Source organism: Elgaria multicarinata, chromosome 21, assembly GCF_023053635.1.
Source record: "Elgaria multicarinata webbii isolate HBS135686 ecotype San Diego chromosome 21, rElgMul1.1.pri, whole genome shotgun sequence".
Lineage (NCBI taxonomy): Eukaryota > Metazoa > Chordata > Lepidosauria > Squamata > Anguidae > Elgaria > Elgaria multicarinata.
The window spans coordinates 6,402,656-6,474,034 of record NC_086191.1 but is presented as its reverse complement, the minus strand read 5'-3'; the positions used below and the strand labels follow the sequence as shown (position 1 = coordinate 6,474,034).

At 48.6% G+C, this 71,379-nt stretch overlaps 2 protein-coding genes across 2 annotated transcripts; both read left to right on the top strand.

Annotated features, from left to right (window-relative positions):
- The first annotated feature begins 30,823 nt into the window (after positions 1-30,823).
- S100A11 (S100 calcium binding protein A11) lies at positions 30,824-38,237 on the top strand. Its single transcript, XM_063145761.1, has 3 exons — positions 30,824-30,910; positions 35,619-35,777; positions 37,913-38,237. The coding sequence occupies exons 1-3, from the start codon at positions 30,908-30,910 to the stop codon at positions 38,078-38,080; spliced, it is 330 nt and encodes a 109-aa protein (XP_063001831.1). The 5' UTR covers positions 30,824-30,907; the 3' UTR covers positions 38,081-38,237.
- A 13,526-nt stretch (positions 38,238-51,763) lies between these two features.
- S100A10 (S100 calcium binding protein A10) lies at positions 51,764-70,266 on the top strand. Its single transcript, XM_063146045.1, has 3 exons — positions 51,764-51,858; positions 67,607-67,771; positions 70,015-70,266. Exons 2-3 carry the CDS (start codon positions 67,640-67,642, stop codon positions 70,177-70,179), a joined length of 297 nt encoding a protein of 98 aa, XP_063002115.1. The 5' UTR covers positions 51,764-51,858; positions 67,607-67,639; the 3' UTR covers positions 70,180-70,266.
- The last annotated feature ends 1,113 nt before the right edge of the window (positions 70,267-71,379 follow it).

The following is a 71,379-nucleotide window of genomic DNA, read 5'->3' as shown; positions in this document are numbered from 1 at the left end:
AACTGTGTATTTGGTTCCTTTGTCCTAGGTGTAGATTTGCCCGTCTCTGTCCATGATGACTTCAGTTTTCTCAAACTTCGTTCCTCTCCTGTGATTTAAATCTTTTCTGATCTCTCCGGTTCGGCTGAGGATACCTTGTGCCCCAATCTTGTTTACCAAGTTTGGCTACTTTTGATATGCATTTTCTCCCATCAAGGGGAGGCGACACCACGTCAAATCCGTGTCAAATCGGGTCACATAACAAATTAAAATAGGCGGGACCGTATTTTTCCCTTACTGTTGTTGCAGAACCAACGGGGGCGATTTCTGGACTCTTTTTACTCTGGAAATCTATTTTATTTATTTATTTATTATGGCCCCATTCAGAAGACACCTTAAACCATGGCTTTAACCACGGCGGTTAAGCCAGAAAGCTGGGCCGTGTTCAGAAGGCACCTTAAACCATGGCTTAAACCACATTGAATAAGGCTTTTTGCTTTATTCACTGTGGTTAAACCCATGGTTTAAGGTGCCTTCTGAATGGGGCCAGTGAAAGGCAGTGCAAAACTCTGTATGTGTGTGTGTGTGTGTGTGTTTGAGAGAGAGAGAGAGAGAGAGAGAGAGAGATCACTCCCTGCCATTGTATTAATGGTCTTGAAGTTTCTTACCGTAGTTTCTCTTCTCTGTGCAATGAGGATTCTGATGGGAACAGAAAAAATAAGTAAATAATAACAACAAAAAGAACAATAATTATAAATATTTCTTAACCGCCTCTCCCTCTGGATTGATGTGGGGAACAACGTTAAATACTACATAATACATAAAACTGGTTAAAAGAGCATATAAAAGCAATGCAATATTAAAATAACAATCACAACCTCTTAAAATCCACCTGGGTAGGCCTGCCGGAAGAGACTAGTCTTTACGGCTGTCTTAAACTCAGAGACATCATTAAGTCGACGAATCTCCTCCGCCAGGCCCTTCCACAGTCTGGGGGCAGCAGAAGAGAAGGTCCACTCCAATGGAGTGGTTTTGTGTTCTGTGTTTTGCGTTCTGCCCCCCACACACACACGCAATCCTCTGGTTTGCAGGCATAACCTCAACGTTTACTGGCCTCAGTTTTCCTTTTCTGTACAATGGGCTGCTGCTCTGGGTCCCTTTGACCCCCTTGGCTCTGACTACTGTTCATTGCCCTGTCCTGCAACCCAACAGCGCCAGTGGACACCACCCACCACTGCGTCCAATGCTGGCCATCCAAGACAACCATCTGTCGGGGATGCTTTAGGGTGGATTCCTGCATTCAGCAGGGGGTTGGACTCAATGGCCTTGTGGGCCCCTTCCGACTCTCCTATCCTATGATTCTATGATTCTAAGAAGCTCAAATAGCTATCTGTCAACGGAGCCCAGAAGAATCCAGGATGTGTAAGCGGGGAGCGTTATTACTAATTATGCCTCCTTTTAAAATAATGATAACAATTAAAACAAATATATCCCTTGCCTTGAAGAGAAATAATACAGAAGGCAAATTATAGTACTGCTCACACCCTCGGACTAATAATACCTCTTCTGGGGCCATAATTTCACGTTACATTCGGGTTTGCATGAACAAGAGACTTCGGAGAGTTATGGTCACGGCACGTATTTCTCATTTCATGATGCTAAGGTTAGAATTCTCCCCCGGCTGAGGGTATAGGGGGAATGTGGGGCGACCAGTGATGGCTTGAGAATCTGGAACAATATTAAACGATTTGTCACACACTGAAATGTTGTTTGGAAAGATGCCCAAATATGTTCACCATCGTGGTCAGGGAGGGGTGCTGTTGTTAGCTGTTGTCCACGATCGGTAAAAATGGAACCTTTCTATCCAAGGGCAGTATACCTCTGAATGCCACATGGTGGAGACAAGACATGCCATGGGGAAGCATCTACCCACAGAAAGCTGTAGCAACTACCCTTGGAAAGCTGTAGCGTCTGCCCATGGAAAGCTGTAGCATCTGCCCATGAAAGCTGTAGCATCTGCCCTTGGAAAGCTGTAGCATCTACCCTTGGGAAGCTGTAGCATCTACCCACAGAAAGCTGTAGCAACTACCCTTGGAAAGCTGTAGCATCTGCCCTTGGAAAGCTGTAGCATCTACCCTTGGGAAGCTGTAGCATCTACCCACAGAAAGCTGTAGCAACTACCCTTGGAAAGCTGTAGTGTCTGCCCTTGGAAAGCTGTAGTGTCTGCCCTTGGAAAGCTGTAGCAACTACCCTTGGAAAACTGTAGCATCTGCCCTTGGAAAACTGTAGCATCTGCCCTTGGAAAGCTGTAGCATCTACCCTTGGGAAGCTGTAGCGTCTGCCATGGGGAAGCAGTAGTGTCTGCCACTGGTCTTTCCTTTTGCTCCAGCTTCCAATTGAGAAGCTGTGAAACACCAAAAGCGCCTTTACCCAGCTTATCCCGAGCTGACACAGCCAAAATCTCTCCCTCGCCACCCGCTCCTGGGCTTGGACCAATGCCACCACCCGCATCACGCTTGCATCAAACCCTTCTTGAAATCACAGCTCTTTAGCCCGATGACTTTTTCTAGGCGTGACGCAAGTTGAGGCCGAAGAGAGAGGAGGGAGGCGGCATTCGTCTTTGCGACAAAATCATCATCACAAAACGCAACTTGCTTTGCCCACATGAAACAAAACTAAACTGAATTAGACCCAGTTTGTCTTCTGCTGGGCGTATTCAGTGACCTCTTTCTTACCCCACTCTGGCTGGACGGACAATAAGGCCTTGCACAAAAGTGGATCCTTTGGGCCTGTCGGCACCGTCTTATTTTTGAGAAGAGGACAGTTCCGATTTAACAGCCAGAACGCTTAAGAGATCATTACCCATGAGACAAGGATGTCATTAGCTCAAGTGGGGAGAAGAGACGGAGGCAGGTGTGTGCACAGCGCACGGTTATTCACATCCCTTCTCGCAGACGAAAAGCAACAAGGAGTTGCCTTTGCAAAATTGTATAAACAGGGCCAGCAGAAACTAACTGGTGAATAACAATGAACAGGAGGGTTTGTTAGGGGAAGGCACAAATTGAGCACCCTGTGCTATATGGTGATTAAAGGGCTCAGATTTGGCGTTTCCCCATCAGTGGTGTAGAGCAAGTGTAAGAGGACCCTGGCCGGATCAAGTCAGAGTCTGATCTAGAGTAGTGTTCTGTCCACACCCAGGGCCGGGCCAGATACAAAATGTAGGCCTCATTTCAAACTGCTCATTAAGTATTTTTTTAACCAGTTCTAAATACATATGAACTAGAACGATTTATAAAAAAGGTCATGGCAAGCACTTTTGTTCAAGGTGTATATAAGACATCACTTCTTCACATTCAGAAATGCTTTACGTGCTTTTCTTTGGGCAAATTCATCATCAACAATAGAAATATCAAGCAACTTTGCCCAGGGGGACTCGGAGTAAGCCCCCTCAAAATCATAGGCCCATGCCAACTGACCCCACTGCGCCCACCCACCCAGCCCTGTCTGCGCCATGGCTGACCAGATGCCCCGGGGAAGCCCACCACTCGGACAAGGGTGAAATCGCAGGACAAAGGTACAACAACAGATTTGCGAAATAGCAACAGATTTGTGAACTAGCTGGAGATTTGTGCAATAGCTGGACATGGGTGCAATAGCAAGACATTTGCGCAATAGCCGAATACGTGTGCAATAACAGGACATATGTACAGTAGCAACATGTGGGCTCAGTAACAGGATGATTAAACAATAGCAGGACATTATAAAATAGCGCTCCACCACCTAGTATTCCTCAGCTACTGGTGTTGAGAAGCAGGCTGCATTTGATCCTGGAGGGAGCATATAGACCTCGTAACTAGTTGCCAGAGCCAGCACAAGATATTCCGCTGCTTGAGGCCAAGGACAAGATTCAACATATAGACGCCAACCTCCAGGGCTGGCGCTGCCATCGAGGACAGTCAGGCGGCTGCCTAGAGCGCCAAGGTAAGGGGGCGCCCAACGCCACACCCAGAAGTCACCCTCCCACTCCCAGAGCCGCTCTGGCCAAGCGAGGGCAACTTCCTTGGCTTTGGTGCTCACCCAGCCAAAGACAAGCCGGGACACTGGGGTGGGGGTGGGATGGACGGATGGCTCCACATTCTGACTTCCAGCGCACGCTGGAAGTCAGAACGTGGAGCCGTCCACCCGCCTCCAGCGTCCCGCCCAGCCAAAGCCAAGCCGGGACACTGGGATGGGGCGGGGCGAATGGACAGCTCCACGTTCTGGCATCTGGGCACGCCGGACGTCAGAACATGGAGCCATCCATCTGCCTGCACCCCACCCCACCCCAGCGTCCCACCCAGCCGAAGCCAAGCCAGGACGCACATTCTGAAGTTGGGTGAGGGAAAGGTAATGTGGCCTCCATCCCCGCCTGTCTCCGCCTACTGGGGTGGGGGTGGGGGGGTACGCTGGGGGTGGGGAGGTGAAGGCAGCTCACCTTGCCTAGGGCGCAAAATAGCCTGGCACCGGCCCTGCCAACCTCAACGGTTCTGACGAGGCTCAATGAAAACTCACTTAGAGGACTCCGAGGGAACTGCGTTCTCCAGAACCTCATGACTGCTCTCCAACTCCCAGCATCTGCTGCTCGAGGTGGCCATCTCACTCTGTCCTCAAAGTGTGCAATAGCAGGACATTTGCGCGATAGCAGGCTATGGACGCAATAGTCCATTTGTGCACTAGCAGAATATGGACACAATACACTGTAGCAGAACATTTGTGCAATAGCAACACGTGAGGACCATAGCAGGACATTTGTACAATAGCGGGACATTGGTTGAGAGTTTCAAAGTCCAGGCAGATACATGTAGGAAGAGGCAACCCTTCAGTTACTGAGCACCCAAACCATGGGTTAATTATTAAATTTTATATGCCACCCAATCATCAGGTGTCCTTGGAAATGATTACCATCTTTTTCTTTGTTGTATACAGCATAAGAACACAGGAGGAGCCCTGCTGGATCAGCCCAAGGGTCCATCTCGTCCGGCATTCTGGTCACACAGTGGCCAACCAACTGTCGACAAGGACCCCACAAGCAGAACTCGAATGCAATAGCACCCTGCCACCCATGTTCCCCAGCCACTGGTGTACATAGACATACTGCCTCTGATCCTCGAGATAGCACATAGCCATCAGAACAAGTAGCCATGGATAGACTTCTCCTCCAGGTGTTGGTCCAATCTCCTTTTCAAGCCATCCAAATCGGTGGCCATCTCTACATCGTGTGGAAGTGAATCCTGTCGTTCATGAAGAGCGGTTACTAATCATACTCCCTTCGTTGGAAATAAAAGCTTCCCTTTAAGGTAAACGATCCCGTGCTCAAATTACAACCCACCCATGGGCTAATGATACCTCTTCCTTGGGAGGTAATTTCATGTTTGATGAGGGTGAGCATGAATAAGAGACTTAAGGGAATGTACAGTTTGTGATAGCTTTCCAAGGTGCTATAAAAACCTCTCGCAATTAGTGTCCGCACCGGCCCAGTCAGGTTTTTCTGCAGGTACAATTGCTGATAAAAAGGCCAACGTTGGTAGATCCACCCATTTTCATGCTGTTGATCACCTTGACATTGGGAAGGGCCAGAAGTTAATCATAGAATCATAGAGTTGGAAGGGGTCTACAAGGCCATTGAGTCCAACCCCCTGCTCAATGCAGGAATCCACCCTAAAGCATCCCTGACAGATGGTTGTCCTTCTGGTGTCTCCAATGTAGCACCCATGGGCCCAATGTGCCTAGAGACACCAGGCTCTTTGCCCCACCTTTTTTTCATTTTATCTCCTAACACAGTTGTGTAATTTTTTAAAAAAATTAACTAGGAGGGTGGCATGTTGCAAAGCAAATGGCTGCCCTGAAGCGCCATCTTTATTTGGGTTCAAAAGAATATTTTTTTGTTTTTTGGAACAAGGATTCCATTTCTGCCTGGACTTCCGTTCTTGGGCAAGTTATTTTTCTTTTCATCTCAACAGCCTGCCTTCTGGGAAATGAGTGTTTTGAGACCAGCCCAAAAGGAGCCATTTTATGAATAGGAACCCTCCGTGGCGGCCATTTTGTGAGCGTGCCCGCAAGGCTCTTTCAAAATGCCCAATGGCCCAAAACATTTGGAGAGCCGTAGTGATCGATATAATGATCATCTCACTCTTGACTACTGCGACACACTCTGTGTGGGGCTGCCCTTCAGTGTGGTCCAGAAGCTGCAGCTTGTGCAGAATGCAGCAACAAGATTATTGTACGATGCGTCTAGCCACTGCCATCTAACACCATTGTTGAAAGAACTGCAGTAGCTGCTAATTTACTAATGGGCAAAGCTGATGGCTTTAGTATTATTAACCTAGAAGATACTGGGACCAGGATACCTGGGAGAACGCCTTCTCCAATTGCTGTCCATCCATCCAACCCCCACCACCACCACACTTATAGTCTTCTCTTCTGTACCCAATTCTGTACCCATACCCAATTCTTTCAGCCTGGCCTCATAGGAAGTGTTTTCACTACATCTTCTGCAATCCATAGTTGTAGGAATCCATAGTATAAGTATGAGCTGTATGAAGACGTCCTTCCTTTTATCTATCCTGGATCTCCCACCCATCAGCTTCATGGGATATGACCCCTTTGGGTTCTAGTGTTTTGAGAGAGGGAGAACCATAGAATAGCAGAGTTGGAAGAGACCTCTAAGGCCATGGAGTTCAACCCCCTGCTCAGTGCAGGAATCCACCCTAAAGCATCCCTGACAGATGGTTGTCCAGCTGCCTCTTGAAGGCCTCAAGTGTGGGAGAGCCCACCACCTCCCTAGGTAACTCATTCCACTGTCATACTGCTCTAACAGTCAGGAAGTTTTTCCTGATGTCCAGCTGGAATCTGGCTTCCTTTAACTTGAGCCTGTTATTCTCCACACCAGGCATCATTTTGCACACCACTATCATGTCTCCCCATAGCCTCCTTTTCTCCAAACTAAACAATCCCAGCTGTTGTAACCTTCCCTCATACTGCAGCCCCTTGATCGTTTTAGCTGCCCTTCTCTCTTCGAAGTTCAATTTTTCCCCCATGTTTTTCATGAATGTATGTATCTCATTTCCTTTAGATGCCCAAACCAAATTTGTTGTTATTGCTTTTGTTCTACAAGACATCATCATTTTTTTAGACGTAATCCCTGTCCTTTAATAAGCATCTTAATCATGAATACATATCTCTAGATTCCTTTAGAATGTTATTGTTGTTCTACAACACAACACCGTATTAATTTGTTTAGCCCTGATCACTGTCCCTCAATAAGCGTCTTAACAATGAGGATCCGTGATAGCCAAGACTTAAGAGAGATTGCCGGATTTTGCCTACAGTAAAAACTTTAGGCAAACTGTCGGTCGGGCGAAACATCTCTGGGAAAAGGGGATAGCAGGGAGGGAGGGAGAGAGAGAATTTATTTATCTATCTATCTATCTATCTATCTATCTATCTATCTATCTATCTATCACATTCTTATATTGCCTAATAGCTGAAATTCTCTGGGCAGTTTACAAAAAAAATATATGTTTCCCAATTGAATTTCTTAACCTGCAATGGAGTCCCACCCTAAGAAAAATATTTCGAGGCTTACAAACTGCTGGGAAGAAAAAGATCCAAAGGATTTAATGAGAAGCAATAAATCTTGATAAATATATATACCCGTATTTCTTCGATTGTAAGACGCCATCGATTGTAAGACGCACACTAATTTCAGTACCACCAACAGAAAAAAAAAAACCTAAGACACACCCTCGATTCTAAGACGCACCCCATTTTTAGAGATGTTTATATGGGGGGAAAAGTGCATCTTAGAATCGAAGTATATATATATATATATATATATATTGTTGTTATATCCCTCCTTCTTTTTTTCCTCCTGCAAGGAAGCCACAGCAGCAGACATGGACTTCCTCCTCTCCATTTTATTGTCACAACAACCCTGCGACATAGGCTGGCCTGAGAGCCCAAACTTAGGGTGACTATATCGAAAGGAGGACAGGGCTCCTGTATCTTTAACAGTTGTAATGAAACGGGAATTTCAGCAGGTATCATTTGTATATATGAACCTGGTGAAATTCCCTCTTCATCACAACCATTAAAGCTGCCCTCTTTTAAATCTGGTCACTCTAGTATAGCTCCTGCAGCTTTACCTGTTGTGATGAAGAGGGAATTTCTCCAGGTTCTCCATATATACAAAAGACACCTGCTGAAATTCCCTTTTCTATGCAACTGTTAAAGATACAGGAGCCCTGTCCTCCTTTTCATAGGGTCACCCTACCATTGGCTCAGGGAGGGGTTTTTTTTGGGGGGGGGGGGGAAGCAGTATGGCCCCACACCAGAAAAGGCCTGTGTGCGTATCCCTGCTCAACAGTGAGGTAGGACTCAGGGAGAACTTATCTGGAGAACAGGTAGGACTTTGTTGTGTCTTCTCATCCCTGAACCACTGATGCTGTTTTTGGGCTTTCTTGATTTTTTTTTTTTTCCTGCACAAAAATAATGACAGGTTCTGGGTGGGGGGAAAGAGGTGAACTGAACTGGAAATAAAAGAAGCTATACAACCCGTTTGAAGGAGACAAAGATGTAACAGACAGGGCAGAGCTGGGCAGGGCGCTGGGTGAATCAGGCCCTCATCCCAGGAGGGAGTCACCTTCCAGTGGCGACACCAAGAAGTGTATAAAAAGCGACCAGCTGTGTGATGTTCTCCAACCTGTTCCTCGGAAGGGCTGCACGCTGTCGATTTGGACTGACCTGGGTGAGTTGAAATCTCACCGGTGGGTAGAAGTCAGTGGGGTGGGTGAGATGTTAAGGAAGAGTTCTGCCGGGAAAGGGTCAGGAGAGGGTCGGAAAGGGAGCAAAAGAGAAGCGTCCTGGAGCAATTCACTTGCAAACAAAGGCTAAAGGCAGGGTGACCCAATGGAAAGGAGGACCGGGCTCCTGTATCTTTAACAGTTGTATTGAAAAGGTAATTTCAGCAGGTGTCATTTGTATATATATGGAGAACCTGGTGAAATTCCCTCTTCATCACAACTGTTAAAGCTGCCCTCTTTTGTATCCAGTCACTCTAGTATAGCTCCTGCAGCTTTAACTGTTGTGATGAAGAGGGAATTGCACCAGGTGCTGCATGCATACCAATGACACCTGCTGAAATTCCCTTTTCTATGCAACTGTTAAAGATACAGGAGCCCTGTCTTCCTTTTCATAGGGTCGCCCTACTAAAGGGTTTGGGGGAAATCCAATGTAAATCCTACTTAAAGAATGCTCATTGAAATGAACGGACTTGAGTTAAGTCCCGTTCATTTCAACTATGGTAAATCCTACTTAGAGGATTCTCATTGAAAGGAATGGGACTTGAATCATAGAATCATAGGATAGTAGAGTTAAGTGCCATTCATTTCAAATATGGTATATGTTGGATTTTACCCTAAATTTAGAAGGCAAAGGGGGGGAAAGACTAACAGTGTGTGTTTACTTGGAAGTAAGTCTCACTGAACTCAATGGGACTTACTCCCAGGTAAGTGTGTATAGGATTACAGCCTACAGGTTGAATCCAGATTGCTAATTTAAGTCCCGTAGTTTTCAATAGGTTTACTCTAAGTAGGACTGGATCCATCCCACTCAATGGTGGAACGTGATGGAGCAGCACCCTCCAGACGTGCTGAACTACTAATTCCCATCCTCCTCATCCAGCATGGCTGTTGTGGATGATGGCATTTGTAGTCCAACAAGCATCTTAAAATTCAATTGGGGAGGCCTGCCGGAAGAGATCAGTCTTGATAGCTTTCTTAAAATCCGGAAGACTGTTAAGTTGACGAATCTCTCCCGGCAGGTCATTCCATAACCTGGGAGCAGCAGAAGAGAAGGTCCTCTGGGTAATAGTTGTCAGCCTTGTTTTTGTTGGCTGGAGTAAATTCTTCCCAGAGGACCTGAGTGTGCGGGGCGGATTGTACGGGAGAAGGCGATCCCGCAGGTAGCCTGGACCCAAACCAAGATGGAAATGCCAGTGGCACTCAAGTATTTTGGCTGCAAATATTCAGCCAACGGGCAGTGTAGAAATGTAAATAGATGATGATGATGATGATGATGATGATGATGATGATGATGATGATGATATCATTTTATAGATGCAGTAGGTCTCAGGTCTCCAACATGTCACCTCTTTTGATGCCAACCAGGCTCCTTGACCCTTCTAATTTTTATTTCATATCTTAAGATATATTTAAACTTAAAATAATAATAATAATAACTAGGAAGTTGACATGCCGCAGGACAAAGTGTGGCCCTGTTGCGCCATCTTTATTTGGGTTCCAAACGTTTTTTGTTTTAGAGCTCAGCTCCCGCCTCCCCTTCGACCTCCGTTCTCGGGGAGGTGACTTTTCCTTCATTCTCGCCCTTTTGCCTCCTGGGAAATGAGTCTATTGTGACAAGCCCAATGGGAGCCATTTGATGAACGGGCAAGCCCTGCCATCCCGGCAGCCATTTTGTGAAAGTGCCCACAACGCTCTCTCAAAATGTCAAATGTGCACAGCAACCCAAAAAAGTTTGGGGATATTTGCAGCAGGTCTCCAATCCTTCAGAGACATTATTTCGTGCGGTGCGCGAACGACCGCTCAAAACTCTCCTCCTTGCTTGTGAACAAAGAAATTGGGTCAGGGATATCTCTCCTCATTTCTCCAGTGAGAGGAGACGCGTTCCAACAGTGTCTTGGAAATGGGGCTCACCGTTAAGCAGTGGCAGAAGCCAAGCTTCTTTCGTTTTTGTTCGTTTGACATTGCCAGCGTCAGCAGCAGCAACTGCATTGGAGGCCTGTCCGCCATTTTGCATCCCCCACAATGCCCTGGGCCTGGCGCTGACATTCCAGGGCATTGGCGGTGGGCAGGAGGTATGGGAAATAATATTTGGAGGAAATTGCCTTCTGTTTCTAGGGGAGTGAGGAAAAGAGAGAGGGGAATGACTTCTGAGAAATTTTGGTTCAGCGCTTATTTTAGTTCAATTTGTTTGTTTCGCATGATAGAGCAGGTATGCAGAACCTCTTTCAGCCCGAGGGCCGCATTCATTTCAGGGATGCTCTCGGGGGCCGCATTCCAGTAGTGGGCGGAGTTGAAGGCAGAGAAGGTGTGGCCCAACACCACTAAGAATGCCTTAGAAGAATCATATCGACCTTTTAGAATAGCAAAAGCTAAAACACCACCAAGTCATTGATAGTCATGGGAAAGGAGGCGGAGCCATAGGAAGTGGGCGTGGCCATGTGGTGAACCCCAGAAGGCCAGAGTCCGTCCCTCCCACAAAACGTTTGGATTTGGCCACCGGCCCTATGTTTCTGCATTTCTCTGACAGGGACGTAGCTGCCTCTTCTGGGAAACATGCCATTCTTGAATTTACCGATATCCCAAAACATTGTCTGGGTGAAACAATAGGAAAATCCCTAACTTCCTATGATGAGGGAACTGCCAAGGGCTTGGATTTGGCCGGAGTCAAATAATAAAATACTCAGCAAAGGGCGGCTTAAGGCAAACTTGTTGATGGTGCAGAAAAATGGTCCAATATTATTGTAGATTGGAATTTACACTGCAGGAACATAATACTGAGCGCTAGTTTATTTCTGCATGACGGTGGCTGACACATTTTGTTCTAATATGGCATCCTTTAAATAATTTGACATCTTTTAAATAATGTAAACAGAGGGAAGGGGGCTGGGTCATGATCCGTACTTCTAAATGCAGAACCTCCATGATCAGAGGTAGTCTATCTCTGCATGCCGTGATGTTGGAGTCACATTCTGAAGGCCTTTTTTCTGTCGATTCCCGACGGCATCTGCCTGGTGGTCGTCCCACCATTTTTCTCTACATGAATAGTCAACCACGCTCACTGAAAGGTAGCTGTCTGGAGTATATCTCCAGATGTTTTGGTCCGACTCCCTGCATTCCTGACCACTTCTGGGAGTTGAAGTCCAAACATCTGGAGATCTGCTTTCTGCCCACCCCTGTCTTAAAACAATATAATTGTGTTTTTTCCCCTTCTGATGTTCTTGTAAGTTTTCTTTTAGACTGATCTGAACTCAAACCTATTTTTTATGGAAGGAGCTGGGAGGTACTCTAAAACTTCTTTAATTCAACCCTTATGTATTTGTGGCACGCCGGAGATCAAAGACTTCTCACGTTATTTTGCTGTCTTGCTTCTTACATTGTTAACAAAAGTCTAAATTTCTGGCTTGTCTTACCTGCACGGTAACCCTGTCCTGGAGAAGTGTTTTGTTATCTTTTGTCTGATTTAGATTTCACAGTAACTTAGAAGGTCTCTCTTTTTGCTTTGGCAGCATCAGAAATTGAGAGCCATTGTGGTGTAGTGGTTAGAGTGTTGGACTGGGATTCCGGAGATCCGGGTTCTAGTCATAGAATCATAGAATCATAGAATCATAGAATAGCAGAGTTGGAACCAAAAATACCAGAATCTTTTAGCTTAAGGGTGCTTGTTTAGACAGGAAAAAAAATCCTACAACCCCTCAGGATGACCCAGCCAACTAGAGAATGCTGGGAGTTGTAGGACTTTTTTCTATCTAAAAGTCCTTTGGATTTAGGGTGACCCTATGAAAAGGAGGACAGGGCTCCTGTATCTTTAACAGTTGCATAGAAAAAGGAATTCCAGCAGGTGTCATTTGTATATATGGGGAACCTGGTGAAATTTCCTCTTCATCACAACAGTTAAAGTTGCAGGTACCCTGCCCTCTTTTAAATCTCATCACTCTAGTATAGCTCCTGCAGCTTTAACTGTTGTGATGAAGAGGGAATTTCACCAGGTTCCCCATATATACAAATAGCACCTTCTGAAATTCCCTTTTCTATGCAGCTGTTAAAGATACAGAAGCCCTGTCCTTCTTTTCATATGGTCACCCTATTTGGATTGTGCCCTAAAGCTCTTACTGTCGGGAACTATGCCTTAGGACAGGCATTTCAACTTTTTTTAGAATGAAGAAAAAACCCTGCAAAATCTGGGAAACTATCAAATGATTTGTGGTTGAGGGGGAATGGGCGGGGACAAGGGAAGGAGGCGGGGCCATCTGGGGTTTTCATGGCACGGCCATCAACAACGCTGATCCTGCACTAACTGCGAACCTTCCTCTAACAAGTTCCAGCAGAAAAAGTCTCCGAGATGCCTCACCTTCTGGACAGCATCTGCACCATCATCGGCGTCTTTTACAAACACGCCAAGCGGCACGGGGACTGCTCCACCCTGAACCGGAGGGAGATGAAAAGGCTAATCCAGAAGGAATTTGCCATCGTCATAGAGGTGAGGAGGAGTCGCTAAGGCCGGGGTTGTGTCATTTGCTCAGGTCAGAAGGGGCAAGGCTATCCATGGCTACTAGCCCTGATGGTTATGTGCAACCTCCAGTATCTGAGGCAGTAAGCCTGTGTGCACCAGTTGCTGGGGAACATGGGTAGGAGGGTGCTGTTGCACCATGTCCTGCCTTGTTGATCCCTGGCCGACGGCTGGTTGGCCACTGTGTGAAAAGAGTGCTGGACTAGATGGACCCTCGGTCCGATCCAGCAAAGCACTTCTTATGTTCTAAAGACAATTGAAGTGGCAAGCTAACACTCCAACAACACAACTCTGAAACATAAACTCTTTCGTCAGCTCAAAACCTACACCAATGTTTTGCTCTAGTTCTATGCTGATGTCTGCCTTTGAGCAGGATTACCATTCTCAAAGAAAGTGCTCTTCCTTTGACGGATTCAAAAAAGGTCCAAGCATAATGTAGCTTCTTTATGAATTCCAAACCCATAACAGCTCTGGGATGCCAAACAGGATAAAACTGGCACAAAACCTTGACCTAGGTTTTGAGGAGAAAGGACCATGTTGGTCTGAAGGGTCCAGACACTTGTCTCTTACATTGGGTGACCAACTGTCAGGATTTCCCCGGATTTGTCCTGGTTTTTGTTCTTTCCATGGTGTCAGGGGGGATTTTCTATAATTTTCAATAATGTCCTGGAATGACACACCTTCTTCTTTAAGGCTGCCATTAGCATGGCAGGAGCGAATGACATGTTTTCTTGAGGCACATCATTCCCCCACCCCAAGCTCCAATTGAGGTCTTAAAGGGGAAAGTGGGTCATTCGTGGACATTATAGAAAAGGCCCCAATTGGAGTGGATGGTGGTGGTGCAGAATGAAATCCTTTCCCCTCCTCCACTCCAATCGGGTTCTTTAAGGTGGCGGAGGAATAACGTACTTTCTGTAGGACTCAGAAAGCTGCTTCCCCTCACACACACTAGGTGTCCTCTTTTTTGGTTTCTCAAATATGGTCACCCTACTCTTACCCATCATGAGTGGTCGTACAAACCATGGCTTGTGGCACAGAACAATCAGATATCATCTATTGCTGTTATTTTTTACTTGGTGTTGGTAAATTGGATTGCAGGCCATTGCAGTGGGAAAAAATGGTATATCCCTTTAAAATAGAGACCTGTGTGAATCTCTGGGGTCACAATAATGCCTACACATTTTAAGGCTTTATGTGTGTATGTTCTGTGTTTTAGAGTTTTACATTTTTTTATACTTGTTTTTATCTCAATTTTAGAATTTCTGTAAACCGCCCAGAGAGTCCTGGCTATGGGAGCGGTATATAAGTGTAATAAATAAATAAATAAATAAAACACAACAATGCTCTGAATTGTCAGTGGCTCCTTTTCATTTCAGAATGCTCTTGGGATCCAGGCAACGCTGGGTATATCAGCTAGGGTTCTATATATTGGTTCTTAACTAGGCTCCCTGATTGGATATCTCAGTAGACTCAATCAGGGAGCATAGCAAAACCCGGAGTTTGTGGCATAAAAGAGCACAGAACTAGGGATGTACAAGAATTTCATTTCAGTTTGCAGATCATCAGAATGTGTCCCGTTCACAGCCTCGTACACGCATGGGAGTGGGTTTTTCGAAAAATGCTTGCACATTCCCAAGCTTACAATCACATTCAGAAAATGCAATTTTTTTTTCCTTCGGGGGGGTGGGGGGGAAGCATATTATAATGCAAATCCCCCCAAACAAATAGGTATTGTCACACTCTAGTCAACAGGTGAAAACTCTGCACTTTTCAGAATATGTGCACAGAAATGCTGACTTCCTCCATTTGAAACGTGCACTTCCCAGTTCAAATGGAAAGAAAGCCAGGTTGCAAATGAAAAACGGCAGCAAGGAGAACCAGGTTTAGAAACTGAGTTTGGCGAAATTCAGCAAGCTCAAACATTCCCACTTCTCCCGTCTCTAGAAACAACTAGCACAACATTTTGATATGAGGGGTTGAGCGGATACCGAATTTCAGTGTTCGTAGTTAACAGAGCTATATAAAAGATGTGGAGGGAAGATGTGAATAAGCCAAAGGAACCAAAAAGCTATGGGAAACTGCACAGCATCCTTGAATTTATTTTAGAGGTTCTCCAGAATTCAGGAGCACTGTAAGATAGAGCAGGGTGGGCGAGAGGAACAATAAAGGAAAGGATTGCTTGGAATATTTATTTATTATTTATTATTTATTTATTACATTTCTATACCGCTGAATAGCCGGAGCTCTCTGGGCGGTTCACAAAAATTAAAAACATTCAAAGTGTAAAACAACAGTATAAAACCATACTATAAAATACAATATAAAAGCTCAACCAGATCAAAACAGCAGCAATGCAAAATTACAAATTTTAAACCCCCAAGTTAAAATTTATTTATAGATTGTTAAAATGCTGGGAGAATAAAAAGGTCTTCACCTGGCGTCTAAAAGCATATAATGTAGGTGCCAAGCGAACCTCCTTAGGGAGCTCATTCCACAGCCGGGGTGCCACAGCAGAGAAGGCCCTGCTCCTGGTAGCCACCTGCCTCACTTCCTTTGGCGGGGGCTCACGGAGAAGGACCCCTGAGGATGACCTTAGGGTCCGAGCAGGTACATACGAGAGGAGGCGTTCCTTCAGATAGCCTGGCCCCAAGCCTTTTAGGGCTTTAAATGTTAATTCCAGCACTTTGAATTGGGCCCAGACCTGGACTGGAATATGCTCATCCTTAGAGAAAACCAGAAAATTGCATTTGGAATAGCAACAATGGCAGGACCCACCTGTCATCTGTGACACTGGTGGCGCTATTTGCATGGATAGAAATCCCAAGAGGGGGGATGCAATGCGTCTCTGAGAGCTCACAAGGAGACGTATTGCCACCCCCCAACACACTGCAAAACCCTGACCCAATACGCATAGTGCCCGTCCAAATATTTGGCAGTTTTGAATAACACCAATAAGGGCAATAACAAAGATTAGAATGAAAGTATGGTTCGGATCGCTGTGTCTTATGTGATATTGGTGGGAAGTATCAGCTTGCAGCTCTTGAAGGCATCTGACCCAATTTCTCCATGACTTCCCCATCTTTCAGAACCCTCGTGACCCAGAGACGGTTGAGCTGATGTTCCAGCTGCTGGACGTCAATGGGGATGGCAGGGTTAACTTCAATGAGTACCTGATGCTCATCTTCAAAGTGGCCAAGGCCTGCTACAATCACCTGCAGCCCAGAGAATGCCTTCATCAGGAGGAGGAGGCCAGAAGAACTCAAAGACAAGGAGAGCTATCGGGAGATGCAAGGGACCATCGTCAGCTACGTAAAGATGAAAGAGAAGGAAACTACATCCATGAGAGACGAGATTCTGACCAGACACAGCTTCGACCAATTGAAGGTACCACACGAAGAGGGGAGGAGACGAGAGATTACCTTCCACGTGAGCTTGGAGCCCAACTGGATGAGAGGCACCGCCAAACACATGATCCTCAGTTGAGAGATGATCGTGGGAGAGACCGTCCATCCCATGAGCCTCAGAAATGGGAAGATGAGTTTGAGAGCCGTCCACATGAGCTTGAGCCACAAAGGGATGGAGCTGGCCAACGTCAACTAAGACGAAGGGAGCCAGACATGGAAGATGATCGTCAGCACCGCTCACGAGATCTTGGGCCGAGAGACGATGATGAAAGACGCCATCTCGCACGTGGGTCTCAGCCACGGGAAGGTGAAGAAAGAGACCAATATTCCCGAGAGCCCCCACAAAGACGGGAAGATGGGAGGCAAAGTCGGGCGCGAGAAACTAAGCACCAAGTGAATGAGGAGAACCTGACCAGAAGACATCAGTATGAACCCCAAGTGGAAGAAGGAAGTCGTTGCCATCCACCTGCACCAGAAGAAACCAGGTATGATGATGGAAGATCTCGTCCATCTCGTGGACCTCAGGAATTGGGAGAGAGAAGGAGGAGGGATTACCCAGATGAGCAGGAAAGGCAAGATAAGGTGATGTCCCCTGAACATGAACGATACCAGGATCAAACATATGAGGAGAAGGAGCATCTCCCATTGCCCAGAGAAGGTGAGAGAAGATCTCAGTTACGTGATCCAGAACGTGAGCAGAGAAGATCACAAACGCATGAGTCAGAACGCAGAGAGAGGTTCCGGCCTAGTACTCCTGATCGCAGAGAGGATGTTTGGACAAGACAGCAGCAAGGTGGATCTCAATCTAGAGAGGTTGAGCAGTTCCGTGAACCTGAAGTAGCGGAAGCTGAAAGGAGGCGATCCCAGCCTCGTGATCAAGGTGAGTGGACCATACCTCGTACACTGGAGCCAGCAGAAAGAGCAGAGATGGAGGACCAGCGACGGTCACGTAATCCTGAACACAGAGAGCAAGAGAGGGGTCGTCTTCGTCCATATGAACCTGAGCCCATAGAGAGTGAGAGGAGATGGCCCCAATCCTGTGAATTTGAGCCCAGGGAAGGCAAGAGCAGAAGGCCCCAGCAACATGACGAGGATGATAGGAGGAGGCAGCAATACCGTCAGGACCACAGGGAGGAAGAGGTTGAGAGGAGGAGACCGGAGTCTATGGAGGTTGATCCCAGTGACTCTGACTACAGCAGGCCTCAAAGACGTGAACGAGAGGATAGTCAGGGGAGGCAGCAATATTATGAAGCTGAATCTTGGGAAAGGGAGAGTTACAGGAGAAGGCACCAGCTATGTGATTCTCAATCCAGCGAAGGTGAGAGGAGAAGGCCTCAACAGAATGACTCAAGGGAAAGGACTCCACTGAGGGAGACCCTCACCAGACCCTCAGAGCAAGATTGGTTCTATTCATCTGAAGATGTTCCAAGAGATCGTGATCAGAGCCGGACACAAAGATATAGTTCCGAATCCACTGAGCGAAGGGACTGTGAGTGGAGACGAAGCCAATCATATGACACTGAGACCCTGGATGGTGGCCGGAGTCGTACTCAGGCACGTGGCGTGGACCAAAGAGATTGTGAATATGAGAGACGAAGCCTATCGCATGACACTGATCAAAGGACCACTGAGCAGAAGCGAACCTGGACATGTGACGTGGAGCCAAATGATCGTGAACAGCAGAGTAGACGTTCATCACGTGACAGTGTTCCTAGAAATGTTGACCAAAGGAGAACTCAGATACGAGATGTTGAACAAAGAGGTGGTGAACAGGAGAGGAGAGCTTTATCAGATGACCATGAACAAAGGGGCAGTGAGCGAAGACAAATCCAGACACGTGGTGTAGACCCAAGAGAACGTGAGCAGCAAAGGAGAACCTACTCACGTGACACTGCTGCCAGAGATGTTGACCAGAGACGAAACAAGATATATGACCCAAGGGAGAGTGAGGAGCAGAGGCGAAGGGAAGGTGACCAGAGGCGAACTCAAAGACGTGACATGGACCCAAAAGATGATGCTCAGCAGAGAAGAACCCATTCACATGATTTTGATGCTACAGATGTTCCCCAGAGGAGAACGCAGACACAAGATGGTGGACGAAGAGATGGTGAACACCAGAGAAGAACCCCATCATATGATACTGATGCTAGAGATGGTGACCCGAGACGAAGCCAGACACGTGCTATAGATGTTGGCCGGAGGAGAATCCAGACACGAGACGTTGTACAAAGAGATGGTGAACAGCAGAGAAGAACCCCATCACGTGACAGTGATGCCAGAGAAGTTGACCACAGGCAAACCCAAACACATGAGGATGCTGATGCTTCCAATGTTGATCAAACATGTGCGATTGACCCAAGAGATGGGGAACAGCGGAGGCGAACCCAGAGACGTGACACTGAAGAAAGAGTCACTGAACGAAGACAAACCCATCCCCATGAGGTTGACCCAAGAGACACTGAGCAGCAGAGGAGAGCTCCATCACGTGGCACTGATGCTAGAGAGGTTGACCAGAGGCGAACCCAGACATATGACCCAAGGGAGAGTGTGGAGCAGAGGCAAAGGGAAGGTGACCAGAGGCAAACCCAGACACATGACATGGATCCAAAAGATGAAGATCAGCAGAGAAGAACTCCATCTTATGACACTGATCCAAGGGACGTTGACCAGAGGAGAACCCAGCCACGTGAAGTGGACCCAAGAAATGGCGAACAACAGAGAAGAACCCAGCCATGTGACACTGATACTGAAATTAGAGATGACCAGAGGAGAACCCAAAGACCTGAGATGGACCCCAGAGATCATGAACAGGAAAGGAGAACCCTGTCACATGATACTGATGCTAGAGAGGTTGACCAAGGGCAAACGCAGAGACGTGATCTAAGAGAGAGTGAGGAGCATAGAAGAACCCGATCATGTCACACTGTTGCTAGAGATGTTGACCAGCGGACAGCCCAGATACAAGAAGGTGAACAGCAGAGGAGAACCCCATCATGTGGCAGTGATGCCAGAGAAGTTGACCAGAGGCGAACCCAAACACATGAGACAGACCAAAGAGATGGTGAACAGCAGAGGAGAACTCCATTGCAACGCACTGATGCAAGAGATGGTTCCCGGAGGAGTAACCAAACATTTGACACTAACCCAAAAGACACTGAGCGAAGACAAAAGCAGACACGTGAGGAGGTTGACCCAAGAGATGATGGACAACAGAGGAGGAATCCATCACGTGCCACTGAACCAAGAGACCCTGACAGAAGACAGGGCCAGACACGTGAGGTTGACCCAAGAGTTGGTGATCAGCAGAGGAGAACTCTGTCACATGACACAGATGGAAGAGATGATGGCCAGAGGCAAACTCAGTTGAGAGATGAGGACCCAAAAGATGGTGAACAGCAGAGGAGAAGTGATTCTCGTGCTAGAGATGTTGACCGGAGGCAAAAACAGTCCCGGGATGTTGACTCAAAAGACCATGAACAACAGAGGCGAACCCCATCCCGTGACCCAGAGCAAAGGCAAACCCAGACCCGTGAGGTTGACCCAAGAGTGAGTGAGGAGCAAAGGCGGACCCAAACCCGGGGCACTGATGTTAGGGGAGTTGATCAGAGCCGAGCCCAGTTGTGCAGGGTTGACCCAAAGGGTGATGAAGAGAAGAGGTCATCCCAATCACGTGAAGAAAGAGATGTCGAGCAACCGTCACGAACCCAGTCTGATGTAACAGGTGGTGAGCAGGGCCAAACCCGTGGGACACCCTGTGGATCTGTAGCTAGGGGTAACAATCGGACAGGACAAGGTGAACCAGGCTCTCGAGCCACTCAAGTGGCTGTCCAGTCCCTTGAACCCATATCACAAGAAGGGGAGGGGAGCAGAGCCCGTCCACGTGAAGCTGCAGCCATTACCAATGAAACCAGGAGGCGTCAGATACGTGTACCTTCAGACGCCGCTGAGAGTGCTCCTAGAGGACAAGGACTCCCTGAGTCCCAGACCGTGGAAGGCTGGCGAGGCAGGCCACAGGTGTGTGAACCCAACCCAGAACCCAGAGCAGAGAATGAGCTTGGAGTTCCTCAACCCCTTGAGAGAGGAGGAACTAGAGAACCGTCTGGCACAGCGGAACGATGGCAGTCAGCGGTCCAGGGAGCATCCCGTGAAGAAGATGGTGGCAAGCCCACACCAACAGAGCCTCAGCCAGTAGAAGGCGATGGAAGGGACCCACAGGCCCGAGATCCCCAGCCACCATTGGAGGGGGAGAACCAGCCTGGTGTGGAAAGGCCACAAGGCAGACCTGATTCACAAGAGCCCGGTATCTCCCATGAGAAACCAGGCTTTCCGGGTGACAGCAAAATGCCCGTGATTTGCAACCCACTGTACGAATACCTGCTGGCCCAGAAGAAGCAAGAGCAGCTATAGGCGGGAGAGATGCAGGCACAGCCTCCATCCTGTCTCTCCGACTGTGCAGATTGTCTATGATCCAGTTATGTTTGCTTCTAATCAGTCCCTTCCGATCAGCTCTAAATCAGCCCTTCTGCTCCAAGGTGATGCACATGGGGAGAGGCGACGTAAGCAAAGCCCCATCTACTGTCAGTGCATCCATGGACACCTAGATGACAGACGTGCCTTTAGATTGCCCCTGTTCCTGTTGGGTTTTCTTCTAAACAGCCCTCCTGGTCAACTGTAAATCAGTCCTTTTGCTCCAGCAGGAGTGGAGGTGAGATAAAGGGGACATGGCCAAGATTCTCTACAGTCAGTGCATCCATGGACACCTAGACGACAGACATGCCTTTAGATTGCCCCTGTTCCTGTTGGGCTTTCTTCTAATCAGTCCTCCTGGTCAACTGTAAATCAGTCCTTTTGCTCCAGCGGGAGTGGAGGTGAGATAAAGGGGACATGGCCGAGATTCTCTACAGTCAGTGAATCTATGGACACCAAGGCCAGGGCTGGGCAGAAGGCAGATCTTTTTGCAGTAGATCAGCAGGGGTTTCTGAGACCTGTTTAATAATAGCAGCAACAAAGTGACCCCCTCACCACCACCCCAGGTAATACCACTGAAATGAAGAAAGCTTTTGATAACCTGGAGTGGATTTGGGTGTGGAAGGGCTGTAAACTCCCTTCAATTCCCTGGGCTCAGAATTCTTTAATTCTAAGTGTCTATGTCACATGCACCAGGCTCCAGTTGGTGAATCTTTGGTTTTAGTAAACATGCAGACTTCGGCTGAAGTCTGCTCATCCCTTACCTAGATGAGAGGCATTCCTATAGATTGCCTGTGACCCTCTTTGGTCTTCTTCTAATCAGTTCCTTTAATCAGCTCTAAATCAGCCCTTTGTCAAAAAAAAAAATCATGTCTTCTTTACACTGAGAGTTCCGAGCTGAAACATGTACTAGTTCATTGGCTTTGGGTAGGAATTAATGCTCACAGTTCAGCCTTTAGTGCAATCTCATGTTTACTCAGAAGTTAGCCACACAACATTCAAAGTAAGCATTGATAGGGTCACACCCTAAGAAAATCAACAGGAGCTAGGTGCTTCCATAAATAGATGAACAGAGAAAGAGAGAACCAAATTAATGGCCAAGTTAGGGCATAGGTGGCCGTTAATTGTTGGACTACAGTTCCCATCTTCCTTTACCATTGACTGTGCTAGTGAGGAATGATGGGAGTTGCAGTCCAACAACATCTAGAGGGCTGCACTTTCTCACCTCTGGCCTACCCTATTTCTTACTAGGACTACTCGGATGATATATATTTTTGGTCCTCAAAAAAAGGAGGTTTTTGAAGGGGCAAATGTTTCACATTCACACACGTACACACACCATATTTAACTTTTCCATGGGCTGTTTGACCGCTGGTCACAGTAGTGCCTTCCCCTAATCTGATGCTTCAATGCCACTTAAAACAAAACCCAAAACCATGGTATTCTTCCAGAGGTAATCCCAGCCAATCAAAGATTGTCTAGCACATGCATGCATCATCTAAAAAACAACAACACCCCAAACCAAGACATTATGCTTTTCTTTGCTTAAAAACTGCCCTTTCTATCCTTTGGAAGCGTAATCCAATAATTAACCCAGTAAATCAACTAAAAATTGTGTGATCAGTTAATCAACTAAAAATTGTGTGATCCATTAATCAACTAAAATTGTGTGATCAGTTAATCAACTAAAATTGTGTGATCAATTAATCAACTAAAAATTGAGTGATCAGTTAATCAACTAAAAATCATACAGTCAATCAGCTAACATTTCTTGAATCAGGTGACACATACACACCCTTTGGCAGGGCCAGATCCAGCTTTTGGGGGGCCTTTGGGCAATACCTCTGCAATGCTCCTCCCTCAGTGAGTCTACCTTCTCCCCATCATTGTCACCAGCTGCTCTGGCTCCTCCTACTCTTTCTCATCATGGCTACCACTTGCTTGCTTTCCAGGCAAAGAGCCAGGGAGCAAGGAGGCCGGGGCATCTCCTGCTCCTCCTTCTCACCACTTCTGTTGTTGGGCCAGAGTGAGAGGCAGGTGAACAAGCAGGTTGCAAAGGTGAAGAGGAAGAGCAACTCCAGGGGGTTGTGGTTAGCGGGACCTTCTTGGCGTGGGCCCTCGGTAAATGGCCAACTCTGCCTATCCTTGACAGCAGCCCTGCCCTTTGGTTGCATTGCATCTCCGTCCACAGCTGGTTGGGAAACTCTACCTTTCGCTCTCTTAGGGGCAAAGCGGGGTTGACTGGCAAGGAAACATGGAAGGAAGTGAGACCCGTTTCCCTTGCTTGCAGCTAAAGATCCTTTGAAGCCTCCTGAAGCGGCGTGAGGCAGATGGATCGAAACTCAGCCATGCTAATTTATGTCTTCCTGTTTCTGTGCTCTGTATTACTTAATGATCCTCAATAAATTGCTCTAGATTGAATGAATTGACCTCTCTGTTTCATTCTTCTTCATCTTTCTCTACTTCGCTTTTTCACAAATGTACCAGCAGAGAGGAAAATGCTAGTCCTTAAAGTAGCATCCACCCTATCCTGATCGCCCTCCCCTCACCAAAACAAAGAAAGAAAACTTCATGTACCTATTGCATTACTATTTAGCTAGTAAGCTATTTGCTATTAGCTATTTATAGCTAGTAAGCTATTTTGCTATTTGCATTAGCTATTTGTTACACAAAAACCCAGATTTCTACTTCCTTTGCAGGCTACATTCTGGCTGCTAATTAGATGCACACATGTTCACACAGGTAGAATACAGCTCTCAGCGTCCCCCCTGGCTGAAAAGTATGTGTCTCTAGCTAGCAGGCACCAGCCATCAAAGAACATTAAAGCAATATCTCCTAACTTCCACCAAGGAAAAGACCCTCGGGGTGGCAAACCCCAGAGGGAAGACCATGTGAGGGTTTTACCATGAATGCAAACAAACAAAAGGAGTCTTATGGAAAATGTGTAGGTTTGCCATCTTTTTATTTTCAAGCATTCTGGCACCCTGGGATGCATGCCTCTGAGCATGTACAAAGTGCCTGCCATTCTGAACAGACACATCTTTTTAAAAACATCTTTGCAAGGACAGAGCACCTTTGAACATCCATTCGGGAACAGCATCAACTATATTCCGAAGAAGACAACCTTTTTCTTGCTATAGAATATTCTGCTGCATTACTAACCAGCCAGAAGGATCAAATTCTCTTCCAACCAGTAACTTGTTGGCTGGATAAAGATGCTTAAGGAATCTTATCACTTCACATATTGATCTTCTTGGTCTGAGCAATAAATAAGAATGGACAAATTTGTCTATGTTGGTTTCATTCAGGTTCCCATTTTTCCAATCTTAAGTTTGATCCACCCTGAACGTTGAATTATTAATTCTTAAAAGTCCATATAAAAATTAGTTTTCAACATTATTTTTCCCCAATATATGCTTTTTTAAAAAAATGAGAGAGCATCATTGCAAATTTCATAGAATTGCAAATTTCGAAAGAGAAATTCGCTTTGGTTTGCGTCGCGATTCGGATGCGAATCGAACGAATTCCTTCCCATTCCTAGCTTTAAAACCCACAATGGCGTAACAATGTGTCCGTGAACCACTAGGTGGAGGCAAAGAGTCAACAAACTGGCAATAGGGTACGGTTCACTGCCTGGAGGAAATGATTCATTGTGTGAGTCATGGGGTGTTTGTACAGGGTCTATTGTGATTTTATTTTTCTTTCTTTCAAGTCGGGACTTGCTCCCCATAGAACGGAGAGCCAAAATACACAAGAGTGAGGCCGCTGTCTTTCCAGACGCTTCTGGGTGAAACTTGGCCGCTCTTGGTGTTACTATGGATTTGGTGTCTCCCCACCCCATCTGATCTTTTTTTATCCAAAGCACACAGGTTGTGGGACTTTGCTGCAGGATGTGACTCCCTCCTTAGGGCACTCCCTGTTTTCCCTACAATATCTTGGTAACTGTCCAGGCATCCCAGGTGCAGGGTATGATTATAATTTTCCCCCAGTACGTGAGGAGAAGCGCCATCTGCGAATCGATGGGACTTTGCAAATCTCATACGTTTTCTTTTAGCAAGCCACGTTCCTTCTGTCTCCCCAAATGAAAAGGAAACAACGCCACTAGACCTCATTGAGTAAAATTTGAAATGCAAGAAGGAGGTTCCCTAGGGAGGTTGTGGGCTCTCCCACACTAGAGGCCTTCAAGAGGCAGCTGGGCAACCATCTGTCCGGGATGCTTTAGGGTGGATTCCTGCATTGAGCAGGGGGTTGGACTCGATGGCCTTGTAGGCCCCTTCCAAATCTGCTATTCTATGATTCTATGAAATGAACGTCTGCGCAAGATTCCTGAGCCTGCTCAGATTTCTCTACAAGGAAAAGCTAAAATGTCTGCAGCTTTGAGGTGTAGTGGGAAGTGGAAGAAGAAGTGGGCGTTGAAAGAGGCCTGTAAAATTATGGATGCTTTGGATCAAGTGAGCAGGGAGAGAGAAAATTCTCCGGTTCTCCTAACACTAGAAACCCAGGGCCACCCAAACCGACAGGCAACAGATTCAGATGAGTTAAATTAAAGAACCTCTTTTCACAAGACTGGATTTGCTGTAATCTATCATTACAGGCCCTGAGTAAGGAGGAACTTGTGAGAAGAGAAAAGAGATTTGTTGATGTCTGTCTCCAAGGGATGCAACAACGTTAGCATCTGTCGCTTGGAAACAACCACAAGTATGTTGATGTAGTGATGGCTGGGATCCAATTGTTTTTCCTCCGTGGCCAGCGCCTCTTCAAAATACCAGCACCCAAACGTGGTCATCCCACGAAGCTGACTGGTGGGAGATTCAGGAGAGATAAAAAGGAAGGACGTCGGCTCAGAGTGAAACTATGGGATTCGCTATCACAGGATGTGGTGATGGCCACCCATTTGGATGGCTTGAGAAGGGGGTTGGATAAACACCTGGAGGAGAAGGCTATCCATGGCTACTAGTCCTCATGGCCATATGCTACCTCCAGTACCAGAAGAAGTAGGGCTATGTGCACCCGTTGCTGGGGAACATGGGTGGGAGTGTGCTGTTGTACTCACATCCTGCTTGTGGGTTTGCCATTGAAAGCAGTTTGGCCACTGTGTGAAGAGAACGCTGGACTAGATAGACCCTTGGTCTGATCCACCAGGGTTCTTCTGATGTCCTGATGTTCTTACTAAGGATAGCTGGTGGGACAGGAGAAAGCATCTCATTGTTCGGTTATCCTGGCATGGAGAGCATGTAATGCCCCCTTTCGAAATTCATCTGGCTTTCCCACAATCCAATAAAAAAGCTGGAGCTGAATGGCGATCTCAAAAAATTCCATCTTCTTTGTAGACAAAGAAAGGGGATGGTGAGGGGTATCATTTTACTGAATTTCTGCAGGAAGAAGATATCCCCCAACTGTTTCTCAGGGGTGGGGTGCATGCTGAGCTATAGCACCGGGATGGAGACCTTTTTCAGCCTGAAGGCTGGATTTCTTTTATACTGTATCTGGTCAAGAGGGCAGGGCTCCTACATAAGAACATCAGAAGAGCCCTGCTGGATCAGACCAAGGATCCATCTAGTCCAGCACTCTGTTCACACAGTGGCCAAGCGGCCATTGGCCAGGGATGAACAAGCAGGACATGGTGCAACAGCACCCTCCCGCCCATGTTCCCCAGCAACTGGTGCACACAGGCTTATTGCCTCAAATACTGGAGATAGCACACCACCATCAGGGCTAGTAGCCATGGATAGTCTTCGCCCCCAGGACTTTATCCAACCCCCTTTTCAAGCCATCCAGATTGGTGGCCATCACTTCATCTTGTGGTAGTGAGTTCCATAATTTAACTCTGCGCTGTGTGAAGAAGTCCTTCCTTTTATTTGTCCTGGATCTCCCACCAAGCATTAACTGTTGTGATGAAGAGGGGATTTCACCAGGTGCTGCATGCATACAAAGGACACCTGGCTGAAATCCCCCTTTCTATACAACTATTAAAGGTACAGGAACCTACTTTTTATAGGGTCACCCTATTAGTGGGTTTTAGGCGAACATCAGGAGATGGATGGCACGTGGGTAGGCAACTATCCTAAATCCTCCCGGCTCTCTGGAGTTTGGTAACCCCCCTGGAAATCACACTGAAGGGTTGTTACCCAACTGCAAAAAGTCATCAGACACTGTCTTGCTGATGTAACGTTTGTACTCCTTCACAACACAGTCTTGCAACGGCGAAACGATTGCGGAAGAGTTGGGGAACACGACGATGGCGACATCCAAAGTCTGCATGACCTCGCTTAAAGAGGAACTTCGAACCAGATATTTGGGTGCAAACAACGCAGATGGACTAACCGTGCTGGATTTCTGGTCCCTGACCGGGTTTTGACTCTCAAAGACGTTTAGATGTGATCTTTTAAGATGGTCAATGTGAGTTGCTAGAAGTTGTCATTTTTCAGAATTCAGCTCCCTCACCAGGGTCTCTAGAAGCTGGTTCTTTGAGTGGGGGACACGGATCATGCCCGCTTGCCTCTCTGTTGCGTATGAGCAGCAAGGCGTGCGCCTGAGCACTGTGTGATGCACAGCCTGCCCACTTCACACGCTGCAGAGGGCAGGGCTCGTTTCGAACGGACACGTCGCCTCCTTCTAATGGCAAACTCAGGCGGCGAGTGCCAATGGAATTGGAGCCGAAACGAAGCCGGGGAGAAAAAAAAATGGACCCAAACACACCGCAACAGATCCCAATTAGAACTGCGAGTGCTCAATAGCCTCAGAACATTGGGTGTTGGTTGCAAATGAAAAATCTGAGAACCTAGGAGGACCCTGCTTGGATGGAACGGCTTCCTGGAATCCTTAAACAGCAGCATTCCTCTTCCAAGGGAGGAAACGCTGCAACTTTTTGTTGCAGGACACCGATTTCTGACAAACAAAAATCTTTGGCAACGTGAAATATCGTAGGGAGATGGAGCAATGACCCTTGGTGTGATCATAGCTGGTGTCCCAGTTGCTCAAGATGAGGGTCTGCGAAATATGGAAGGGAGAGAGAACATATTGAGTGTGTTTTCTGTCACCTGGCATTTGAAGGCGGACAGTAGTTTTTCACTTAATGGTCTTTGACGGCCGGTGGTTACTCCATGCAGCCAGGATGCAGGACACCCCCCTTTCTAGCTGCGGGAGACATGAGAGAGAATGTCTGAGGTTCTTTTTAGGAAGAAAGGTGGCTTGGCGGTTAGCATCTTGCACAGGGGTGCACAGCCTGTTCCGTGCGGGCCGTACGCGGCCCTCGGCTACTCCCAGCGTGGCCCACGGAGCTGTGAAGACTCCGCCCAGAATACTGCAAGCTAGGGAATGCCTAGAAAAGGTTCTAGCACAGGAGAGGGCAGCATCTAGGGGTCAATGGGCACCCCAGGACCCAGCGGGAGCTGTACTCCTGCCAACTTAACACTTCCCCCACCAATGTGATGCCAAAATTTGACAGCAAAGCGCTGGTTTTCATTTAAAGGTGTAGGGTTTTTTCATCCTGACGGGTGGTAGGGCAGGTGTGATACAAAGCTGTTGGAACATCGGATTGGGACCCAGGAGATCCGGGTTCTAGTCCCCGCTCAAGAACCTCTCTTGGGGGACATTGGGCCAGCTGTTGAGTCTGAGCCAAGGCCACCTCACAGGGTTGTTGCCAGAGGAGAGGAGGAATCATAGAATCATAGAATCATAGAATAGCAGAGTTGGAAGGGGCCTGCAAGGCCATCGAGTCCAACCCCCTGCTCAATGCAGGAATCCACCCTAAAGCATCCCTGACAGATGCTTGTCCAGCTGCCTCTTGAAGGCCTCTAGTGTGGGAGAGCCCACAACCTCCCTAGGTAACTGATTCCATTGTCGCACTGCTCTAACAGTCAGGAAGTTTTTCCTGATGTCCAGCTGGAATCTGGCTTCCTTTAACTTGAGCCCGTTAGACTGGCTCAAATTAAAGGAAGACCGGAGTAAGTCCCCCTGGGTTCGTGGCAAGGGGAGAAAAGGCAGGATATAAATGTAACAATGAATCAAAAATCAATTAAATGAAATGGGGGTACAAAGAGTCCCCGCGGGGGGCACCCCTGTTCTAGCGCTGGTGAATGAGCCGTTTTATATATTTACAGCAGGCCGCTAAAGTTCTTCAACGCTCCGTCCTGGCAGGGAATCAGAACCCTGAAAGATGCTCCCGGAACGTCTACATCAGTCTGGGGAAAAGGAGAGTGGGAGGAACCATGACACCAGGCAGAGGGAAGGGAGGCCGCCACGTCGGAAAACGTGAGCCGTATATTCCGTGCGGAGGGCGTGGCGAGGAGCGAACGTGGGCCGAAAGAGGTGCCCCCGGAGACTAACAGCCCGGCACGAAGGGACACGCAGCAGCGACTGTGTCGTTCCGGGACAGAAAAGTCTCAAACGTCTCCACCTGATGGACGTCCGCCTGCAATTCCATTTTAAAAGCTCCTGCCAATGAAAAGGAAATGGCAACCATATCAGAGACCCTTATATTCACACACACACACACACACACACACCCCTCAGGGTTAAACACATTCCTGTACACTCCAGCTTTCTCAGTTTTCTGCTCCGTGGAAAAAGTACTTGGGAGCCAAGAGGGACGTGCTGCAACAAAATGCTGCAGCACAGAGTGCTCCTGTTCGTGATTTTAGCCAGCCAGCCATGCCCTCTTCCAAGGTACTCCATTACGTTCCCTCTCCCCCACCGCCCAGCCCAACAGACAGTCACCATTCCATGCCTACAGGGCCTGCTCATTTTTTCCCCTCTAAAGATTATTTTTGTACTTCTTCAAATCTTAGGGTTGTCCATAAATGCCATGACCTGGAGCCGGCCTAGCGAGGTGGCGAGGAATCCGGGGCCCCAAAAAACTCACCTCTCTTTTTGACATAGTGACTGACCTATGGTTCCGTAGTGTCGTACTCGAACTGCGAGGCCTGGGTTCAAATCCCCACCTGGCCATGAAGCTCACGGCCTTCCCGAACCCAGCACCCTCCAGCTATGCTGAATGACGACTCCCATTGTCCCTCAACCAGCCTGACTGGGAGTGATGGGATTTGTAGTCCATCACCTCCGGAGCCCACCAGCTTGGGAGAGGTTGCGTGAGAGGGAGCGGAAATTCAGTGGACTGGCACTCCCTATTTCTGTGCCAAGGGAACGCTTCACCTGAGAGATTTCTGCCTGCCACGTGCAAATCTCTGCAGGCCCCAGGAGGACAGGAGTTTGCAGCCCAACACATCCTGAAAGCGCACCGCGTAGCAAAAGGGACCTAAGCAGCAGAAATGCTGCAAATGGTCCTTTTCGCCTGCCAGATTTTTGCCTGTTCATTGAGGATGTTTGCAGCTTTCGGACACCGGAACTGGGCCAGGGGAGGAAGGGAGAAGAGCAGAGAGAAATCAGAGAGATATCAGGACATGGAAGAAAAGCAATCCTCCCTCTGGCACATTCCTGAATGTATAAATAAGGTGGGGTTTGTGAGTTCTCCAAAAAGGCATGTCTAGGTTTGCTGATACAAAGCGATTGCTCAACTAGGCGAGAGAGGCTTTCTCTGTGCAGGGGAAGGAGGGCGTTGGCTGAGCTGGGGAGGGGAGGGGAGGGGTGGGGAGAGGAGAGGAGGGGAGGGGCGAGAACCTCCCTCAACCAGCCGACCCATCGCTCAGAGCGAGCCAAACAAGACACCCACCAACCAGCCAATTTTCAACTCCACGTCGCTCTCCGCAGCTATGGTAAGTTTGAACGCCTGTTGCTTGGCTCGCCACAGGGCACCAGGAACGATGCGCCCGTAATACGCAGGGCAAGAAAACTGTGGGTTTTTTTCCTTCCCCTCCTATACCCATTTCCTCCCCCCATTCCTCCCCCCCCCCCCAAGTATTCCTCCAAGCAAGCAAACAGACCCAACTGCATCTGTTTCCATGGGGTGGAAATGCGGACGGAGAACTGGGAAGGGTTTTGGCAGGAAACCGGGAGACGCCGTGCCAAGGCTGAACTCACTTTCTCCGCCGGGACAGGGGAACGGGCTGGGTAGGAGGCTCAGAAAGTGGAACAGGACCTCCGAAGGAGATGGCCCCATTTTTCCCCCCATGGGCTTGATCCTGAGTTTTGTTCCTGATTCGGACCCGCTGCACGTACACCAACCTTTCGCTGCGAAGCGCATATTAGCATGTGGCATTTCCCAATTTCATGCCTTCCTCCCCTCCCCTGGTGGTTTGCAAATCCCATTGTCCCTGTTGCGCTGGCTGGGGATGGTGGGAATTGTAGTCTGAGAAACCTGAATGAGTGCCAGGTTAGGGGAAAGGCCAGAAGGGTGGATAGATAACGGCCATCCACAGGCCGCCTTGCGCAGCTGCTGTGCGCCTCTCCGCTGCTCCGCAGCACACGGGGAAGTCCACCTCCCTTTCCTGCTGAAATGCGGCACGCACACTCCCCATGTGAGACGTGAGCCTGTCCTGTCCCGGCAGGCTGCAATTGACATGCGGCCCGGAGAAATGCATTCTTGTCTTTATCGCTAGAGTGGTAGTCAAAGAAAACTCCTGGAATTATTCCTGGGCTCGTTCCATCTCGGTTACTCACTTCGGTTTCAAGGGAGGCCCAAGGAAGGGTGTGGCAGCACGAGCCATTTTGACACACCTGTAGCACATACCGTAATGTGCTTGCGCACCTCCATGCGCTGAAGAGTGCAAGGGGTGGTGGAGAACTGTCACAGTCCCATAAATCCTGGGGAAATGTCAGCGTGCAAATGGATTGCAAGCCTAGCCAATGTTCAACAGGTGAACGCTTCTTTGCTCTGGGGGAGCCAGTCAGGAGGAAGATGGTACCTGTTGAACTTCTGCCTGCCACACCACCGTTAAAGGGATCGGATCTCTCCTTGGCAAGGAGAGATAACATCTGACGGTTTAGTAGAGCTGCATGACAGACAAAACTTAAAGAGATACTGCCTGTCCTGTCTCTGCACTGCCTTCCCATAAAAAGCTCCACCAGTGGAATTTCTGCCTAGATGGCTATCCTGCAACGTGCTGACATCTTCAGTTCATTTAGTTTATTTTAGGGGTGACACTCCTGGCTCAGGTTGCCAACCTTTGGAACAGCCTTTGCTCCTGTGCCTTTAGGGCTGGTTTAGGCAGAGAAGGGCAGGTCCGTGAACGGCTTCCCTCGCCCCCCAATTTCCTACGCATCGAACTAATATCAAAAGTGCAAGGAAAGAGACAAGATCTTCTTTTTGTGGTCAGCTAGCCAGCTATTTTTAGCTGGTGCGGAAGTAACTCCCCACGGCAAAGCGATGAATGCACGCAGGTGCAGGCAAGCAAAATAAATGTGGCATTGTCTAACATGGGTCCGTTGATCCATGTCCCGGGTTCCTCTGGGCCCCATGCCTAGGAGTATGGCCGATTTTGCTATGGGGCAGAACCAATTCACGCCACGTCCAATCACCCCACCCTTCCGTTCTGATCCATCAGGGTATTGAGTTACGGAAGTTCAGAGAGGGAGCGGGACGCTGATATCAGTCTGCAGCTAAAAAAGGCTGAATTATTCCCATCGTGTGCATTTCCCCAAGGGAAGAAGAATATAATTGAGGCTAAGGGTGGTGCTAGTCCCTTGGGGCGGGGACTTCCTCTCTGCTTCCCTCCTCCAGTGCCTCTCATCCATGGGGTTGCTGACTTCTTTTCCAGGCAGGCAAACTATGTCCCCACCCTCAATCCCTACCGGGTTTTCTTTAAAACAGGCAAAAAAATCCGTCCACTGCTCGCCAGGGCCATGTTCCACATTCCGAATTTCTGCTCTCACTGTGCCAAGCTGGGGTGGGTGGGAGGAGAATAATTTGGTTTTCTAAGACAGCCTTCTCCAACTTGCTCCCTCCAAACAGTTTGGGCTGCAACTCCCATCAGGTCTGGGGATGATGGGAGTTGTAGTGCAAGCCCGGCAGGCCGGGCGAGGCCAATAGGCAAAGATTCGCTTCGCTCGCGAATGAATCGAAGCGAATCTATACACGACGACGGCTTAGAGCAAAATATATGCTCTTCTTTGTAGCTTGGCTCACTCCAGGCTGTTCAGAAGTGACCGGAGTTGGACCGCAAACATGTACTGGGGGCCATCCAACTCCTCCTCCTCCTTCTCCTCCTCCATCCGACTCTTCCGGGAATGGGGTTCTGTTGACCCTGGGCATTCACCAAGTTTCAGCTTCCTAGCTGAGGTGGAAAGACCCATTGAGACGTGCTCTGAGTCTGGCATGAAAGGTTTCACCCCGCCCTCTCTCTCTCACCTCTCTTTTTCTTCTTGAGGCCTCAGAAAGGCCTCAGGCCACGTGTGAGCCAAACATCCACTTTCTCACCAGCGCGGACAGACCCTGGGATAAATGAGTCAGCCCGGAATGCTGTTCCGGGAGCTGCTCTCTCCCCCTTCCAGATTTTGTTGTTGTTGTTGGAAAGGAGAATGGAGGGTTCCCTTCTTCTCCTTCCACCCCTCCCCTGTTCATCCATTTGGGCCCAAAGAGAGGAGAAAGGGGGGCATTTATTTGCCACACAAACTAGCCTCTCTCTTTCCCTTAGGTGAAGGAGACACACCCAAAGCTCTCCTCCACCCCCCCACCCACCCCCGCCATGAGTTCATCTCTTTGCTGAGAGCAAAGACGCCGTTTCACACAGCGCCTCTTGGCAGGCTGGAGCCACACCGGGCACCGGTCCCAAAAATGATTCATTGCCCAGAACTGTCTGCCGCCCGGAGGCGTCTCCCCCTTTCGCTGCAAAGACACGTTCGGCCACTAGAGGGCGCGATAGGGATGACGAGTCTTTCGATGTCTCTCTCAAAAACAGGGGTGGGGAACAGGCAGCCCTGGAGAGATTACTGGACTCCAACTCCCATCGGCCCCAGCTCAGAGAGGATGGGAGCTGTAGTCTTCATTCTTTTTCACACGGCTTGACGGGTTTAATTTCCGGAAAGATTTTTTCCTGATGTACAGAGAGCCCTGCGATGGGCTATGAAACTCAGCAAATAGGTCTAACCTACTTCGCAGGGGTGTTGTCAGGCCCGGTGCTGCCATAGAGGCAACTCAGGCGGCCGCCTAGAGCGCCAAGCAAACGAGGGCGCCGAACAGCGTACCCGGAAGCTGCTCTCCTAGAGCGGCTTCCGGGTGTGCTGTTCCAAAGCCGCCGCCCCAGCCTCCGCCCAACCCCAGCGTCCTGGCTCCTTCGAAGCCAGGATGCTGGGGTTGGAGGCGAAGGCTTCAGTATGGCGCGCCAGGAAGCCACTTCCAGGCGCGCCGCTTCAAAGCCTCTGCCCTGCCCCCCAACCCCAGCGTCCTGGCTTCAAAGCCGGGAGTGGGCGGTGAGTGGGCGAGCAAGGGGGGAGCCGTAGCGGTGAGCGAGCGAGCGGGGGCGGCGGGCGAGCGATGGGGAGAGCCGGAGCGTGTGAGCAAGGGGGGAGCCGGAGCAGCGAGCAGGCAGGGGTGGCAGGCGAGCGGGCAGGTGGGCGGGCGAGCGGGCGAGCGGGCAGGGGGGAGCAGTGAGTGAGCGAGTGAACGGGTGGGCAGGCAAGTGAGGGGGCGGTGAGTGAGCGAGCGGGGGGCGGCTTCAGAACGCGCCTGCCTAGGGCGCAATATAGTCTGGCACCGGCCCTGGGTGTTGTAAATGTAGGGGAGAGCCTTGTGGGATACAGACCAAGGAGTGTACAGTTCAAGGGTTGGATCTGAACTAAGAGAAGACCCATTGAAACCAATGGGACGTCAGTTATTTGTGGCCCATTGAAATCAATGGAACTTCAGTGAGGGCTTAAGTCCCGTTGCTTCCAATGGGCCACGAGTAACTGAAGTCCCATTGATTTTTAATGTGCCATCACTATCTTGAGTGCCATTGATTTCAGTGGGTTGACTGTAAGTATGACTAAGTCTCGGTCCAAAGACTAAGGGACAAGCTGGGAATGTGTAGGCCTTTTTTCTGTCTAAGCGTGCATAGGATTGCACCCTTGGCGTCGTTTCTTAGCTGCTCTGATGGTCCCTTTGGGAACAGAGAGTAAGGAATTAAAACGAATTGCAGTCGTTAACATCGGTGAGAGCTTTAACGGTGGGGCAGAACAGAAATGTAATAAATAAATAAATAAATAAATGCCTTTTTTTAAATTTATATAACCCACACTCTTGTTGTGATGGCCATCAATTTGGATGGCTTGAAAAGGGGGTTGGATCAATTCCTGGAGGAGAAGGCTACCCATGGCTACCAGCCCTGATGGTTGTGTGCTATCTCCAGTATCCGAGGCAGTAAGCTTGTGTGCACCAGTTGCTGGGGAACATGGGTGGGAGGGTGCTGTTGGACCATGCCCTGCCTCGTTGGTCCCTGGCCAACGGCTGGTTGGCCGCTGTGTGAATAGAGCGCCGGACTAGATGGACCCTTGGTCTGATCCAGCATCAGGGCACTTAAGTTCTTATGTTCTTATGTCCTTTCCCAGTCGTCAAAGTACCCCGTTGGCCCCACGGAAACAGAGCGGTGCATCGAGTCGCTGCTGGCTGTTTTCCAGCGCTACGCCGGGAAGGATGGAAAGCGCACTACCCTCTCCAAACCGGAGTTCCGCACCTTCATGAACACAGAGTTGGCGTCTTTCTCAAAGGTAAGAGGCACACCGTCAAAACATCAGGGAGGGCGGCGGGAACTCACCTAGACTCCACCTTCGAAACCTTCAGAGCTGCGGGAAGCAGCTTCCCCCCCTTCTGGCGAAAGGCAGAACTGTACATTGAGGTATCCACCTAGGCCAGTGGTCTTCAACTGGTCCAGGCCCATCTCGAACTCCCGACCTGCAATGTGAGACTCGCTTCCACCATTTTCTCCATGCCCAACATAGCGGCAACAGCCTTACGGCGACCCGTCTGGGCTGAACTCGTGAGCCACGTATGAGTCGCAAGCCACGGGTTGAAGACCACTGACCTAGTCCTTCAGGTGGGGAACATGTGTGTTGTTGGATGCCAGCTCCCATTATCCTTGGCCATTGGCCATGGTGGCCTTCACTGATGGAAGTTGGAGTCCGACAACATCTGGAGAGCCACATATTCCACGGGGCTGCAGGACCTCAGGTCTGAGGGATAAATCCACACACCCTTGGGATTGGGATCCCAATCTGGCCGCCTGGGGAATCCCAGAAGGCCCCGCCCCCTTCCCTACTCCCACCCTTCCCCCAAACAACCAAAATTTTCTGCATTTCCCTCTGTTCTGAAATGCCTCTCCTTAGGCTTTGTTGCCAGGAGCAAGAGATTCAAGTTAAAATAGTTTGGGAACGTCTTGTGTTTTTGGCCTCACTCCCTTTTCCCAATGGCCTCATCTTCCACTGAAACATGAGCATCTCAAGAGCTTTTCTGAAACAGAATTCGACCCTCAGGTGAAAAGAAGTTCAAGACCCTTGATCGAGACGGTCAAATACTCTAAGGGGCCTAGACTGGTACTACCTACTCATGTTGGCCATTTGACCCTCATGGACAGGAAGCACTATACAAGTCTTCCTGTTCAGGCTGAAGCCTTGCTTGACCAACAAGGTCTTCCCACTTTTGGGACATTTTTCAGCTTCACTCCTTACTTCAGGTTCACTCCTTACCTCTCTCACAAAACTTCAACCCCATGGGGTCATCCCATGAAGCTGACTGGTGGGGGATTCAGGACAGAGAAAAGGGAGGACCTACACACAGCGCACTGGTTAAATTATGGAATTTGCTATGGAGTGATGGCCAGCAATTTGGATGGGAGTTCGATAAATTCATGGAGGCGAAGGCTATCCATGGCTACTAGCCCTGATGGTTATGTGCTACCTCCAGTATCTGCGGTAGTAAGCCTGTGTGCACCAGTTGCTGGGGAACATGGGTGGGAGGGTGCTGTTTCACCATGTCTTGCTTTGTTAGTCCCTGGTCGACAGCTGGTTGGCCTCTGTGTGAACCGAGTGCTGGACTAGATGGACAATGTTCTTATGTTCTTAGAAGCCTCGTGTGGTGCAGAGTGGTAAAGCAGCAGTTTCTGTAGCTGAAACTCTCCCCACGGCCTGAGTTCGATCCCAGCAGAAGCTGGTTTCAGGCAGCCGGCTCGGGTCGACTCAGCCTTCCATGTTTTTGCCTGCTTCATAAAGCCCATCAAGGAGGGAGCCAGTCTAGCTTCCCCGGGAAGAGAGTTCCAGAGCACCGGAGCAGCCACCGAGAAGGCCCTCTCCCATGTTCCCATCAAGCGCACCAGTGAAGATGGTGGGACTAAAAGAAGGGCTTCTCCGGAAGATCTCAAAAGCACGGGCAGGCTCATAAGGGAGAATACGGTCTTTCAGATAACCTGGACCCAAGCCGTATTTATTTATTTATTACATTTCTATCCCGCCTTCTTTCCCTCCAAGGAACCCAAGGCGGTGCACATAATCCTCCTCCTCTCCATTTTATCCTCACAACAACCACCCTGTGAGGTAGGTTGGGCTGAGAGTGTGTGACTGGCCCAAAGTCACCCAGTGGTTTTCCACGGCTGAGTGTGGACTAGAACCCGGATCTCCCGACTCCCAGTCCAACACTTTAGCCGCTATACCACGCCGGCTCTCAATGCACCACACCGGCTCTATGATATCTGTGTATGTGTGTACTCCTGGGGAAATCCATTTTCCCCTTGCTATTGTGGGAATTGCAGGGAACAGAGAACCCTGAGGGGGTGGCAGATGACATCATAGTCCCTGCCCCTGTGAGCCCTGGTTCCGCTACACCGCTGCTAACCCTCCTCAATGCCTTTCAGAGCCAGAAGGACCCAGGCGTCGTCGACCGCATGATGAAGAAACTCGACATGAATTCTGACGGAGAACTGGACTTCGGCGAATTCTTGAACCTCATTGGAGGGCTGGCGCAAGCCTGCCACACCCAAGTCGTGAGCTCCCCCGTCAGTGTCTGCCCCCCAAGACCGTGACAGCGCCCCGAGGGGCTTCGCGATCCAAGACCAACACCTTCCCAAACATTCCAAAACCTAACGCTCAACTTAGGGGCAGAAACCGGCACACAAGGGCAGGTGGCCATCTTGTGGTTGCTTCTTCTCAATAAAAATCCATATGCTGATCCAAAAAGAAGGTCTTCTTTCTGTGTGAACGTCTCTCTCTGGGGCTATTTTGGTTACATAGGGTGACCATATTTGGGAAACCAAAAAAGAGGACCCCTAGTGTGTGTGTGGGGGGGAAGCAACTTTCTGAGTCCTGCAGAAAGTACGTTATTCCCCCGCCACCTTAAAGAACCCGATTGGAGTGGAGGAGGGGAAAGGATTTCATTCTGCACCACCACCATCCACTTCAATGGGGGCCTTTTCTATAATGTCCACGAATGACCCACTTTCCCCTTTAAGACCTCAATTGGAGCTCGGGGTGGGGGAATGATGTGCCTCAAGAAAGCATGTCCCTCCCTCCTGCCATGCTAATGGCAGCCTTAAAGGGGAAGGTGTGTCATTCCAGGACATTATTGAAAATTATAGAAAATCCCCCCTGACACCATGGAAAGAACAAAAACCAGGACAAATCCGGGGAAATCCTGACAGTTGGTCACCCTAGGTTACACCAAGTCTCTCGCAACCTGGTACTAGGAATGTGGAGAAGGGGGATTTGTTCACTTCGTCTTTCAATGCAAACTTCATAAATCTCTAGGCGAACTAAAAGTCGCTTCTCTTTTGAGATTTGCAGTTCCCTGAACTCAACCATGGAGTTATTATTACTATTGTTTGTTTACTTATTTATTTATTTATTTATTGCATATTTATACCGCCCAATAGCTGAAGCTCCCTAGGCGGTTCACAAAAATTAAAACCATTCGAAGTATAAAACAAACAGTATTAAAAACATGATATAAAATAGGATATTTATTTATTTATTTATTTATTTATGACATTCTTATACCGCCCAATAGCTGAAGCTCTCTGGGCGGTTCCCAAAAAATATAATATAAAAGCGCAACCAGCAGAAATACAAAGTTAAAATACAAAGTTAAAACAGACAAGTGAAAATGTAATTTATAGACAGTTAAAATGCTGAGAGAATAAAAAGGTCTTCTTTACCTGGCGTCTGAAAGAATATAGTGTAAGTGCCAGGCGAACGTCTTTAAGGAGCTCATTCCACAGCCAGGGTGCCACAACAGAGAAGGCCCTGCTCCTGGTGGCCAATTATTATTATTATTATTATTATTATTATTATTATTATTATTATTATTATTATTACATATTTATACTGCCCAAGAGCCAAGGTTCTCTGGGCAGTTTACAAATAAAACCATACCATACAAAAATCAAGATTAAACTTTAAAACTTTAAAAATGTCACATGAAACCAGGAAGAGCTTTATTTATTTTATTTATTACATTTTTATACCGCCCAATAGTCGAAGCTCTCCTCTTTCAGGAGGCGGTCGAAGGATATTACATTTTACGCCTCCCGAACTGCACAAGGGAGGGTTTTCCAGAGGGTGGGTGCCGCTACAGAGAAGGCTCTGCTGCTGAGGTTCTTCATGACGACATTCTCCATCCAAAAAAAATGCATACATCCATGCCTAGGTGAGGGCAAATACCATTTACGAATGCATTTTCTGACGGAAATTGCTTGCAAAAAAGAAGAAGAATGAGCATACGTGACAAAGATGCATGCATTAGGAGAAATGGACGGAAGGATGCTGGGAATCGCCCCGCAATTTCAAAAGAGAGCTCGAAATTTGGGACAGGCCGAATTTAGGACTGGCGAAGTCTTCAAGCTGAACCGGAGGTAAGATCGGGAAAAATGAGGAACCAAGAGAAACTGAAATGGGCCAATTTGTGTACCTCTACCTGCTGCACTCCAGATGTGGGGGACTCCATCTCCTATCAACCCCAGGCATGATGTGGAAGCCAACACATCTGGACAAAGGCTGATTTGGATGGCTTTAAAAGGGGGTTGGATAAATTCCTGGACCCGAAGGCTATCCATGGCTGCTAGCCCTGATGGTTGTGTGCTACCTCCAGTATCAGAGACAGTAAGCCTGTGTGAACCAGTTGCTGGGGAACATGGGTGAGAGGGTGCTTTTGCACTCCTGTCCTAATGAGCTTTCCATTGGGACAGCTGGTTGGCGACTGTGAGAACAGAATGCTGGATGAGATGGACCCTTGATATGATCCACTGATGTTGGATCCACTGCAGCTCTTCTGATGTTCAAGGAAAAAAAACTACTACTTACACAATGTGTAATGAATTGATTGGACACACTGGAGGAAGAGGAAGAGCAGAGGAGGAGGCTACTAGTCACAAAGGCTTTATGGAACCTCAACGTTCAGGGTCCATCTTCTTTGGAATACCAGTTGCTGGAAGCCACCGCTGGAGGGCTGTTGCCCCATGCCTTGCTTGGAGGCTACCTAGGGAGATCTGGTTGGCCATTGTAGGATGCAAGGTGCCAAACTGAATGTGCCTCAAGAGACCTAGAAGGAATCTCTTGAAGTTCTTACAATAATGTCCAAGGTCAACCAACCAGAGCCAGGTGCTGGTCAGCATGGGCCGGATTCAAAATAGTGGCTCAGGAGTGTCTCCTACACCTCATCAGCCATACCCTGCGAGAGGGCTTGCGCATGCAATGACCCCAATCCACGAGGGTCACGACAGAGCAGAGATTCTAACCCAGAGGTGGGAGACCCACAGGCCGTGGGCTACGTGTAAACACGCTCCTGGTTGTTTTCGAAGGCCCTGCCTCTTCCCTTGCTGCCAAAATGGCAGCAGTGGCTGAAACAGCGGTGATTCTCCATTGAGAGAAGGCACGCGCCTAGTTCACATGGCGTGGTGTTTCCCAATTTCATGCCTCCCCCCCCCCCGGTGGTTTGCGAATCCCATTGTCCCTGTTGTGCTGGCTGGGGATGGTGGGAATTGTAGTCCGAGAAACCTGAATGAGTGCCAGGTAAGGGAAAAGGCCGGAAGGGTGTTTAGCCTGGAGAAGAGAAGATTGAGGGGAGACATGACAGCACTCTTCAAATACTTAAAAGGTTGTCACACAGAGGAGGGCCAGGTTCTCTTCTCAATCCTCCCAGAGTGCAGGACACAGAATAATGGGCTCAAGTTACAGGAAGCCAGATTCCGGCTGGACATCAGGAAAAACTTCCTGACTGTTAGAGCAGTACGACAATGGAACCAGTGACCTAGGGAGGTGGTGGGCTCTCCCACACTAGAGGCCTTCAAGAGGCAGCTGGACAACCATCTGTCAGGGATGCTTTAAGGATGCTTCTGACTACTGCTCCCATCATCCCCAACTTCTGGACATGTTGATCAGGGCTGATGGGGTTTGTAGTCTACAATGTTTGGACTACAGGTTGGAGAAGGTTATTCTTAATGCCCCGGCTTGACCTACACGCCTTTGGGAGCGGAATGGCTCTTCTGTAGGTCAGCCACTAGGGGGCGATGCTGCATTGCCTACAACTCCACCATCTGGAGATCGGAACCAAAGTTTGGAATAAAAGTTGAGGTTTGAACTCAGCACAGCTGCAAATTCCAAAATACAATTTTGACTCCAAGGTCATCTGATCGAGACCCCACACCTGGGACTCTCCCAGCCCACAGCCCCTGGCCAGAGAATTCTGGAGGTTCTAGTCTGGTGTGGTGGGAGTGAAACTTGCATTCACTAATAAGGCTGTTTTTTGCCTCCTCAGCCACTTTGATAAAACTACAGTGCCCAGGATTCATTGGGGGAAAGCCATGCCAGCTGATTTATTCTACAGCACCAGCAGAGCGGGCCTCCCAGCATTTTAAGCATTTAAGGTGAATCCAAGTTCTGAGTTTGTACTGATTTGACCTGTGACAGAATGAGAAGAGGGTGGCTGTTTGTCAAAAAAAAAAAAAAGTATTTCCCATGTCAGCAAGGCTACAGGGAGCCCAGTTGTTCTCCAATGAGTGAGCCCTGCAGGGTGGGTGTAGGAGCCCAGTGGGTATGCCCACAGTTACCTCAAGCCGGAGGCAGAGTACTGGTGAGAACATGCATGTAGGGTTGGAGAGGCAGAAATATTGTATGACGGGGCAACAGAGGAGTTGGATGGGTCATGAAGCATTGTGGACTGGGCATAGGAGCTCGAAGGGCATACGCCGTCAAAGTTTCCTCAAGCCGGAGGCAAAGTACCATAAGGAGATTAGATGGGTAGGATATTATTTGGTGGGACACCGTTGATGCTGGTAGGGTCATCATTATTATTATTATTATTATTATTATTATTATTATTATTATTATTATTTAAAACATGCTCAATTGTCAGGAAATTCCTGAATCTGTAAAAGACAGCCTGACTTGGCACTGCCCGTCATGTCCGTCTAGAAAAAAACACCATGAGCTAGAAAGAGATGATAACAATAATTAATAATAATAATAATAATAATAATAATAATAATAATAATAGAACCAGTAGCATGCATTCCAAAAGCGTTGACAATGCTAACATAGGCTCCCGTTCAGGTCTGCCTCAGCCTGTCTTGCTCTCCCCGTGACCCCTCTGGGATCACGCAGCCAAGGGGAGGGGGGCGCCACACCTCTCATGTGACCAGGAGTCACGAATCACAGCCTGGCTGCCGTGCATTTTCAGGGCACCTCGAAGAATGGGTCCCTTTCTTCCCAGCTGCTTGCTCTAGCTCCTCTCCAAGACAACTCCCCTTCCCAAGACAGAACCCCGGCAAGACCTGCCGTAATGCTGCCGTGAGACTTAAGCACACAAGCCGTGAGTGCCGAAGTGGGAAAAGGCAGCCCATGAAAAACAGCCCTCTGAGGGGGTCCCCAAATAGCCACCCCTCCTTCCCCACCCCCCTTTCTCCTGGCAGGAGATTATTTAGCAATTTCCCAGCTTTTGCATTAGGTTTTTCTTCTCCCATAAACAGTTGAAACACCTCTCCTAAGGCTGAGTTCCTGGCAGGAAGAGCGTTAAGCTAAAATACGTGGGCAATTTAGCCCCGCCCCTTTTCCCACAGTTCCGCCCACTACTGGGACGTGGCCCCCGAGAGCGGTGTTTGGCCCTCAGGTGGAAAGAGGTTCTGCACCTCCGTGCTAAAGAAAGCTTCTTAATTCTTCGCCTGCCCCCCAAAAGGGCTCCCTGAGTTCAGTATTGCCATTACTGTATCCTGTGTTGGTTTAGTGCGCAAGAATCATAGAATAGTAGAGTTGGAAGGAGCCCATAAGGCCATCAAGTCCAACCCCCTGTTTAGAGACCTCCTTCAGAGTTCTGACCAGTTCTGATTAAAACCTGGAGCAGATTTATCGCCCCACTGACATCGGAGCCACCAGCCTCCACTGGCTGGAAGGGGTTTGGAGAGCATCTAGTCCAACCTCCTGCTCAAAAACATCACTGTGGGAGTAGCCATTGCGACCCCTTTAGGGAATCGGCTCCGTTGTCAAACTCCCCATAGCATCCAGAACTTCCTTCTACTTATCCGTTCATTTATTAATTGCATTTCTACCCCACACTTCAGTTGGAAAAGGCTCCTAGCGTGGCTTACAGTATTGAATCAGTCCCTGCCCTTCCAGGTTTCCAATCTAAAAGACACGGCACAAAAGGAAAAGGAATTGGGAGGGAAGAGGAAAGAATCCAAATTCAAGCACTGTTTCTTAGTTTCGGAGTCCCGACGTTCAACCCAAATCGACCGTCCTATAACTCGAGCCTGTTCGATTTACTCCAAAGCCGTTCCTCGCTGGGCAGGCCAACAGCAGGCCTTTTCGGAGGGTGGCAAACTAGACCCATCCCTGCATCCTGTACCACGTTCCTTCATTGCCTGATAGTTGTGGAACAGCTTTCAAGATGGCGTCGGTTCGTCGTCGATCCCGCTACGGAGGCGCTCCGGCAAAATCCGAAGAGAGCAAGAGTGGCACGTGAACAAGCATCTCTCTTTGTTTGGAAGGGGGAGAGAAAAAATGGCCGGAGGAATCTCATTTTTACCTGGACGGCTTCCAGGTCAACAGGAAGCAGGGAACAATGGCAGGGAGCGATAATAAGGCTTTACGGCAGCCGTTCAGCGGATGCTCAGAAAACTCAGATAGGGAAAGCCCCACGGTGGAAAAGGGGAGGAGGCGACAGGCCCTGCGGGATGATTTTGGAACTCGGGACAGTGAGTTTTGCTGAAAGATCCAGAGCTGGGTTTCCACCACAGAAAAGGAGACGTAAGCCAGGGATGAGTCCAGAGGGCCTCAGGCAAAGGGTTTTTCGTCAGCAGCATGGCACTCTAGGGAGATGAAAACCTCACAGCCCCCTGTTTGGCCTGAGTGTCTGTTGGGGAAAGAGGTCTGTGCTCTTGAGCATGTACAAAGGGCAATTGTTTGCCACGGTGTGGTCATATACCAGCCTTCCTCCCAGGGGTTGCTCTCCAGCTGTTTCAGACTGAAAGCACTGGGCATGTTTAGCCTTGAGAAGGGAAGACTGAGGGGAGACACGATAGCACTCTTCGAGGACTTGAAAGGTTGCCACACAGAGGAGGGCCAGGATCTCTTCTCGATCTTCCCAGAGTGCAGGACACGGAATAACGGGCTCAAGTTACAGGAAGCCAGATTCCTGCTGGACAGCGGGAAAGACTTCCTGGCTGTTAGAGCAGTATGGCAAAACATCAGGAAAAACGTCCTGACAGTTAGAGCAGTACAACAATGGAACCAATGACCGAGGGAGGTGGCGGGCTCTCCCACACTAAGGCCTTCAAGAGGCAGCTGGACAACCATCATGGATGCTTGAAGGTAGATCTCTGCACTGAGCAGGGGGTTGGACTTGGTGGCCTTAGAGGCCCCTTCCAACTCTACTATCATTCTATGACAACAATTGTCAGCATTCCAATTCCCTTGGCTATTGTGACTGGGGCTGATGGAAGTTGAAGTCACAAATATCCACAGGGCACCTGATTGGGGAAGGCTGTTAAATTATTATTATTATTATTATTATTATTATTATTATTATTATTATTATTATTATTTGCATTTGTAGACCACCCCATAGCCAAAGCTCTCTGGGCGGTTCCCATAAGATAAAAACACTTAAAAACAATATACAAAGATTAAAAACCACAAAAACAAGCAAAATTCACATACATTTAAAACCGCTATAACAACTTTAAAAACGAAGAGCCAAAAAAACAGACCCATGGTCTTTCCATATTGCTAAATACCTGGGAGAAGGTTTCACCTTCTTTTTGACAGTTTTCAAAGTTGTTCGAGAGCTGTTGTTTTTAATGTTTCTACGTTGTTTTCAGCTTTCGTTGTACTATTCAGGATTAGAAAAAGGCAGAATTTAAGAAAGCCATAAAGACCGATCTCTTCCGGCAGGCCTACCCAGTTGAATTTAAAGATGCCTTTTTAATAATTTGCTGCTTTTAATAATGTATTAGTTTTAAATGTTTTAATTAGTTATATGTATTTTATGGTGTTTGTATTTGCTCCGCCTCAATCCAGAGGGAGAGGCGGGTAACAAATAAAATTATTATTATTATTATTATTATTATTATTATTATTATTATTATTATTATTATTATTATTGTGACTCATCCATTTATAAATGAAAAGCTATAACATAAATAGATGGAGGCAGTACACCTAGTGCTCAAATTATCCCAGTGCAGTGATTGCATATCCGGCAGTATAAGCTAAAAAAAATTTTTTTTAAAGGTGCTCTGTAAAGCCGGGGTGAAGAGTTGGCACGGTTGGGCATTTGCCGATGGACCATAGCCCAGCAGGGGGTGACTGACAGGGAGTTGGACCCTCCTCTTCCTGCTCATTCACATCCCTCTCGCTCTGGCCTAGACATCGGTGGTGGTGTGAAGGGGAAGCAAAAATTATTTGCTGCCTGCCAAGCAAGGAAGTGGCAGCTGTGATGAGGAAAAGGAGGAGGAGCCAGACCGGTAATGGTTCGGGTGGCCCTATGGAAAAGAGAACCGGGCTCCTTTATCTTTAACAGTTGCATCGAAAAGGGAATTTCAGCAGGGGTCCTTTATAGGCCTGCAGCACCCGGTGACGTTCCCTCTTCATCCCAACAGTTCAAGCTGCAGGAGCCCTGCCCTCTTTAATATCTGGTCACTCTAGCAGAGCTCCTGCTGCTTGAACTGTTGGGATGAAGAGGGAATGTCACCACATGCATTACAAAGGTGAACTGTACGCAAGCCATTAAAGACCTCATAACGAATTTACTGACAGCAGCGAGATTAATGCCATCTCGAAAATGGAAGGGTCAAGGTGATTATCAAATAGAAGAATGGGATAAGGAAGTCTGGGATATTGCTATTAAAGATAAGTTAACGTGTTGTATAAAGAGGATTATTGAATTGAAATGATTTTGAAGAGATAGGGAGATTATTAGTAGGTGGCTACTAAGAGGAGGGCTTTCTCCGCTGTGGCACCCTGGTTGTGGAATGAGCTCCCCAGAGAGGTCCGCCTGGCGCCTACACTGTACTCCTTTCGTCGCCAGCTGAAGACCTTTTTATTCTCTCAGTATTTTAACACTTAATTTTAACTTAAATTTAAATTTTACTGTTTTAACTCTGTATTTTAATTTTATATCAATTTTGCTGCGTGGTTTTTATCCTGGTTGTGCTTTTGATACTGTATTTTGCATTTGTGCTTTTAACCTGTCGGTTGTTTTATGATGGTTTTAATTTTTGTGAACCGCCCACAGAGCTTCGGCGATTGGGCGGTATAAAAACCTAATAAATACATAAATAAATAAATAAATAAATAAATAAATTTGGAGAGTTCGTTTTAATAAAGGGGAAGAGATGTACACCTTCACAAGAGTCATTACAATTTTGGAAAGTCAAATGACGGTCCCGGGGGTGGGGTGGGGTGCACTTGAATGAATGAATGAATGAATGAATAGTTTATTTGTTTGTGGCACAAAGACCATTACAAAATACAAAGTTGCTAACATCGCAACACACAGTATTTACAATATTCATAATCTTTAGGGTACAATCCTTTATTATCCACGGAGACAATCTGTAGATCTTTCTAGGGGTGTTCCGTTTGTCTGCAGCGCCCGCCCTTTGCTATCACACTGGTGACATGCATGTCAAAGTGGGGTGCACTTATTATTCTCATTATTGTTAATATCATTTACTGTTATTATTATTTTCGTTTTTGTGGAAGATTAATTTGATGTCTGTTATACAATGTTAAAATTTAAATAATAAATAAATAAATAAGATAAGATACAGGAGCCCTGCCCTCCTTTCCATAGGGTCACTCTAGTGATGGTAAGAAGGCAGACTCACTTATGGAGAGTGTCCATGGTGGGGGTCTTATAGAGGGATCCCCCAAAACCTGGGGCTAGCACAGGCACCCCAGAAGGAAAGGCTTGAATGGCAGTGAATCCAGCAGGGGAACGCAGGGCTGCGGGATTTTCCCTTTTATGCCACACTCTGGCGCCTGGCCTGATGTACGCCCAGAGCTCAGAAGGGGTAGCAGAGCTGGACTGCCGCCATGCCTCTCCCCACTCCCGAATTTCCCCAATTTTCCAGGGGCTGCCCCTGTTTTCTATCCTTCCCCCCCCATACCATCTCTCCTTATTCCTGGGCCCAGCCCAGTTTATTGCCAAATCCGGTCGGAGAACAGCGGGAACGAAAGGTGACGAATCGGTAATAGTAATTTAAAAATAACTAAATCCATTTCTGAATACTTCCCTTTGAAAACTTCTTGTGGTTTCCTGCTTGTTTTTCTCCTGTCATCCGATCTCGGAAAGATGCAGAAGAACAAGTCGGGGCACTTCTACCTGAGTGCGGTAGGTGGTCCCTGCTGGAGCGTCCCTGTTTAGCGAAGAATGGGATGAATGGGCGAGACTCCCAAGCCTCCGCAAACGAAGCCCGGCTGATAACCGCAGCAAAAATCACAGCCCCGCCTCGCAAGAACGTCGCGCCACGCTCAGCCGAAGTCAGTGAGGGCCAGACACCTGGAGAAGATTAGCCAGCATTCCTGCCAACAAGAAGCATCTCCGGGCTGTTTTGTGTCCTCCTCACCCGGCTTCATGCTTGCCCTGGGTGTGTGGAGGGAAGAGGAGAAAGCCATGCTCTTGAGAATGTGCAAAGTACATTCATTTATCCCTTTATAATCATAAGCCAGAGTTCCTCCAAGAAGTCGCTCTCCAGGTATTTTGGACTACATTTCCCAGCATGCCCGACCGTTGGGCTATGCCAACTTAGGCTGATGTGGGATACTTGGCTCAGCAATACTACAAACAAGAAGGTTCTTGGAATTGTTGTAGATCACAAGCTGAATATGAGCCCACAGTGCGATAGGGCTGCAAGAAAAGCAAATGCTATCTTGGGCTGCATTCATAGAAGTAGAGCTTCCAAATCACGTGAGGTACTTGTTCCTCTCTATTCGGCCCTGGTTAGGCCTCATCTAGAGTATTGCGTCCAGTTCTGGGCTCCACAATTCAAGAAGGACGCAGACAAGCTGGAGCGTGTTCAGAGGAGGGCAACCAGGATGATCAGGGGTCTGGAATCACTACCACAAGATGTAGTCATGGCCGTCAATTTGGAGGGCTTGAAAAGGGGGTGGGATCAATTCCTGGAGGAGAAGGCTATCCATGGCTACTAGCCCTGATGGTTGTGTGCTACCTCCAGTATCCGAGGCAGTAAGCCTGTGTGCCCCAGTTGCTGGGGAACATGGACGGGAGGGTGCTGTTGCACCCTGGACTGCTCAACAGCTGGTTGGCCACTGTGTGAACAGAGTGCTGGACTAGATGGACCCTCGGTTTGATCCAGCAGGGCACTTCTGATGTGGTGATGGGTTTGTTTTTCTCGTTCTGTCCCTGACTGGTGGAAGAGAGCCTCCCCTCCGACAAAAAATGTTTGAGCGGGGCGTATGCAAGCAACGGCAGCCAAGAACAACATCCAGGGCGGTGCTCTCCTGCCGGTGGAATTCAAGTGCACTCAGGAGGGGAGAAAAAGGTGGAGCTGGGATTATCTATTCAGATGGGAAGAGAAACACCACAGCAGCAGGCTCAGTGGGTGTAGAAGGTCGCAGGTTCAAGGACGGCTATCTCCACTTTAGAAGCCATTGGGGAGCGCTGATCGGAGATCTCCATGTTTGAAGCCTCGGATGGCCGAAGCCAAACTCTCAGGGACAAGGGACATTCTAGTGGTAGGCGGGGCTAGGCAATAGTGGGCGTGGCCAAAGGCAGCAGTGGGCGGGGCAAAATACTAGCACCATTTAGCTCGACGCTCTTGCTGCCGTGAACGAAGCCTTAAGAGGCGCATTTCAACCATTTAGGATGGGGTGGACGGGTGTGCAAAAGCCGAGAAACCACAACGTGTTTTTAAAGCGGGGGCCTTGTGCATGCGATAGGGATAAATGCCAAGTTCTCCACCTAGGAAATAGAAACCAAATGCACAGTTACAAGATGGGGGATACTTGGCTCAGCAATACTACAAGCGAGAAGGATCTTGGAATTGTTGTAGATCGCAAGCTGAATATGAGCCAACAGTGCGATATGGCTGCAAGAAAGGCAAATGCTATTTGGGGCTGCATTAATAGAAGTATAGCTTCCAAATTGCGTGAGGTGCTGGTTCCTCTCTATTCGGCCCTGGTTAGGCCTCATCTAGAGTATTGCGTCCAGTTCTGGGCTCCACAATTCAAGAAGGACGCAGACAAGCTGGAGCGTGTTCAGAGGAGGGCAACCAGGATGATCAGGGGTCTGGAAACAAAGCCCCATGAGGAGAGACTGAAAGAACTGGGCAGGTTTAGCCTGGAGAAGAGAAGATTGAGGGGAGACATGAGAGCACTCTTCAAATACTTCAAAGGTTGTCACACAGAGGAGGGCCAGGATCTCTTCTCGATCCTCCCAGAGTGCAGGACACAGAAAAACAGACTCAAGTTACAGGAAGCCAGATTCCGGTTGGACATCAGGAAAAACTTCCTGACTGTTAGAGCAGTGCGACAATGGAATCAGTTACCTAGGGAGGTTGTGGGCTCTCCCACACTAGAGGCCCTCAAGAGGCAGCTGGACAACCATCTGTCAGGGATGCTTTAGGGTGGATTCCTGCATTGAGCAGGGGGTTGGACTCGATGGCCTTGTAGGCTTCTGCTATTCTATGATTCTATGATTGTGGCGGCATATTCCCATTTTAAATATTGTTAAGCTTCATCACGCCTACTCATTTCCCTCGAATTATCCCATAGCGTATGAAAGCTGTCGTTGTTGTTGTGAGCCCCATCATACCAAAGTTATACATCCACCTCCGCCCTGCTCCAGTGCGTGCCCCAGGAAGGCTGGGCCGGGCTCCACAGCGCTCGCTTGGGGGCTTCCGAGGGGGCCGGGGTGCCCTGCTCCTCATCTTCCTACTCCAGCACACGCCCCGGGAGGGCTGGGCCTGCACCAGGCTTCGAGGCGCTCGCTTGGGGGTTGCCGAGGGAGGCGGCCGGGCAACTCTGCTCCTAGTCATCCTTCCGTGCCCCCAGTGGCCGCTCGAAGAACAACAAAAGAATCGCACTTTCCGCGGTCCAAAATACGTCGCTATTTTGGGGGGGGGGGAGCGCTATCAAAGCAGGACACGTCGGAGTACTTCACGGTAACAGCAGATTATAAGGTAGAAAATATCAACGTCCTTTGCATGCAATTCGCAGTAATTGCACAGTATAAAGCTGGTGTGATAGAGCTCGGTGTCAGTTTCATCCTCAGCCCTGTAAATCCCCATCAAAGAACGTGTCAATTTCATCCTCCGCTTTGGTCAATTCCGTCCCCAAACAACTTATAATGTGAAAACTTTAAACAGCAGCCTTTCCCAGGTGGTGCCCTCCAGCTCTTTGGGACTTCAGGCTCCATCGGTAGGCATGATTGGGCGACGGCTGAGGGCCCCCACCCCAGGAGCCCACTCGTAAACATGCCCTGGAATCACTGCTGCTTTTCAGCCTTGCAACCTGCTTGTTCACCTGCCTTTTGCCCGAGTGCTGGACTAGATGGACCCTTGGTCTGATCCAGCAGGGATCCTCTTATGTTCTTAGAACCAGAGAGCCAGTGTGGTGTAGTGGCTAGTGTTGTGTAATGCTTACAGTGTTGGACTAGGAGTTGGGAGATCCGGGTTCTAGTCCCCGCTTGGCCATGGAAACTCACTGGATGACTTTGGGCCAGTCACAGACTCTCAGCCCAACCTACCTCACAGGGTGGTTGTCGTGAGGATAAAACGGAGGGTGATGTACTCCACCGTGGGTTCCTTGGAGGAAAAAAAGGTGGGATCTAAATGTAACAAATGAATAAATAAATAAACTTTGCATTCTCTCTGGGAACACAGCGTCAGCCAGTGAACCCTGCAAGGCAGACGAATATCATGACTTCCCCGCTGCAGACACATGTGGGCTCGGTGTGCCTCGCCTGTCAGTTCTTGGTGGGGGCGAAACGGGACTCCCCGGCTCGCGTCTCCGTCTCTCCGCCTTGCGGTTGTCAAAGGCAGAGGGAAACTTTGCAAAACGGGGCTTTCAGGAGGCCAAAAAGAAAGCGAAGGCTAAGAGGAGCTGCGATGAATTGCTGGCTTGAGCTAGACAGGCCTTGCCTGAGGGCGGTGCCTTGTGCCTGATAGCCCCACTCGGCTCCTCTCCAAAGGGACGGCCCTTTCTCTAGCCGTCCTCCTTCCCCTCCCCCTGTCCAGCCCAGCCCGGCGAGGGCTGCGGAGGCGGCGGCTGGTCAACCTCACTCTTGTCTCTGCCAGCCGTCGCTCCACGCTGCTCGCTCCTCCGCAGCTCCTCCGCAAACAGACCCGCCTCGGTGAGTGAGGGCGCGCCTCTCCCCCGCGGGCTGCGCGTAACGGGGACCCTTTCTTTTTTTGGAGAGGTTTTTCTCCGTGCGTAAAAAGAGCGCACGCCCGTTGCGCGCTTGCTCCGCAGCCAGGAGAAGGAGGGAGGGTGGGTGTGGATCTCCCCTGCAGATCCTGAAACGTGGGGTGCCCCCCATGCACACACACACACACTGAACAAGGGAGGAGAGCGTCCCCTTGCTAGAGAGAAGCACGCACATATACACACCCCAAAACTTGGGTGTCAACTTCGGGGTTCTCCGGGAAATGGCAGAAAAGTGGAATGCTTGCAGGTGAAATTTTGAGTATCTCGAGGAAAGGGAGTGGTCCTCATTGGAACCATGAGAGAAAGGGTGTGGGTTTACTCATGATGAAGTAGGCCGGAAGGTGAGGGGTTCTCCTCTGCTAAATGAGTCCATTTTGGTCTCTCAGATCCGGCATGGTGCCCTCTCTCTAGATGCCACTCTTGTGTTTGGGGTGGGGGCGTGAGGCGAAAATCTGAAATCTTTTGCATGGAGCAAACCGGGTGTCTCCGATTAGGATGGGAGAATTTGGGGCAGAAGTGGAACCCCGGAGAGGATAAAACTGAGTTTAATAATATGAGAAAGGGGAGAGGAATTTCCCCATCCCTGTCTAAAAGTAGGGGAAGTGCGGTTCAGGGGGTTGCCCCCTTAGGAGAGAAGGGTGTTCCTGGCCAGAGGGCGATGGAAAAATTGTAGAAATATAATATACCGTGTTCTGTGTCAGTACAGAAATATACATTGTGTGCTATGTCAGTATAGCAATATTGTTATATGTCATTATAGAAATATATTTGGACCATAGAGCTCAGTATTGCCTCGTCCTTTTGGCCCAACCTGGAAATGCGGGAGGTTGCCCCTGCAGCTTTCTGCCTGCAAAGCATGTGTTTCATCTCTGCTTTCTGGCCCAGTCTCCTTATTTTTGGACTAAAAACTCCCCAGTACCATGAGATTCAGCCAAAGCACAAGGCAAGAAAGCATCCTCGGGATCGGTTAAGGGCATGACTGAACTCTGGGTTAACTCATCCGGGGCTTGGCATGTTGCACCAGGAGCGGCCGGCTGGATCAGATTTAATCCACCGGTAGTTTTGCAAGAATTGACTCCAGTAACCAGCAGGTGTTAGGCTCTGCACTAGAAATTGGCCTGCGGCCCAGCCAGGGGCCTATGCTTTACCTCCAGGTTTACAGGAGGAGGGTTTGCTTGGCTCTGTTTTGCACTCACTCACACACACAAACACACACACACACCCCAGGGAGTGGCGCGCCCAACGTGATTACACAGTGAGCAATCTTTTCCCCCACCCTGGATTGCCAGATTCTGTTCCTGGACAGAAGGCGATAAGGGATTTGCTTGCTTTCTTGGGTGGATCTGACAGGGGAGAAGGCAAAGTGCACAGAGACGAGTCGGCTGGGTTGGGTGAGGAGCCGGACCCATTAATGTGTCTACTGAAGTGCGGGTTATGGAGGAGACTCAGACCAGCCTTTCCCAAGCACCAGTTTGGAACTTCAACTGCCATCAGCCCCAGTTAGCGTGGCCAACGGTCAGGCATTCTGGGAGTTGTGGTCTAATTCTAAGCAGCAGACCGGAGAAGGTTAAAGAACATCAGAAGTGCCCTGATGCTGTATCACACCAAGGGTCCATCTAGTCCAGCACTCTGTTCACACAGGGGCCGACCAGCCATCGGCCAGGGGATGAACAAGCAGGACGTGGTACAACAGCACCCTCCCACCCATGTTCCCCAGCACACAGGCTTACTGCCTGGAATACTGGAGATAGCACACGATCATCAGGTTGGAGTAGACTTTAGAAGGGTTGGCGACCCAAAGTTTTGGATTGCAACTCCTAGAATCCCCAAGCATTGGAGCTGATGGGAGTTGTTGTCCAGAACTTCTAGGGCACCACGTTGCCTTCCTAACGCGGAGTAGAAAGACCTCTGGGAGCGATTGGCGCAGAAATAATGTCAGGGGGGGGTTGGAAACACAGATCCTCACCCGAGCGATCTGTGAAAAGATCCGGAAAAGAGGTAGTGAGTCCCCCGCTTTTCTAACTGCTAAGCCCTTGCGTTAATTTCCCCCTGTTGTCGGTTCTGAATCCCTCTGCATTTTGGAAATATCCTTGCCGTCTGTTGCTAAAGTTCTGCATTTCTGTTCCCCACCGCCACCAACCGCCGCAGTTTCTAGCTCTTAATGGTGACTGAGAGCGCTTCTCAAGGGCGCGTGCAGTTTGTGTGCCTTAAGAGGATCCGTGATCCCAGGGTTTTTAAGCTGATCTTGTGATTTTATGGAAGGGGGGGACGACGGTCACAGACAGCCCCGATGAAAGTGTTCCAGGAAACGGAACAGGCCATGGCATACTGTAGCGGGACCACGCAGGGAGAAGCCTGGGTGTTTTTCTTACGCGTTTCAATGACCTACTTAAGATGGTGTCAGGCCACATGTTGGCAGGAGAACCCGGCTGTTCTGTCATAAGGCCTGAATTCTCCTCCCCAGAGAGTCCAGCTCTCTGGCTCCCCTTTTCCAGCTTTTGCAGAGCCTGAGGGTGGGGCTCGAAACCACTCCAAGAATGATTCATTTTCCACGGCTGGCAATGTTGCAACACTCCTCAGTGGCTGGTGAGGGCCGTCGGGGTGTAACTGTTAGGCTGTGTGACTGACGCTCGCTGGATGTCTTTGGACAGTTTAACCTACCCTGCAGGGTTGTCGTGAGGACAACACAGAGAGGAAGAAGAGGACCATGTGACTCACTTGGGACTCCTCGCAAGAGGAGAAAAGGCGGGGTATAAATATAATAGTAATAGTAGAAATAATAATAATAATAATAATAATAATAGTGAGAGTAATAATCACAATTGTTCCGTTAGTCACAACAGCCATTGGCTTCACATCAAATAAAACTTTACGGAAAGCCTTCAGAAGCTGGGCCTACCAAAATCCAAGCAAAGCCTGTCATATCCTCCCAGAGTGCAGGACACGGAATAATGGGCTCAAGTTAAAGGAAGCCAGATTCCAGCTGGACATCAGGAAAAACTTCCTGACTGTTAGAGCGGTACGACAATGGAATCAGTGACCTAGGGAGGTTGTGGGCTCTCCCACGCTAGAGGTGTTCACGAGGCAGCTGGACAACCCTCCGTCAGGGATGCTTTAGGGTGGATTCCTGCATTGAGCAGGGGGTTGGACTCGATGGCCTTGTAGGCCCCTTCCAACTCTGCTATTCTATGATTCTATGATCCTTCTAGAAAAACCACCATGAGTGAGAAAAAATAGATGATAATAAATGATAATAAGAATAATGTTATGAAGAGCCCTGCTGCAATCCTACTTCCCTCATGGACCAGATGCCCTCCAGGAAGCCTAAACGTGCCTATGGACATCTCCCGCTGAATGGCTTTTGATTCTTTGAGGTGGGCTGCCTCTGTTTTTGGAGGCTCCATTCCTAACTAGGGATGCTAATAAGAAGAGCCCCTTGTGGTCTGTGTAGTCCTGGTGGCCAATACCGGCATCCAAGCCGGTATTTGGCATGCCAGAGGTCCCAGTTTCTACCCCTGGCATTTCCAATTAAAATGCATCTGGCAGAGTCCCTCCATTTGGCGATGTTCCTGTCTTCAGTCATCTGCGTATAGGTGAATGTGATCGCTAATCCACAGGAGATAAACGGTGCAGAGGACTTGTCGACACATGCCGCCTGAAAGAGGCGGCTTTAAAAAAAATACTTGGAGGGAGATGGAATTCTTCCTTTTGACTAATCCCCTAGTAGAAAAGTCCCTGCAAGCAGAAAACTAGCATTGCAGGGGACAGGCTGGCCCGGAACCATCCTGACAGGCTACTTTTCCATGTTGCAGGGATGCTTATTTATTTCTATATTTTAATGTGAAGGAGCATTCAAAAATGCCCATTCCCTCGGTTCATTCATAACTAGAGACACAAGTTGCAAATACAGTACTAGGCGCGGCCATTTGAAGAACCCCTAAAGGTTGGATTGCAGTGGAAGGTGTGACACCTCATATCTGGTCCCACATCCTCCTTTCCACAGGAGCCAGACAGAAAGCTCTGGGATGATTGTCTCCGTCATCTGGTGCTCCAAGGTACACTGCCCCTGCACAGGAAGGCTCTATTTCGCTAACAAGGCGGAATAGTCGGTGACAGAACCGCTCTGTGCCATGAATTCTTTTAACCCCTTTTGAAATGCCGCCTAAGCTATCGCCAGTTGATGCATCTCAAGGCAAGGAGATCCTTAATGGCTTGCTGCGTGCAAGAAGGACTTCCTTTTTGTTCGTCCCTGAACCTATTTCTGATTCACTGACCGGGGCAACTTTTGAGGTCTAGGAAACCCTGCAGTTTTCCTAAATCTAGAGGCCTGCCTGGGAGCAAACGCAAAACTTGCCCTCGAGACCCGAGAGGAGCGGCCTTCTGCGGTGTTCTGGACTACAATTCCCAGCATGCCTGAGCATTGGCTATGCTGTCTGAGGCTGATGGGAACTGAGGTCCCAAACATCTGGTTGGGGAAAGCTAGAGCACAGAACACGAGGCGGAGGCAGCAGCGAAGCGATGTTTCTTCCGACGACGGACGCCCCTTAAAGTAAACAAGGCCTGGCAGCCGCCCGCCCACAGTGAATGAGCACTGGGCTGCGGAACGTAGGCGCCCATTGAGAACCCTCCCTCAGCATGAATGGAATCCCACCTATCCGCAACTCTGTGGGGAAGAAGAACGCCACTATTGTACGCCCTGCGCTGGCAAATTGATATGCTACGCTGACTCAGAGCAGTAGCCTCCCAAGCTGCTGGTTGAGGCCCTGTTCTGGGCACAGAGGAGGGCTGTGTGGTAGAGTGGCTAAAGCACTGAGCTGGGGCGTGGTTTTCAAAGCTTTGCTGAGCTCTCAAGTTGAACGAGCCTCTCATTCTCCCATCACCACCTCCCTCTTGTCTTTCTCTCTCTGACCGTGTTCAGACAACACGCTAAACCACAGTGGTTAAGCATTTTGAGCGAAAGGTCGGGCCCGTTCAGACGACACGCTAAGCCAGGGTTAAACCGTGGTTATGTAGCCACCGTGGCTAGGAATGGTTCACACACGACGTGCTAAGCTATCATGTTTAGTTCAAAATGCTTCACCGCCTTGGCTTAGCAGCATGTCGTCTGGACAGACCCAATCTCATGCTGATTTGAATGCTCTTCCTAGTTTAAAGAAAACCAGCTTTGCTTCTTGTCAATGAGAGCTAGACATGTGGATTCAATGGAACCTCCAGGTTTGGAGGCAGTCTACCTTTGAATAACAGTTTCTGGGAAATCGCGGCAGGCGGAGGAGGCCATCGCTTTCCCGTTCTACCTGCAGGCGCCCTGTAAGTAAGCGTCTGCATGGCCATTGTGGAAACCGGATGCTGGACGAGATAGGTCAGGGGTGCACAACCTCTTTCAGCCCGTGGGCCGAACTCCATTCCGGAGGAGCTCTCAGGGGGCTGCAGGGGGCGGGGCCAAAGGCAGAAAGGGGCGCGGCCAAAAATGCCAGCTTATTTTAGCTCAAAGCACCTACTGCAAGGAACTAAGCCTTAGGGGAAACATTTCCATCTTTTAGAACGGGTAAAACAGCTCAAAAGCCAGGTTCATGGGTGGTAGGAGGAAAGAAGGAAGGCCATGGGATGGGGCTGTGGCCTTCTGGGGAACTGGGATCCCCACTGGGCAGGATATGGGCAGGGCCTAGGGTTCCCCAACCCTGTGATTAGCCTTTGACTCAAGGTTTGCCTTTCCATGGAGACGGATTCGAAGCTCTAGCGCTATTTCCCTGGACTTGCTATATTTCTGCATGCGGGGAGTTTATTTCTTGGGAGAGGGTGGCTTTCCACTCAGGGCATCTCTACCACCACACCCCCAGTCTGAAACAGGATAGCCCAGGATGGGCCGCGCCCCTCTGGTTTCTTCCGGGTTTCTTCCGGGGTGTAACCAAGGCCCATTTTCAAACACTGACGGGATTCATTTCTGCAGCATCAGCGTCTCAGCAATGCTGACAGGGAAGCTTTGGGGGAAATGTCGTGTGCGCGCCTCAAGCTGCTCCCAGATTCAGCCCCCTTGTTTCATTCACTTCCGTGACTCAGATTCAAATCAGAGAATATTTCATCTAGCACCCGGAATTAAACCTGTGCCTTTTAAGACATAGTTGTTATTGTTATTGTTTATTTATTTATTTTATTACATTTATATACGCCCCATAGCCGAAGCTCTCTGGGCGGTTTACAAATAAATATTGATGACGATGATGATGATGATAATAATAATAATAATAACAACTCCTTGCTCATGGTGGTTTTTCTAGATGGACGTGACAGGCATTGCCAAATCATGCTGTCTTTTACTGGTTCAGAAATTTCCTCACTATTGAACATGTTTTGAGTATGACTGTTTTCTGAATGTCGGTGTGGATGTATTTTGGTAGGTGCAGTTTCTGAAGGTTTTCTGTAAATTTTTCTGATGTGATTCCCACGACTAACAGAATACTTGTATCTTTTTCCTGTTGCCATAGTTCTTTAACTTCGATAGCCAGTGGTGTATATTTTTTTCTCTTTTTTCCTCTTCCCTCTCTACAACATTTTTGTCATTCGGTATTGCTATATCAATGAGGTAGGTGTGTTCTTTTTTGCCTATAACTGTTATGTCCGGTCGGTTGCAAGGTATTGTCTTGTCTGCATGAATTGTTCTGCCCCAGTATACTTTATGACCTGCATTTTCCTAGATTGTTTCGGGTGAGTATGCATAGTATGGTGTAGGTTGTTTAAAGAGGTTGAATTCGATGGCCAGTTGCTGGTGAATTATTTTTGCAGCTATATTGTATCTGTCTGTATAGTCCATTCCTGCCAGAATTTTACACCACCTTTTACATAGCCTATAGTTTTTTGGAATTGATGACATTTTCTACATGACACTGTTATCTTTCAGGGTGTATTTTTGGTAGTTCTTGGTTGCTATAACTTGATCCTGTATGGCTATTAGGTATCCTTCTGTTTCAGAAAATAGCTCACCCTTCCTGAGCCATCCACGTGATTGTTCTTTGTTTATTTGTGGGTTCTGTATTACGTTGTATTGCTTACCGTGGAGTGCTTTTCCTGCCCATTTTTCATTTTTCTCTGCGAGTGCGCCTGGCCGTGTTCGGTCTTCATTTTGTAGTACTAGGTTGAGCGGGGTGTAGTTTTTATCTGCTTTCACTATGGCTTTATGAATGGGGGGTGTTTTTAGCGTGGAAGAATTCTCTGAGTGGTTTTATCTGTTTCGCATGAGTTGTGTCAATGTCCAGCACAAACCCCTTCTTCCCGCTTTGTTGCTGATTGTTATTCTTTCAGTGTGTGAGTTGGGATGGAGCATGCGTGTTTTGTGAGTTCAGTGCGGTTATTATTAAATAATAATAATAATTTCCCCCTCTCTGCAGTGCACAGAGTTCCTAAGACGCCTCTAAATGGATTGAAGTTCTTAGCATTGCTGAAGTCTGCTTATAAATCTTTAACACCTCTCTCTCTCTCTCTCTCTCTCTCTCTCTCTCTCTCTCTCTCTCTCTCTCCCTCTTTCTATGCGGTGGCTAGGACTTGTGTTTGCAGAGGGGGGTCCCAAGCAAAACAGGCACACCCAGATCAGCTGGAACTTGCAAATCACCAGCCTTAAGGGACGATTACCTTATTTCATCCTGTTTGGGGCAGAGGGGAGAATCAGGGATTTATATTCTGGACCAAGAGGAACTTAATTTTCCAGTTCATATAAACCAGCCTTCCTCAACCTGGGGCGCTCCAGATGTGTTGGACTACAACTCCCAGAATGCCCCAGCTGGAGCGCCCCAGGTTGAGGAAGGCTGATATAAACGATGCCAATTGAAGCAGGACGTCCTAATTCTGCCGATTTGCGCGTAACATTCCAATTATTATGGCAATTGAAACAGGGCGCCCTAATTTCAATTTCAGTTGCTGCTGCTTTTCATAGTTTTACTGGGTAGGGGAGCTAAAGAACTGCTCCTAACCTGTGTAACTCCTTGGGACATGAGAAGATGCCATCCCCTCGGCCCATTTAGCTTAGTATTGGCAACACTGACTGGCAGCAGCGGTTCTCCAGGGATCCAGGCTGGAATTTTTCCACCACTGCCTGAAGCTGCCGTGGATCGAACCCAGGACCTCCTGCATCCAAAGCACTGCACCTGAGCGATGGCCTCTCTCACTGCAGAAATTCAAATTTGTGGCCCTCTCTGGAGCCAGAAACTAGGCGGCCCACAGTCTTAGATGGCTGGAGCGGAGCAGGGAAAGAAAAGTATTGGACAAATCAATGGAAACAGATAAAAGTGATGGTAGCTACATAGAGCCTCCATTTTCAGGGGTAGTCTACCTCTGATGCTGGAGATGAACTTAAAGGGACTTGCTCTCACCCCCTGCTTAGGATGCTTCCCCCAAGGCATTTGGCTGACCACAGCCGGAGACAGAATCCTGGGCTTGTTCCACAATGAGTTTGATCCTGTAGGGCAGTTGATGTTCCCACTAGGGATGTGCTCCGCTCCGATTAGGAGCGTAGAAGCAGTAGCGGATTGGCCTGCTCCGCCTTACCCAGAGGCGGAGTAGGAGCGGACCGCGGACCCCCTAGAAGCAAGGCGAAGAGAAGCGGCCATTTTTCGGAGCTCCGAGTTCAGGCGGAGCGCTTCGGTCGCCATCTTGAAAACATTTCGCCATAGGATTGCATTGCGCAAATAATCGCGCATAACTACGTTGTTTTTGAAGCTATCATTCTGAAAATTCTTGTGCACAGAGAGTCGTGGATGGGGGTCATTTTGAGACCACTCTCACCTCTCTGCATCGTACGGGTCGCGGGCTATATTTTTGTGAAAATCGGGTCAACCGCGCGGCTCAAACTGCGTTTTCGGCTTTTCGCCCATAGGATTGCATTGAGGGAAAGAATCGGGGATAACTGGGGGGGGGGTTAAGCTATCATTCTGAAAATTCTTGTGCACAGAGAGTCGTGGATGGGGGTCATTTTGAGACCACTCTCAACTTTCTGCATCGTACGGGTCGCGGGCTATATTTTTGTGAAAATCGGGTCAACCGCGCGGCTCAAACTGCGTTTTCGGCTTTTCGCCCATAGGACTGCATTGAGGGAAAGAATCGGGGATAACTGGGGGGGGGGTTAAGCTATCATTCTGAAAATTCTTGTGCACAGAGAGTCGTGGATGGGGGTCATTTTGAGACCACTCTCACCTCTCTGCATCGTACGGGTCACGGGCTATATTTTTGTGAAAATCGGGTCAACCGCGCGGCTCAAACTGCGTTTTCGGCTTTTCGCCCATAGGATTGCATTGAGGGAAAGAATCGGGGATAACTGGGGGGGGGTTTAAGCTATCATTCTGAAAATTCTTGTGCACAGAGAGTCGTGGATGGGGGTCATTTTGAGACCACTCTCAACTTTCTGCATCGTACGGGTCGCGGGCTAGAATTTTTTAAAAAATCGGCGGGAAAAATACCTTTTTCAAAGGGCTGAGGGGCAGAGTCAGCTCCCGGTCATGATGATCCCAAAGTTGGAGGAGGGCATAGGCAAAACAGGTAACTTGGGATTCTGGGAAACTTCTCTTTCTTCATCTGAACGGGCTTTTCCCCGTGTTTTTTAACACACCTCGCAGGGATGTTGTGTGTGGGGTGCCCGATTTTCAAAAATTCGCCAAAAATCAGGGGATGATGGGATTGCTTTGAAACTTGGCGTGCGTGTGTATATCCCCATGAGGTGTCATGGTGCCAAACATGAGGTTTCTAACTTGAACAGAAAAAAAGTTGTATAATTTTTTAGCTTTCAATGCAAGCCTATGGGGGGGGGGAAACGGAGCTCCGGATCCGGATCCGGAGCTCCGGGCGGAGCGGAGCGGAAGTGGGCGGAGCGGGGGCGGGGCGGAGCGGCCCGATCCGAAAAATGGCGGATCTGCAAGTGAAGCGGAGCGGGGGGTCCGTGCACACCCCTAGTTCCCACGTCCTAGAGCCTGGTGCAGGCTTCACCAACCCATCAGCCCCACCCAGCACAGTCAGGAAAGCTGGGAGTTGATGTCCAGGCAGTGGAGGCTGGTGGCTCCGTTACTGTGGGGCGGATTCACGCCACCACCCCCCTCCAGCCCAGAACATCTGCAGAGAACCAGGCTGGACAAGACCGCTCCTAACCCCTTCCAGTTTCGCCCAGTGCTCGTACAGAAACCGAGATTTTGCGAGCAAAACCATTTCACGTGTGTCTGTTTTGAAGAGGCAGATGGATAAAAAGGGCGGCTTCCAACCCCACTGGCCACGCTTTGGACGCTGGTTCTTGTGCTTTTCTCTCTGATCATGAGGACTAGAAACGCACTCTGCGTAAATTAAAATGAAAACTTGAATGCGTCAAGATCCAGCACTGTACAGGCCAGTTCAGGGCAGATTTAAGAGCAGCCGTGAAGGGACCGAGGTCTGTTGGTACTCCAAAGAACTCACGTTCTTATTTATTTTATCCGAATTCAAGTTTCTAGCCCATTTTGTTGTCAATATCATTTTGAAAAAGCCTGCTGAAGCTTCAGAAGCCAAAGAGGGGAGGGGTGTGTGGGAATCAGAATTTCGTTGTCCTCCGGTAACACCTTACCCCATCTCTGTGATTTCCCCAAACCGATTACACAAAACAGTCAGATTGCCAAATCCGTTGGGCAAAATATGAGAAGCGATAACAGTTTGCTCAAGGTGCACGATTCGCGCACCGCTTTCTTTTCTCTCTCTCTCTCTCTCTCTCTTTTTTAGCTCTCTGTTTAAAAGGAGCAAGTCGCTAGACCTTAAGATGGCAAAGGGCGTGGCCTGATGGAAGGGGAGGGCGCAACGCGGTTGTAAAGTGCCAAATTCCTCCCCAACTTTTGCCGTTTTAACCACTTATACATGATCAGGCCTATCCAGATCAATGTAAAATCAAGAATTTTTGAGATGTCTTGGCTCCTGTTCTAATGTTGTTCTCCGCCTTGATCCAAAGGGAGAGGCAGGTGAGAAATAAATATGAGATGATGATGAATGGTTTGGATGCTTTTTTTAAAAAGTGTGCATAGTGCCGGAGATGGCTCTGTTGGAATCACCTCCAGTGAGGCCAACGTTTGGCAAATACCGGCCAAAATAGGGCGGTAAAATAGGGCTCAGGACTGCGATGGGTGGGTCGTTCCACTCTGGCAGCAGCCGCCGAGGAGAGAACGTTAGGAAACATGTGCCAGGTCCGTTGAGCCCTGTTTATTCATCACAGCAATTGGAAGAGATGTTAATTCTCATTCCTTCTCTCTCTCTCTCTCACTCCTATCATCAATCCCCTGCACATTGGACACAGATACACAACACACACACACACACACACACACAAAATAAACCTGATTTCACGGCCACGCTTAATCCCTTTCAACCCACGGGTCGGTGCTAACAGGAGTTTCTGAGCTGGTCCGGAATGCCTTTCCCTCCCCACCCGGTCAGCGCACCCAGCGCTGCGCGGCTGTTGTGGGAATCCTTCCAGAACGTTCCAGGGAAGCCGCGGGTGATGAAGGGGCGAGTGGGCGTCAGGAGGGTGACTTTCTCTGAACCGCACCCTGCAGCATTTCTTTGTTGCGATAGTTTGCTCTGATTTGACGGCCTCCCGGCGTGGCGACTGATTCTTTAGACCACCCACCCGACCGAGAGGGAAAGATAACGGTTGTGGCGCCTTCAGGAGAGAGAGAGAGAGAGATACGCATGGCACATGGTTCGATTGCGCCATGCGCTTTGCTTCCGCAGCATCGTCCTTTCGTGGATATGGCGGTATCTGTGCCTGCCGAAGTCTTGGAATGGTTTCGAGGGTTCCGCCAAAACTGAACACAGGAACGTAGGAAGTGGCTGCCTACTGAGTCAGGCCATCGTTCATCTAGTCCAGTATTGCCGACACTGACTGGCAGCAACTGCTTTCCAGGGCTTCAGGCAGGATTTCTTTCCCTGGCCTTCCTGGAGAAGCCGAGAATCGAACCCGGGGCCTTCTGAATGCAAAGCACGTGCTCTATCATGCTGAGCAATGGCCCCTACCATGTCCCTGGGGAGACGTGGGTCCATAGAGCAATAAGAGTTGGAGGGCACCTTGGAGGCCATCTAGTCTAACCCCGTGCCCCGCCTCTTCCAACAAGGGGGAGCCCATAACCAAGCCTCTGGGTGGGTCGTTCTGCTCTGTCTGACACCTTTTTTCCTAGCGTTCAACCAAAATCCACCTTCATAAGAACATCAGAAGAGCCCTGCTGGATCAGACCAAGGGTCCATCTAGCCTAGCACTCTGTTCACACAGTGGCCAACCAGCCGTGGACCAACAAACAGGATGTGGTGCAACAGCACCCTCCCACCCATGTTCCCCAGCAACTGGTGCACACAGGCTTACTGCCTGGGATACTGGAAAGAAGCTCCTGCCATTCACTTCCAGCCACCCTCTTCTTGTGTTCTGACTGGCCATGATTAGAGAGCCAGCATGGTGTAGTGAGTTAGAGCGTTGGACTGGAAGCCGGGAGATCCAGGTTCTAGTCCCTATTCAGCCACAAAGCTCACTTTGGGTGACTTTATTTATTTATTTTATTTATTACATTTATATACCGCCCCACAGCCGAAGCTCTCTGGGCGGTTGACAACAGTTAAAAATGGTAAACATTAAATTAAAAAGTATAAAAAGCACAGACTCTCAGCCCGACCCACCTCACAAGGTTGTTGTTGTGAGGATAAAATGGAGAGGAGGAGGACCACGTCAGCCACCTTGGGTTCCTTGGAGGAGAGGGAAAAGGCAGGAGATAAATAGATCCCAAAATGGAACCTCCACATTCAGAGGTAGTCTACCTCCAAGTAGAGGACGTGGGGAGAAACCCGACTTAAGAACAAATGCCCTAACTGGGGGCTAATTGGACGCGATGGGTCACAAATGAGAGTCCGGATGAGGGTCTGATCCAGCAGGGATTCTTCCGATTAGCTATGAGGGTTAGGTTGCAATGGAGCCTCCAGATGCAGAGGCAGTATACCCTCAGATGCTCAGAGGGGAGGGCACATACCAGAGAAGACCGCTAGTGCCTGTTTTGTGCTCTGTGTGTGGCTTTTCCAAGGGCACCTCTGGTTTGGTTGGCCGCCGGCGAAGGGTTTTGGAAGGCAGAGGGTGTGTCTTGGACGTGCCAGCCAGGAGGAAGAGGAGGAGGAGGAGGAAGGGGGGTGGAGGAAGGGAAACACTTTGGATCCATTCCCAGCCAACGCCTCCTCCCCTAGGCAGAACCCTCCTCTGATAGGAACCAGATGGTCAGTTTCAAACGTTCCTGGCAAGCCCAACGGGCCGCTGATCAAAGACAATGCAGTTGGCGGAGGCCAGGCCTGGAGGGGTTATGGAAGGAATGCGAACAGAGCGGTAAGAAAAAGGGGAAAAAACCAAAGACGTTGAGTCAGCTACGCTAAGCAGATCAAAACCAGCGATTCAAGTTCCGTCTCTGGCTGCCTGCTGAGCTCAGGAGAAATTTCCCAAGAAGTCGCTCTCGGGTCATAACAAACCAAGGCGGCACTTTGCACTCGCTCAGATGTGCTCTTGACACACACACACTGGAGGCCCGGCCTGCAGCAGCCAGCCTTCCCCCTGGTGTATTTTTGATTGTATAAAAGGAGTTTCCAGCGCTATAGCCAATAGTAAACATCCCTGCGAAATGTGAGCCGTTGGAAGGAACGGTTTCGTCCCTAAACAACGGTCTCCGATTTTCACGTGCAGTTTGTTTATTTATTTATTTATTGCATCTATATCCCGCCTTTTTTCCTGCAAGGAACCCAAGGCGGCGTACCTAATCCTCCTCCTCTCCATTTTATCCTCACAAACAACAACCCTGTGAGGTAGGTTGGGCTGAGAGTCTGTGACTGGCCCGACCGTTCACAGACGGATTCGAATTTTGTTCTCGCGATGGGGAAAAATACGCAAATTGCTCAGTAAGAAAGTTCGCAACAATTGGCATAATTTACGTTAGTGCGTAACATTTAGCGGGTTGTCCATTCCATTCGACTTTTCCTCGCATATATTTTCCAGCATGGCATACGTCTCAGCAGACACATGTGTGTTTCCCTGCAAAAGAATTTGCATAAATTTCAGGGAAAAGAAAAATCTGGAAGTCTGCGGACTCCGCATGGCCCGAGGAGGCCAGTGCACATGCCAGATTCTTAGAAATCCTAATACGTTTTAGTCTGTCTCGAATTTATCCAGGATCCCTAGTGAACAGTCACCATTTTACTCTTGCCCTTTCACCCTCAGTAGGTAGAATGTTGGCAAACATTCCATGTCTCAGCTAATGGGCTGGAAACACATCAGTTTGTATCTCCAGCAAGTAAGATCTCAGGTGTCTGAAACCGTGAAGAACAGCTGCCAGTCAGAGCAGGCAACTCTGGGCTCCATGGAGAAAGGTATAAGGAAGCCTCCTAGGTCCCGTCGTTAGCATGAAAACTTTGAACAGGAATCGTTGCAGAAAATCCTCTATGCAGAACGGATCAAAATAGTCCCAAACCAGGAAAAGCTACGCCTGTTGAATTCTGTCCTGTCCTCCAGTAGATAAAGGAGTCTTGCCAGCAAAAGGAAGCAATCCACAGAATAGAATTAGTTCCAATCCCACACTCAGATTTCGGCTGGGGGTTTCCTGCTTTTCTCTGATTGTGAGGGCTAGAATGGCACTTTTCTTAAATTAAAATGAGAACTAGCTCTGCACAGGAGTTTTAAGGGCAGCCAAGAAGGAGTCAAGCCGTGCTGGTACTCCAAGTTTGTCAACCTGTGAGAATTGCTATTCATTGGTGTGTGTTTTTAAAAAATCAAGTTTCTAGTCCTTTTTGCTGCCAAGATGATGATGATTTTATTTCTTACCCGCCTCTCCATCCTGATCAAGGAGGGAAAAGCAATAAGTATAAAATACTGATTAAAAACAGTATACATTGTTAAAACTTCCTAAAAAAACCATCCTAAAAGCATCCTAAAATTCCACTGGATAGGCCTGCCGGAAGAGATCAGTCTTTATAGCTTTCTTAAATGCTAAAAGACAAGTTGACGAATCTCCTCCGGCAGGCCATTCCACAGTCTGGGAGCAGCAGAAGAGAAGGTCCTCTGGGTAATACCTGTCAGCCTTGTTTTTGTTGACTGGAGTAAATTCTCCCCAGAGGACCTGAGTGTGCGGGGCGGATTGTACGGGAGAAGGTGATCCCACAGGTAACCCGGACCCAAACCATGTAGGGCTTTAAAGGTGATAACACACACTTTATATTTCGCCCGGAAACTAATTGGCAGCCAGTGAAGAGATTTTAAAACTGGTGTAATGTGGTCACCCCTAGATATTATAATAATAATAATAATAATAATAATAATAATAATAATAATAATAATAATTTATTATAATCATAATTAAATGTATTATTTAGCAAAACCAATTTCAATGACGCAAAAGTGCACGATAAAGATGGCAAAATATGAGAAACGATGCCAGTTTGCTTGACCTGCATGATTCATGCGCGGACGGCTATTTTTAGGCGCTCCGCGCAAAGAACAGGAATTGCCTGGATTGCAAAGTCTTTTCAGTTGTCCGCCCAGTGGAAAGATTTGTGGTGTTGATGCAGCAGTGAAAAGTAGCTTTGGTCTAGTTTCTCTCCTTCCTCCTCCGTCCATCAAGGTACTGAAAGGTGGAAGTCATCCGCTCTCTCTGTCTCGCCCTCTGCAGGCTTGGACACGTTCCAGAGAACCACACAACAAGATGCCGTCCCAGTTAGAACACGCCATGGAGCAAATCATGTTCACGTTTCACAAATTTGCTGGCGAGAAAAACTACCTGAATAAAGAAGACCTCCGGCAGCTGATGGAGAAGGAGGTGCCGGGTTATATGGAGGTGAGCAGTGCAGGTGGCCCTGGATTTGGGTAGAACTCTGGCATGACCCACTGTTTGATGCTCATTTCATAGAATCATAGAATAGCAGAGTTGGAAGGGGCCTACAAGGCCATCGAGTCCAACCCCCTGCTCAATGCAGGAATCCACCCTAAAGTGTCCCTGACAGATGGTTGTCCAGCTGCCTCTTGAAGGCCTCTAGTGTGGGAGAGCCCACAACCTCACCAGGCAACTGATTCCATTGTCGTACTGCTCCAACAGTCAGGAAGTTTTTCCTGATGTCCAGCTGGAATCTGGCTTCCTTTAACTTGAGCCCGTTATTCCATGTATTTCCCACCCGTTATTTCCCATCATGGTTTCCTGAAGGAGAAATTAAATGCACCCAGGCATTTAACCAACCATACCTCCAAGTCCAAGGTGGCCACTTTTTCATGAGAAGAACATAAAAAGAGCCCTGTTGGATCAGACCGAGGGTCCATCTAGTCCAGCACTCTGTTCACACAGTAACCAACCAGCTGTTGACCCACAAGCAGGACATGGGGCATCAGCACCCTCCCACCCCTGTTCCCCAGCAACTGGCATATATAGCTTTGCTGCCTCTGAGCCTGGAGTTGGCACATAGCCATCAGGGCTAGTAGCCATGGATAGCCTTCTCCTCCAGGAATTTATCCAACCCCCTTTTCAAGCCATCCAAAGTGGTGGCCATCTCCACATCCTGTGGTTGTGAGTTCCATAGTTTAACTCTGCACTGTGTGAAGAAGTCCTTCCTTTTATTTGTCCTGAATCTCCTACCAGTCAGCTTCATGGGATGACCCCTTTGGGTTCTAGTATTTTGCGAGAGGGAGAGAAATGTCTCCCTGTCCACATTCTCCACACCAGGCATAATTTTGTACTCCTCTATCCTGTCTCTCCTCAGCCTCCTCTTTTCCAAGCTAAACAATCCCAGCTGTTGTAACCTGCCCTCATAGGGGAGATGCTCCAGTCCCTGGATCATTTGAGCCGCCCTTTCCTGCATTGCCAAAATAGAGAGCCATGGAGGACACGGGATTGCAGAACAGTGCATGCTCTGATGAATGTCTGCTGAATATAATGAACCGGAAATACAATCCATCTCACCTGAGCAAGAAAGGCTGAGGCCAGGTTCTCTGTGTGTCTGTTCAGCCCAGGTGCTAACTGTGGATGAGCAAATTGAAGACACACACACACACTTGTGTTTTTGGCTCCATTAACATCTGCACTCACCTCCAGACATTGGAATTAGAGGGAATACCCCAAAGGCAAAAAAAATATGAAAGGGAATTGCCGGGGACAGGAAGCAGAAATGTAACATGATAGCACTCTTCAAATACTTAAAAGGTTGTCACACTGAGGAGGGTCAGGATCTCTTCTCGATCCTCCCAGATTGCAGGACACAGACTCAAGGGCTCAAGTTACAGGAAGCCAGATTCCGGCTGGACATCAGGAAAATCTTCCTGACTGTTAGAGCAGTACAACAATGGAACCAGTGACCTAGGGAGGTTGTGGGCTCTCCCACACTAGAGGCCTTCAAGAGGCAGCTGGACAACCATCTGTCAGGGATGCTTTAGGGTGGATTCCTGCCTTGAGCAGGGGGTTGGACTTGATGGCCTTAGAGGTCCCTTCCAACTCTACTATTCTATGATTCTATGATCCTTGGTCAATAGGACATACATTTTGGCTCAGTTCAGACAACATGTTAGTCAACGCAGTGTGAAAACTCCACTCAACGGTGGAGGTACTCCCCATACTACATGTTCTAACTCCACTGTTGTGTGACTGTGGGCTATTGTGGAGTTGAGTCAAATCCATTGATTGACATTTTCTCCAACGTCTCTTCTCCCCCGGTCCTCCTGATGGCATCCCATCAGCCATTGCTGCAATAAAAAAAAACCAATCCTGGTGGCTCTCCTAGAGTGGCACTCACTCCTTTCGCCTCTCTTGCCAGGGAACTCTGTAGCCAACTCAACACAACAGAGAACTCCACGGAGCCCGTCACACAACATTTGTACAGGAACTCTCCTCTGCACCACGTGGATCTTCTGGGTGGAGTGTTTTCCCCCAAAAAAACCCCTCCACCGTTGCATGGAGTTTTCCTGCCAGGCAACACGTTTCTCAACGGTGGTGTAAGAACGCCACCGTGGAGTTCTGAAACCACAGTTGAGAAAGGCGTTGTCTGAACTGAGCCTTTAAAGACTCTTCTCTTTCCCTTCCTTGCCCTTTTCTCTCAGAACCAGAAGGATCCGATGGCCATCGACCGGATCATGAAGAACGTGGAAGAATGCCGAGATGGCAAAATTGGCTTTGAGGGCTACCTCTCCCTGATCGCCGGGCTCACCAACGGCTGCAACGAGTATTATGTGAAGAAGATGAAGCCGATAGGAAAGAAATATTGAAGAAGTATTGGCCGATTAATCCACCCTACCTAGCAACTTTTCAAGAACCCATTCTTTCTGCTTAAAAGTGCCACATCCTGTCTCAGACCTAACAAGGAGGGGAAAGCCAAAGGCAAGGGGTGGAACCAAAGATATATCTTAGAAAATATTTAATGTTTTTGCCAACACGTTTCAGATTTTTAAAGCCCTTCTTAAGGGCAATTCAAATAAGAGTATTATTTCAATTTTCTCTAGAGCGAAATGATCTCATTTTTGGTTCAACCTTTTGCCTTTCGCTTTTTTCCCCTTGCTATTTGGGGTTTCCTTTCTTTTTTGCGGCTTTCAGACTTAACAACCCAGCTTTGGAGTTTGGTACGGGGTGCTGCCGTCCCGAACCGAAACAAATAAAATCTTACTCTTCTATTCTTTCCGTGAAATGTCCAGATCCCAAAGTCGCTCACCCTGCTGACTCCAGGAACGAGTAAGCGTGTCCTTTCCCTATGCTGTTTTCCTCGCCTTGGCTGTGAAATAAAACAATTTTTTTTTCATATGGGTGAGCCTGTTTTCCTTAACAATAATAATTTTGGGGGAGAAAAAAAGTAAATCTTCAGAACAGCTTTCGAGCTCATCCTTCTGGCATTAAGGCAAAGGTAAGGCTGTAAAAAGAAAGGCGAACTGGTTCTGCCACTTGTAATCAACCTTTTGTGTCAGCATTCGCACCCAGTGCTTTGGAGGAAATGCCTGGATCTGGTCATGTGAGGCTCTCTGGCCTCATAAAAAGCTTTTCAGCAACCCAGGTGCGCTACCTACAAAGGGACTGTTCAGACGACACGCTCACCCTTTTGCAGCAAATGGTTCGTGAGTGTGGTTAAACCGTGGTTATGTAGCCACCATGGTTAGGAATGGTTCACATGTTAAGCCATCATGTTTAGCTTGACCGCCATGGCTTAGTGTTTCCATTTTGGCCTTTTCTCTGCCTCACCTTTTCTCAATGTTCACTGAATTGGTGTGGATCGTCACACGGCCTTGACACAGAAGGTTACCCATGTGGTTGAACTCCAGTAGAAGGAGGTTGTCCGAAGAGACCCAACCAGTGGTGAGTCCACCTACACGCGGCACAACTCCGGTTTGCTGAATCTAGTTTAGGCGCGGAACCTGTCTTTCATTTGGGACTCCTCATATAATTGGGCTACATTCTATTGCACGAGACGCCCTCCCCTT

Excerpts from the sequence above, each read along its gene's own strand:
- S100A11 (XM_063145761.1), top strand. Across the intron at positions 35,778-37,912 it reads AGTTGGCGTCTTTCTCAAAG|AGCCAGAAGGACCCAGGCGT; the intron begins GTAAGAGGCACA and ends AATGCCTTTCAG.
- S100A10 (XM_063146045.1), top strand. The coding sequence starts at position 67,640 with ATGCCGTCCCAGTTAGAACACGCCATGGAGCAAATCATGTTCACGTTT. Across the intron at positions 67,772-70,014 it reads AGGTGCCGGGTTATATGGAG|AACCAGAAGGATCCGATGGC; the intron begins GTGAGCAGTGCA and ends CTTTTCTCTCAG.